This window comes from Melopsittacus undulatus, chromosome 6, assembly GCF_012275295.1.
Source record: "Melopsittacus undulatus isolate bMelUnd1 chromosome 6, bMelUnd1.mat.Z, whole genome shotgun sequence".
In the NCBI taxonomy this organism is placed as follows: domain Eukaryota; kingdom Metazoa; phylum Chordata; class Aves; order Psittaciformes; family Psittaculidae; genus Melopsittacus; species Melopsittacus undulatus.
The window spans coordinates 2,135,821-2,204,630 of NC_047532.1; the positions used below are offsets into that span (position 1 = coordinate 2,135,821).

At 42.3% G+C, this 68,810-nt stretch overlaps 2 protein-coding genes across 2 annotated transcripts; both read right to left on the bottom strand.

The window, feature by feature from the left end:
- Positions 1-523: 523 nt before the first annotated feature.
- LOC101875818 (fibronectin type-III domain-containing protein 3a-like) lies at positions 524-46,296 on the bottom strand. The gene is made up of 27 exons (XM_034063751.1): positions 46,231-46,296; positions 41,181-41,284; positions 28,896-29,026; positions 24,610-24,685; positions 23,332-23,408; positions 19,364-19,598; positions 17,901-18,170; positions 16,813-16,868; positions 15,510-15,664; positions 15,177-15,236; positions 13,536-13,674; positions 11,873-11,926; positions 11,095-11,216; positions 10,831-11,005; positions 10,535-10,621; positions 9,675-9,813; positions 9,045-9,113; positions 8,704-8,822; positions 8,496-8,601; positions 7,750-7,925; positions 6,849-6,962; positions 6,500-6,649; positions 5,877-6,157; positions 4,994-5,206; positions 4,374-4,540; positions 3,220-3,341; positions 524-2,480 (listed from the first exon to the last, which is right to left on the bottom strand). The coding sequence occupies exons 3-27, from the start codon at positions 28,989-28,991 to the stop codon at positions 2,163-2,165; spliced, it is 3,576 nt and encodes a 1,191-aa protein (XP_033919642.1). The 5' UTR covers positions 28,992-29,026; positions 41,181-41,284; positions 46,231-46,296; the 3' UTR covers positions 524-2,162.
- A 16,217-nt stretch (positions 46,297-62,513) lies between these two features.
- Positions 62,514-67,344, bottom strand: CYSLTR1 (cysteinyl leukotriene receptor 1). The gene is made up of 3 exons (XM_034064095.1): positions 67,298-67,344; positions 65,980-66,292; positions 62,514-63,704 (listed from the first exon to the last, which is right to left on the bottom strand). Exon 3 carries the CDS (start codon positions 63,656-63,658, stop codon positions 62,612-62,614), a length of 1,047 nt encoding a protein of 348 aa, XP_033919986.1. The 5' UTR covers positions 63,659-63,704; positions 65,980-66,292; positions 67,298-67,344; the 3' UTR covers positions 62,514-62,611.
- Between the last annotated feature and the right edge of the window lie 1,466 nt (positions 67,345-68,810).

Here is a 68,810-nt window from a genome sequence, read left to right on the forward strand (position 1 = left end):
ATGCATGGCAGCTTTAACATAAGTTTGAGATACCTCAAAATTACAATACAAGAAGACCGAAGATACCTAATACATGAACGCCACGAGGGTTTGTTGTTCTGGAATGGGAACAGCTGATGGGAAAGCTGTGTTGCAGTTGGCTTTCCCACAAGAAACACGAGTGTTTTGTGGCAATAACAAAAGGACTTTGTTTCACCTTTTCAGGGTCAGGACTTGTTAGTATTTACTCTGCAATCCTAATTTACCTTTTAAAGTGATCAGAACTATTATTGCCAAATAAACGTCTACAAACTTGGTTCTAAGAGTTGAAGAAATAACCCTTTGGCAACAGATTTGCTGAAGGCTCTTATCTGCTAAAAGGAGATTATGAAGAGAAATAAAGACAGATTGTAAACTCTTCTGCAAACTAAAGACTAATATCTGTATAAAACTCTTTCCAACACTGGAGGGAGAGATTTCTATGATATAATAAATGATTAACTTAAAGTTCTGCTACAAGTAGAACAATACATTCAAACATACATTTTCCAGGACTTTTAATCAAAATAAATAGAGTACAAAATGAAGAGTACATTTTGAAAAGATTAATTTCAGATTGCACCATAAATCTACTTGTAAGAGGATTAAGCGATACTATGTCATAATTTAGGTTTTCCACATCCGAAATACAACACAATGCCTCAAACTACAATGCAACATTACTCCTCAACTGCTATAGGAGAAAGACCCTTAAACTGATTAATGACTGGAATACTTCGCCTGTAGCACTATCGCATCCAACACTCCACGTGCAAGTGCATCGCTCTGATGGATATAAAGTGTAGCCACATCTCTGCAATATACACTAAATCTACCTTTCCATGGCACACTCCAAATGCTGCTGGGAAGACCCATTTTGAACCCCACTCGAAGTCTGTTGAGCTCCAGCTTTCCGAACACCCAACAATAAGATGCAGCTGCAGGTGTTCGTGAGCAGATTTAACAACAGTCATCTGTAGTGCACAGTGTCCACAAAATACATATCCCCCAGACAACCAGGATGAGTTTCCAAACAGCTCACAGCAGGCTGAACATTCCCATCTAGAAAACCATGGAATGTGAAGCTGCTACCCCTGGGATAGCAAGTCCTTTAAAACATCATAGAAACGTTATCTAAAAAGAGTTCTCTCAGGTACAATTTGATCATCCAGATGAAGTTAGAAGGGCATCCAAAAGCAGTTTGAACTTTTTATTTTTAGGTTAACAATAGTACAAAAACATTTGCTCAGTTTGAGCCAAATAGTGTTACATTTATCATAAATGCACTCTTTCTCCTTAAAGACAACACCTGTGCTTTTCTGACACCACTGCAGAGATTTAATCAGAAGCACAGGAAATTACTCTTCTCTCAGGCACTGAGAGTGAAATGTGGATTGGGCCAAGAGCTGCTTCACCAACAGCAGAAAGCATTTCGTTCCGAAATGTACGATACAAAAGGGGCCTCTTCTGCAATGCTGCACCTGAAACGTCCATCACGTCCATCACGTCCTGCTAACCCTTTGTCTAACGCTTGGATTAAAACTCTTAAAACCGGCACCCTCGATGTGAACACTTGAAATGATTATTAAAGTAACTGTAAAGTAGTAATATCACTAAGTCAATATTCTGCTTTCCTTCTACGGTATATTAAATGTGGTATGCTCTAGTAATGATCTGCAATACAGAACTGCTCTAAGCTTAAGCATTTGTGCTGCTGTATTTCATGTATACCAAACTACGACAATACCCGATTAAACGCTGCGGATCGACTGCCGCTGCTCTGGTTGTACTGGAAAAGGACTGGTTCTACCAACGCCACCTGCTCTTCCACTGGCCAGAGGGCCCCACTTTGAACTGGGAGAGAGGAAGAGAGTGTGCACACACTAGTGTGTGCGGTAAGGCAGTTTGTTTGGCTGTTTCATCAACAGCTCACCCTGATTACAGAGGACCCAGGATTACCCTTTCTACAAGAAATCTGCGTTCAGTATTTGGACAGGATCTGCCAACCCAGCCTCACTGGTAGCCAGCAGCAAAAGTGGAAACGCATGTAACGATACATTTCCAGCTAGGATTTTCATTAGAACTAACCATAAATACCCGAAATAGCTTCTGTACAAAAAGCTGAGTACTGCATAGGCTCTGGTCTACTTGATTACAAAGTACTGAATAACAACAGCGAATAGAATAGCAACCACCGCGAACCCGCAGAGGAGGACGATGGCGATGAAGCGCTCTTCACGTAAGGTCTTCTTAGTCTCTGCCAACTCCGTCATCAGGTCAGCACCCTGTGGAACCAGCTCCTGTTTCTGAGATGAGAACACCGTACTGGGGCTGTAAGGTCCATACAGTTCTTGAGAGCCGGTAGAGTCCTGGGACTGGCGGCCGGCGCAGACTCTGATCCGATATTCACAGTTTGTCTGCAAGTTTGTGAGACGGAAGGAGGTCTCTGGTCCCTTGTACACCTGGGCAGAAGAGGGAACACTGCATTACACGGGTCCATCTTACAAACAATACCTTCTATTCCACTTCACAGGCACATGAAGTGCTGGACACTGCCTGAAGTTATTCTCTTCAAGGCAACTTGGAGAGCTGTTTCCTTGTGAACAATCCAAAGCTTCCTGCTGTGCCCAACACTCACACCTGGATAGTGGAGCTCAGAAAAGCTGTTCTGCACAGTACTGTTCTCAGCTCTCCCGAGGTGTGGGGCAAGTGCTGTCTATGACTGGCAGAGGCAGCAATGCCACAGACCAAGAGACTGAAGCATCAAAAGCACTTGGAGAACTGCTGGGAGAAGAGGATAACCTGGTGTTAGCCTGCTTCTAGACCACCAGTGCTCCCAGGCCTTTCCCTGCCTGCCTCTGCAGCCACTTGCTTTTACACTGCAAAGGGTCAATGCAGAAATGGAACTCTGTGTTCTTTAATGTGGGGCAACCTTCAATGCCACAAAGAGGTGGAACAGCAGGACCTGATGCTGAAAGCTGTTCAGACCCATCCTGAACTTAAGTGTCTCACCCAGAAGAACTGAGCAACACATGAAACAAGCACCCTGACAGCAGGACTGTGAGCCAAGTCCCCTGCTGAAATGAGAAGTATCCCCACTGCCATCATCCACAAACAGAAATTCAACCTTGGAATACAGACATCTTCTTTCCCATTACTTTTTCAAAGTAAAGGGAGTTCATTCTGTGAAAGGAAAGGTACCTGATCAAACTCTCTCCCAGCAGCGAGCTGAAGGATGTAAACAATGGAATCTCCTTTCATAGGCTGTAAAGGTTCCCAGGTGATTTCGTAAGTGTTTTCTTCCAGCTGATTTGCTTTGGGTGCTAGAAAAAACAACAGTGATGTGTTGGTATTTCAGAGAGAACAAGGGTCTCTACAGATGTTCTAGTTGTTTCCAGCAGAAGAAAAGGTCTAAAGTCACCAATTATCACCGTGACTCATTTTCACAGCTGATGTAGCAAAGGGCATTGGTTTCAGTACTGACAAAGAAGTTTTCTTGCTCCAGCTTAAAGAACACTTTGCTTGTGTATATTTTCCATTGAAACTGTGTCAGTTCTAAGGCAAGTGCCTGGTAAAATGACCCATGCCTGGCAGTGTTCAAGGCCAGGTTGGACGGGGCTTTGAGCTACCTGGTCTAATGGAAGTGCCCTTGCCTGTAGCAGAGAGGTTGGAACTGGATGATCTTTAAGGTCCTTTCCAACCCAAACCATTCTGTGATTCTGTGGAATGTAAAAGCTTGAGGTTTTTCCAATATACTCATTAACAGAGGGAACTGTCATTCAAATCGCTTTAAGCACTTAAGATTTCATTCTTTTTCTTTGCTGTATTTCATGACAAGCTTAAAAATGATCATTTGCAGGGTAACCTGTCTGTCTTTTTGAGCTGCTGATGTCTAACCATTGAACAGATGAGCAAGCACTTTCAGGTCACCAGAGAAATCAGCATGTATATGGCCTGGGTATGTCCAGAGCTGAAGTTCCATGTTATAACCATGGCTGAGTCAACTAATTTTCCTGCAGGTAACTTTCATTCTGATCTTCAGAGTGATTAATGATAATCTTCATGTTCATATTAGACAGTGAAGACCAGAGGAGTTCTCATTTGCCTACATTCTGTTGTAACTTATATCAAATGATAGCTATCCCCAAAAAATGACTTTCCAATTGCAACAGGGTAGAAGAAATCCTCACTGCTGGGTGGAAGAGCCACAGCCAACACAGGAAGACAGCAAAGACAAAGCCCACCACAGCTGGTTTCTGTTCCCTGCCCCACAAAGGCACTGGAAAGACAGTGATCTGGGAAGAGAGTCTGGCTGCAGCTCAATGTAACACTCAAACAGCGCAGTCTAAGCTCACCTTTAAGAGATGCAGGTGGAGACTTGGTTGTAGTGAAAGCGTAAACTTCAGAAAACTCTCCCTCTCCAGCATCATTATATGCCTGGATTTTAAAGTAGTAGGTAGTGGATTCACTGAGTCGCTGTACCTTGTATGTGTGACAAGGGCCATTATAAACAGTGACAAACCTGCAAGGAAAACACAATTAAAAGATCAGCATTATTCTGTAATCACAGACTTGTCACAACATTCCATGTGCCTTGGCTTTCTACACGTGCTCACGATGAACGTCAGGCACTGACCTCTGCTGCTGTCATCAACAGCTCACACTGCATTACACCAGCACTGCTGTATACTAGATACATTAGAATCTCAAGTTAAACAAAAAACACTGTCAACACAGGAAGATGGTAAGATATTACTATTTAAACAGGAACTGTATTTGCTGTTCACAAGTAAATGACAGCACAACAGCTATTAACACCATTTCTGGTGGAAAGGTGGGATGCAGAAAGGCAAATTGAGAAGCAAACTGAGCCCAAATGACTTCCTAGCACAAACAGAAAGGAGAATACTTAAAACATCTTATAAACTTGATCTGAAGCTGTAAAGCACCAGGTGTAAAGCTGTGTTTATCTCACCTGCCAAACCTGTCCTCCATCTGCAAGTTGAACTGGGTAGGGTTGGTAATTAAAGCTCTGCTAGGACCTTCACCCCATTTCAGTTTAAGGCTCTGGTAGCTGAAGACCACACATTCCAGGTGAGGAGGGTCAGGAGGTAGTGGTTTTGTTTTGGCTTTAATGGAATGACTGAAAGGACCAACTCCAAAGCTGTTTATGGCCTGTATTCTGATTCTAGAAACGTAAGAAAAGCAGCTATATGGTTAATATACTGAGGTCCAGAAAAATGCCAGGTAATAAAGCAAGAGTTAAAATTTGTGAAGAATATAACTCCAACCAATAATACAATTAAAATGCAGTTAGAAAATAGCTATAAAATAATCTACTTCCAAACAAGTCAACATTGTTTTCAACATAATGAAGCTTCAGTGTTTCTCAGCATTGTTCAGATTTACTCTGTTCATCAAGCAAGCACCCAAGTCCTCCCTGTTAATCTGAGCTCTTTGCCTCCTACTGACCCTGAAGATCCACAGCCTGACCTGAGCATGTAACACAGAAACAGCCACTTGGCTCTTACCCACATGTTCATCTTCCTCTGGTGAGATCCCACTGTACATATTGCTTCAGAATTCAAAATGCTAAACCCAGAAGATTTAGAAGCAAGCCTTGGCTTTGAGACAGGATGTTCATTCTAATGCATCAGTCTTAACTCTTGCCACTAAACCACCATGCTCCGAGTCTGGATATGAGAACTTTATTTTATTGCCCTCCCCAAGCTGCAGAGTAAGTTAAGCAAATGGTCTAAAAAGCAAATGAAAACTTGCTCTAAACCATTAAAACACTGTCCTCAAAGCTGTTGACTGAAAATCCTGCAAGTGCAGTGTCTGAATAAAATGATCATTACCTGTACAGAGTGTCAGGCAGCAGATTCTCAAGAACATGGCTTGTGTTTCTTCCCACAGTTACAAGCTGCTTCTCCCCATATTCTATATTATATCCAGTGATCTCCGAGCCGTGACAACACGGTTCTTCCCATTGAATTGCAAGGCACGTTGATAAAGGAAGAGAAACTTCCATTTGATCTTCTTCAAGTAAGTGCAGCACTGACACTACTGCAGGCACCGATGCAGGGGTTGTCACCATACCAGTCTCACCAAACAACCCTACTCCAGCAGCATTCACAGCCTGAAAGGGAGAGCGTGTGTTGTTTAGTGAGCCTACAGTTTCATAAGCAGATACAGTGTTTCCTTTTGCAGATGTTAAAAGTCATTTGGAAAAGAATGGAAAATCTCCCAGATAAAGATGTAAACACAGCAAAATGACTGGTTGTTAATGCAACACTAGATCTAAACCTCTTTTCTAGATATGTGTAGTCAGGAGGGACCGAGGGAGAAGGGGAAGTGTTTTTACCAATTACCTTATATGCTGCATTAGTAGGTGACTTGATTTTATTCACCTTAAGTTTTCCTTCAAACTGACTGTACTTGTTCGTTTGCTTAGTAACATGTAACAGAAGGCTTTTCATACCTGTACTCTGCAGTAATACATGGTTGCAGGTGTGAGACCTTTTACTTCATAGCTCTGGGCAGGGCCAGTGTAGAGGATGTGCATGGACCCTTCCACTTGTCCCCACTCCAGTCGGTATTCACTGATTTCTGCACCATTGCATGCAGGGCTCTGTGGGTGTAAGCAATGAATTTCCTTTCACCTACTGCATGGACACATGTTCACCAGTTAAGTGTGATCTCTGGTATACTGGACAGAGACAATAGAAGAGAAGCTCTGGGGCTGAAACCTGAGCTTCAACTCGAATTGTCAGTACAATTCTAAAAGGCAAATCTTAATTTGTGTATTACTAAAAGTCTTTAACACTTACCTCCCATGAAACTACAGCACAGGTCGCACTTTTACAAGTTACCAGGGGTTTGCAACACTGATCAGGAGGTCCTGGAGCAGTACAGATCTCTGCTTTGTCAGAGTGAGGGCCAAACTGCAGGGAAATACAACTGCATGAATCCAGCAACAGCAGTAGAGCAAAAACTGATGTGTAAGTGCATGAGAAAACAAATTATTTTTAACTTGATAGGGAAACAAACAGAAGAACTCAGTGTTCGGTTTCACAGCACTGTTTAAAACTCCTTTCAATTAGTTTACTCTAAACCTGGCCCTGTGCCTACAGGATATCTGTAATCCTCTCATCGCTATGGTTTTGCAACCCCTCCTTCCCCTGCAGGCAGGATGTGATTTCCAGAAGCAGCTGGGTACTGTTTCAGAAAGACTTTTATGCACCCAACATTTATCCCAAGCTCTTTTCAACCCTGGTATTATTTGAACACACCCCTCTCCACACAATGCTCTTCCCACACCACCAACCTGCAGAGCCAACGCTAATTGTAAAACAGGGCAATTTCTTAAGGCACAAACATCAAGTGGTTATTTGCAGCCAGAAGTGGAGGGCATACACTGCAGTCAAAGAAACGACTAAAAGTAGTAAGAGAACATCTAGCTCTAACTTTGGACTAGTTACCTTTGGTTCCAACAGTAATCCAGTAAACAACAACAGAAACACAACACAGTGAATGTCCCCTTAGCCAGGGTCATTCAGTCCTTCCTTCAGCCCTCATTTATTGAATCTTCTTTAAATCTTACTTTTTATGCTGTAAGAAGTTTTGCACCTTCAACAGAAGCTATAAAATATCATCAGGCCTGTAAGACAATAGTATCATGACTATCTCTTGTGTAAAAAACCCATTTGATTTCATTAGCACAGTGGTTACCCCAACTTTATTTGCTGCTCGGATCCAGAAGCAGTATGTTCTCCCTGGAAGCAGATTGTTTACTACACATTCAGATGCTGGACCCTGATACACTTGTCTGTGTTCATCTTGTTCAGAGTTTGCCATCTCCACAATGTATTCTGTAATGTCAGAACCTCCATCTACAGATGGTGGGCCTACAAAATAGAAAGATGGTTTTTTTCCTCTATTAATTACACAAAGCACTTTTCAATTGTTTCTAATCAGCCCTCTCAAGCTAAAAGTTGAGCCAAGTGAATTCTAGACCTTAGAGGCTTGTATTGTGTATCTGAGCACAAACACTTCATGAAGCTTGCCTTCTTCCCCCCAGATACTGACAGATCAGTTTAAGACTAATCCTGTTTCCTTCAAAACCCAGTATATCTTCATTAATTTATTAACTCCTTTACTGAGAGAGAAGTAAGAGAATGAGGGCTGGTTTTTAAATTGCTGAGCAGGTCTCAGTAATGAGAAAGTCAAAGTGTTCTCACAGGAAGACCTTTATGTCTGCTTAAGTCTCACCATATTGTTGCACATGGAGCAGAGGTGGTTAGCGTGCTTTGGTGGTCTTAAAAAACCCCAAAACCCCTAAAACCTCCATACATGTAAGTACATGGATTACACTTATATGGTTTTATTTTAAACAACCCCCTCCCTTCTACACATCTTTCACTGTGTTACGACTTTCAAAATCAGAGAAGTATTTTGCTCAGAACACTGGAGCTTACCCCACTGTAAAGTGATTTCCTTGGGCTTAGCTTTGCCTGCCAGGCATGGAGCGTGACAAGGTCCAGGAGGAACAGCTGATGTTGTGACAGTCGTAACATCCGAAGCCTGGCAGTAATGCACAGTATTTTAGAGTGGAAACACAAAACATTTCACTACAATGTGAAGAGAAATGGTTTGCAGAAGCAAATGAATTCTCTTTTTTCTCACCTGGCTTTCACCACCTTTACTGACACAGTACACTCTCATTCTGTACGAGGTGCCAGGCTTGAGATGATCACACACATGTTCTCGCTGGGAACCACTGTATACTGTGTCCCATTTGGTCCCTGAGGAAAGAAAGAAAATGCTTTCCACTACAAAACCTGCACAAAAAAACCCCAAAACAACAAACGTGTGGAAATTCACTCAGCTACTAAGTCAAATTTGAATGATCAGTTATGCAGAGAACATGCACAGGCCAACACACATGCATGAAAACACAACAGTGACAGCCAGAGCACACTGAATTGGCACACAAGCTGAATGAGCCCTTAAAGATGATTGCTTACCAACTGATGGTTCTGAGATTTCCAAAAAGTATTTAGAAATGTCTGATCCTCCATTATCTTTGGGTGGTTCTGAAAGAAATCAGCACCTTATGGTAAATTATAGAAGATTTAAAACCAATGCATTATCTCAGCTTTTTCAGAGAACATTCATTCACTGCAGAATATATTCACATAGAAAGCTCAATTCCAACAGAAGCAGCAAACAGCATCCTTATATATTCACAATAGATTTACCAGAACAATAGGGTTTTTCTATTATTAATTGTGATTATGCCAGGAAGAAGAGTAACTAGGAAAATACTGCCAGTTTCAGGTATTGTCTTGTTTTTTTAAAGCACAGAAATATTATTTCTGCATCACAGTAAATCTAGATGCCATTACACCTGAGGATGCTATGACAGCATTGACTGCTTCTTTAAACTGAATAAAGAAAAGCACTATTTTTGCCCTATAGCCCCAAACCAAACCAAGTTGCAATGTTTTTGGCAATGCAAAGTGTTCTCCTGTAGTAATGCTATCTATCTGTGGAGACAAATGATTACCCTGAGTTTGCCTCTTGCTTTAAATCTGCTGAGTGGCTGTACATAGGTAAGCAGCACTCAAAGACAACATGAACAAAAGGTAACCTACCCCACGTAACCTTCACGCTGTGCGAATGGATCTTGCCCTTTACAGTGGGTTTACTCGGTGGCCCTGGTTTATCAGGGTTGGTGCTGTGTTCTACCACCTCACTGGGACTGCTTTTTCCTTCGCTGTTGTAGGCAAAGAGCTGTTTCAGGAATGATCAGAATATATGATAAATGCTTTAGTATGTGACAAGTAATAGCCTGCTGATTTACAGAAGTATAATATGAGAAATAACAAAGCCACAATCCAAGGAAAAGACAACCATTTAAAAGAAAACAAAATTAGCTAGTGCAATAAATTTGATTTGCATTAGAACTGGAGCAAAACCTATTATAGAACCATAGAATAGTTAGGATTGGGAAGGACCTCAAGATCATCTAGTTCCAACCCCCCTGCCATGGGCAGGGACACCTCACACTAAACCATATCACCCAAGGCTTCATCCAACCTGGCCTTGAACACTGCCAGGGATGGAGCATTCACAACCTCCCTGGGCAACCCATTCCAGTGCCTCACCATCCTCACAGTAAAGAATTTCTTCCTTATATCCAGTCTAACCCCTGCTGTTTAAGTTTCAACCTGTTACCCCTTGTCCTGTCACTACAGTCCCTAATGAATAGTCCCTCCCCAGCATCCCTGTAGGCCCCCTTCAGATACTGGAAGGCTGCTATGAGGTCTCCACACAGCCTTCTCCAGGCTGAACAGTCCCAACTTTCTCAGCCTATTTAATAATACCTATTATAAAGGTACTGTATGTAGTTTTCACCTGTCTCTACAAAAGTGCCTTATCTGTATACTCCAGCTGCTAAACTGCAGAAAAGCACACGGCCATAATTAAATTAGAAATAAAACTTAGTACAAACCCTAAACTTATAGGATGTACTCCTCCTAAGATTTCTTAAAGTGCACGAGAGCTCATCTCCATTGTACTGTGGCTGGAAACCATAACCCTGTAAAGAAGGGAAAATAAGAACACACAGAGTCACAAATTCTTGACAATAAAACAAGAACTAGATCAGGTCAATCACATTTTTATCTTTGTTTCATAACATGCAAATGGCTGCAGTTATTTTGCAGCATGTTATTAGAAAGTAGAATAGCTTATTTACGCACTACTGCGTATGAAGCTTTTACACATACAACAAACCCCAGCACTTACAGAACCTTCCTCTTCCATGTCTAAACTGTAAGTGAGGGAGTCATCTGAAGACACTCCACTAGGTGGGCTCCACCTCACTGACAGCCAGGTCACTCCTGCCTCAACAAGCACGGGGGGTGCTGGGGCTGGTGGGACAATCCCTGCTGTATAGTATGTTACTGTCTCGCTGAACCCACTGGAAAAATGCAAAATAACATTAAAATGCTGGTAACAGCACAGCAAATTGACAAGAAAGTAGTTTATTTGTTACATTGTGTTCATTACCTCATTCCAATATCATTTTTAGCAGCTAATCTGAGCGAGTATTTTGTGGAAGGAGAGAGTTTGGTAAGTTTATACTGCTTCAGGTGGCCGTAGTAGCACTCTTTGAAGGGTCCATTCTTCCCCTTTAAAGAAGTGAGAACAACCCAAGTCAGTTTTTGCAGGAGGACTGCATGCTGCCTGCTGAGGTCAACTTCTTCACTCTAAACTGTCCTAAACTTCATTTCACTAATAGTTAACAAAAATGAGTAAGCCTAAAGAACATTTAAAGATCATGTCATGGTCATACAGATTATGCTGATCACAATCCTGAGCATTCTACATAATAAACCCCCATAATAAACCCCCATTTTGATTGAGATTTCTGTTGATTTTTTGGCATTGTAATTTGACAAGATGGTAATAAATGACTGAAAATAAAACATCTCTGATTTTAGCACGTAATACATTTCAATAAGAACTTTGAAAGCTGAGTAATATTTGTGACAGCAACAAGCCAGATGCTCATCCATTTCAACAGAGCACAGGAATTAATGATGCTCTGAATGCCAGGAATCACATGAGGGATCTTTACACTGTCCTAGAGGATCTGAATGGAATGTCTACTGGAGATGCTGCCACACTGATAATTTGATTCAAGCTTTTTAATTGGTTTGTCCCTTTAAAACTGTCTGGACAGTTGCACTGAAAATAGCTGATGTACCTAAGCAAAAAGTATTTTTAAGTATAATTGGTCGACAGATGTCATTATGACTTTTTTGGGTACTAGAAAAGATCTTACCTCATCCCATTCTAAAAGAAAATTAGTTATTTTGGAACCATTGTCATTTGAAGACTATAAAAAAAAGAAACAATGACAAAAGTTAACATCAAATGGTTGTACTTTTAAAAGTATTATATCACATTAAAAAAAACAAACCCAAAACATTTCAACACTGTAACATAACATACTCCACTTGCTTTGTAAAACAAAACATTTAGCATAGAGCTGAAAGGAATCTGCAGCAGACACAGAGAACAGTCCTCTTCACACACACTTGTGATAATCTGGAACTCAGCTGGGGGCACAGGCACATCTATTCCATAAAGTAAGTTAGAAAGGACAAAAACTAGCTGCTATTTTCATTAGTTTAATTCCTTGCTCCTGATGGTTTCCAGGCTGCTATACTACTTGTATTAATTCTGATAGTTTATGAATTAATTTGATATTTAATATTAAACCCATGAATAGTTTTATTTTATGAATAACAAGAATGAGATCCTTACAGATTTTTCCTTGTGTCCATGCACTGCATGCTCACCAGCTGCCTGAGCAATGCAAGCATTCAGGCAAGCAACATTTGTGCTTGATATGACATATGAATTGGGAACTTCCTTCACTTTGTAAGTACAGGTTATACAAAAGATTTAACTGATTAAAGTAATTCAGTTATAAGCCAGTTTCCAATACAGTTATAAGAAAAACACAAAAAGACAAGGAAACAGTTGTTAACAAGTCTACAGGTACTGTATAGATCCAAAAGTCAGATTATTAAACTTCAATCCGCAAGCGAGCTGAAGAATGTTACTCTCAATGGGTCAGAATAACTGTAGAACTCTGAATTAAAACATTAAGTTGTACCTATTTATTATCCACAAGCCTCAAGGAAAGAAAGAAATGCTTTGTTCTTTCCTCTGCTGCTGGTTCAGAAGAGAACTTTCCTACTGAATAGTTCATACCTGCTACTGACTCTATCACGCTAGAGGCATGCAAGAAACTAAACACTGAAAGAAGAAATATGATTTGTTATCAGTCTTCACTGCACAACTTAAAAGCCAACACCTAAAGTACACACTAATGTGGACTGGCTGCAAAGCAGTGGACATATTATGCCCAACCCCAATGTTTTAGCATTAGAAAATGGAATTTATGAAGAGTGCAGGCCACAGTCCCAAGTCAGCAAGTGCCTACGTGGAGCTTGACACGAGCCGAGGATGAAGAAAGCCATGGGTAAAGAAGCAAAAGTAGCAGTGCAAGCAAGATAAGAAGAAACTGGGATGTGTTAAGACACAACAGTGAACTGTTAGCAGGTTTCAGAGAGTAGGCTCTCATATGCCTAATGTAACCAATTGTATACTTGTTGCTGTGTGCTACACTGTATATGTATCCACTAATACTAATGTATCCACTGTATATGTATCCACTAATATACTAATAGCTATTGATTATGTATCCAATCTTAATACAGCCGTTTATTGTGTATGTATCCAAGTATAATACACCGGGCTACTGTAAGCAGATGCAGACAACAGTATAAAAAGGATAGATGCTTTGTAATACATGGCATTCATTGGATCACATTGATCGTCTCAGTGTTGTCCGTAACCCCCCCCCGTCGCGACACACTAAATCATTGACCAAGCTAATTTAAACATAGCATGGGTGACTACATCAGATTTCTTACCTTCCACTGCAAGCTCAGGCTGTTTTTGGTTCTGTTGATCAGCTTCGGTGCAGCTGGACAGTCTGGCTCACAACTTTCCGTAGTGAAACTCACTAATTCTGAAATGGATTCTTTTATGGAACTGCTGGTTGCTGAAACTCTGAACAAAGGACAATTAATTATGTTGCTGTTGCATCAGCACCTGACAGCTTAAGGAAAGAACTGTCAGCTTTAGAATCACATTGAATTCCAGCAGTGGTTACAGCCGCAAAGACCAGCCTGCTCATAGGAAACAAGTGCCCAATCACTCTTCTTTCAGATCACTGATTCTGAAGGACAATTTAATGCCTTTTCATTCAGGGAGAAACAACAAAAATTCAGTTAATGATGTCACTGCAGGGTCTAGTATTGAATGCCCACGTCGTAAGGAACACTACTATCCATTCTACCTTCAGGGAGACTGGGGCATGCTGACAGAGTAGAGTGATGGAGCTCACATAAGTACACTTACTGATTTGAAGACTCCATTTGGCATCCTTCATTTACTTTACAATTACCATCTCTTTCATTGGAGATATGCGAGTGAAGAAATACATGTGGAGGCATGATGAAAACTATAAGTACGTGTAACCAAATGGTAATAGAACACCTGACTTGAAATGAATCTTTCACTAAAAAGATCTTGAGATTCAAATTAACACTTGTGCAAGACTACAGATACTAAAGCAGACTCAATCAGCTGTTCAGGCAATAAACTCATGTTTATCAGTGTTTGACTGTTTAAATGGTACAGACTTTCTAGAACAGTTGTGCTCATTTATGGTTGTTTTTGAAAAGCAATGACTTGACTAATTGTTCAGAAATAGTGTCTGTCCGATTAAATGAATTGTAGGTAGAAGAAAATTGGCCACTACAGAAAGCAACACCATGAACTAAACCCACACTGTGCTACACTGTGCAAGTGAAGCTGTGCTGAGTATTAAACACACGCAGAAATTTCTGCAGTTTAATAGGAGTTGGCTTCAGTAAGTCTTAAAACTGTTTTCCTCCTGTGCTCAAGCACTGAGGCTCATTTCTGCTGCAGGATCACAGTGTTCTGCTTGTTTAACAAGCTTGTCTTTTTCCCAACCGGTTAAACACCTCTCCAGTAACACTTATTTGCTCTGTGTGGCATTTCTTGAATGTCACGTCTTGTTCCCTTGTAACACAGCCTGTTTCAACCAGCTTCCACTTCCTTTCTTGCACTGCTACAGAAGCTTGCAGTTCAGAGCAGTTTTATAAATCAAGCTGGTAAGTCAGACTTATGAATCCATGTTCAAGGCTAGCTTATTTTATTTACTGCTGCCTTCAGCCTACAACAAATCTCTTTCACCAATCTTGTTCAACCTTGTTCTAAAATATACCAACAGAGGATAACTTAAAGTTTGTATTTGAGAAACATAAAGAGACAGAAATGACAGCAGGGAAGAAAATGAGGGGACATTTCCATGAAAGGAGAAGGTAAGTGGGAATTTTGATAGCAACAGTGGTGTCCATAGCTATGGCATTCTTACAGAATATTCCTCAATTTCTTTGTGATCACCCTTTTTCCATGAAGCCACAGTAAGTTGGTATTTAACACACTAAACCGAAGCATGAAGTATTTAACTCCAAGTAACATACCTGGCATGATAATCAGTTGCTGGTCTGAGATCGGGAAGTGTAATTGTTAATTCTTCCCCACTGTGAAAAGGGGAAAAAGAACAAAGAACAGAGTTACAGCTCTTTCTTACACTTCAAAGGATAAAAGCTCATTGAAAAGCAAAACCATGTAGCGCACATTTAATTTTCACGTTTCCCATTGTCCACGTAACTCTTAGTGACATTACTTAACATTTACTTCACGTGAAGTAGGCAGGTCTGCAAGTCAACAAAACAGCTCCTGATAGAGAGATTGCTGATGGGTTCATGTTTTTAAACATCGGTATTGTGCTTAAATGAAGAAACTAAACTTACACATAGACAGATTTAAATTTTCCATTTTTACCACTGTTGGATATTGCTACTTCAAATGTAAATGCTGCTGGACTATGACTATGGCTCTCTCCATTCTGTGAACTAACTGGGAGATTCCAGGACAGAACGGCTGATCTTGCTTGTATATCAGAAACCTATTAAAAGCATAAATAATGCAAGTAAGTTTGCTTTCTGCAATAAAAGGTATATTAGTCAATAACATGGTGTCGCTAGTTTGCCTATGAAGTTCCTCACTGGAGGAATTCTCTACCTTTGTAGCGGAAATACTGAGTCATTATTCAAATGTAAATTATTTCTTCTTTTAATCTCTATAATAATCATATTAAAGGATTTCCCTTCAAACACTAAACAAATGTACAAACACATGACATTATCTCAGTGCAAGAAGAGAAACTTTCTATTTCACCTGCTGTTTTCATCACTCATTTGGAGCAAAACTGTCAAATTTAGGAGTCTTGAACACTGACACCAGATCTATATACCTAGGCAGTCAGATGGCCTAACTTCCCTACTCTGTGACAACTCCATCACATATTTCACCACTAAGCTAAAGGATTGCAAGAGACTCTGATTTTAATGTTCACAACTAAAGGTTTTGGTCTAAATTTCTTACTGCTCACTTCAAACTCTCTCTGACAAGGTCAACACAGCCTTCTGTTAGCATTAAGTACAGATGTCAGAAACAGCAATAGCACTACTCTAAACAAAGAGCTGGAAAGCTGAAGGAAAAGAACAACCTGTGCTTACTGTATAGATAACACAAAGATGAATTTAATTAAGCAAGCTCAAGATCAAAAATATCAGTGCAGTTTTAGCCTTCAGGCATTTAAATTCACATCAGCAGACTCCAGCTTCCTGAGTACGTATGTAAATACTTAAATATTTGCTCCAATTTCTAAACATCGCATAAAAAGAGGATCTATTTTTGTAAACTCTATTCCCAATATTCTTAAACCCTCTATCCTGAATGAAGAATGGTTCCAAGAGCGAATAGACTTCCATTAGGTTAGTAGGCCCTAGGTATGCTTGGTACTAAAGCCCTCACACACACTTGACAACTTGCCTTACAGACTGGGAAACTGAGGCAGACAGTTTCAGAAGGTTGAGACATAGTGAGTTCCCATAGCATGGATACCCCTTCCCAGCTATAAATTATGATAACTAAAATATGTTTTCTCTATTAAAAAAATAAACCATTAAGAAAAAGAAAGAAATCAAAAAGATGTTATTTTATAGGAAGTATATGCACAGAAAATAATGGTATTTTAAGGATAATACTTACAACTGGCTTGCCAATGCTCAAGTGAGTATCACATTTCTTGGACTCTGTGTCAGATTCTGCAATATCAAATACAAAACAGATTACCCAAAACCCCAAGAGTAAACCAGTCTGTTAGAAAAAAGCCACCACAAGATGGAGTTTGCCTTAATAAGAGTTTAACAATAGCATTATTGTGCAAAGTTCATTTCCCCTGTTTGTTTTGGCTGTGTGAAGGGTAGAAACATGAACTATCCAAAACTAACAGTGTTACAAAAACCCTTTTAGTACATCCTGCACAAAGGGTGTATTTTCCTAATCCCAGCATAAATAGGTTCTCTTTGACAACTCAAAAACATTCCTCCAAAACCAAAAGGTGTTAAAAAATGACAATAAGATCTTACCTATTGAACATGCTTTCCTTGAATTTCTATTGCAAAACACTTGGTCTAAACATAATTTGAAAGAAGCCTGATCAAAACTGCACATTAAAAATACTTCCAGGTACCAAAAGGGCTACATCTGTAAACTGAATCCTATCTTTACAATTGTCCATGTTGAACAATTCAGGATATTGTTCTGCAAATAAAAAACTCTTCCCCTGCAAATATGTATTAAGACAAGTCTTTAATTAAGTAAATTCTTCATCCTTGAAGCAAACTGGATGAAAACATCCACCTCTACTTACTTCCCAAGTTACAAAGTCAGATTTATCTTTTATTTCTCTCACTGAAGAGATAAACACAACAGCAACACAAATGAGGACTGGACCTTGCAGCCTAACAAGACCACTTGGTTTAAGACATATACAAAGCTCTAAAAGATGCTCAGATCATTTATGGCATCATGATAAGAACCTGCACTTCAGTGACACTGTTTCAACCCAATAGGAAAGATACTGTACTGATCTTCCTGAAGACCTTATCTGAGAAATCTCAGATGAGGAAACCTGACATTACTGTGATTTCTAGAGGAAATAAAAGAAATCTAAACATAATGGAAAGCATTTCAGGCTTTCCCTAATCCTGAAGAGTCACAGAAATTGACAAATCCCTTTTTCAGAAACTATTTTACAATGAATTTATGTTTTTGTATTTATCAATGTAACCTACCTCCCATATCTGTATCTGGACTGCCCTTTGTTTTTCCTATCTGCTTCTGCTTTGGTGGCCCTCCTGCCCCTTGCTGTCCCTTTCCATTTCCATTCTGAAGTGTTGCATTGGAAGAATTAACTTTATGAGGTGAAGATGGAGGACTGTTAAGTTTATTGTTAGTATGACCACTCGCTTGTCTGTCTTTTAGTCTCTTCTTCAAGTGTTCTTGCATTTTGAGACTCCTTTCATCACGCTGAATGAAGTTGGTCCTTCCATGAGAACGAGGTTCTACAAAGAAAGGAGAACTTACTTAATCATTCAGTACAATTTATTAGACATCCGAGAAACTCTGGAGGTTATAAGAGGAGTAACTGTAATAGAACCAGAACTTGAACACCTGTGGGACTTCACTGCGCTTGCTGTCAGTCTGTAGATGTGTGGAACTCCATGGCTCATGCAACCTGGGCTTGGTGCATATAGGATGTCCTGAGGAGTTTCATGGCTGATGCTCAGGAGTCTCTGGGCAGCAGAGCAACAGAGAGGAAACCTGCACATACTGCCCTGCTCCCTGTCCACGCTCCACCAGACTTCAGGGATCTCACCAGATAAAGAGGTTTTGGACTGGGCTCAAATCAGTGTAATAGCATAAAGATCAGGTAGTAGGAGAACATCATACCTGGAGGTTTCATTCTATAGCAAAATATACAAAATATCTGCAGGCAAATTTCCATTTTTCCTATTTAACCCATATTCAAATTCAGTCACCTTTTCAAAAAGCGTAAGCAAATTTAGGACCCAAACTAACTTTTTAAAACATAGCTTGGGAGCTACTGAATATTTTTCCCCTCGATGTGAACCAAAATAGCTTAATTATCAACTTAAGCTGGAGAGGGAGATAATGAATGGTCTTACGTAGTCCGATTTCTTTGTGTTAATTGATGTTTATATATAATAAGGCTTACAGGTTGGTTTAATTCAGCAGTGCCCCCAGTCCTCCACTTAAGTATTGCTTCATTCATTATTTGAATATAGAGCGGACTTACACTTCATCCTCCAACATGGCTTACTATGTTTTTGTGTTTTATGTATGTTTTTTCTTTTCAGTCGTATCTGGTCTCTGTCCAGTCAAAAGAACACATTCAAGTACCAAATTAAATGCATTCTCCAAAGAACTTCATGTCAAGGCTGTGACAAAATACAGCACCTTTGAACAGCACAATTTTAGAGAAAGAAATCATTGGGGCATTTACAGTAACAAAAGTAAAGACCCATGAAGAACATACACAGTATTAGAACACTTCTAAGTTAAGAGTCTTAGAACAGAGGATTTTAACAGCACAGGTAAGTGTCAGAGAGTCTAACAACTAACACCAACATCACAGAAATATGTAAGAGAGCTGCTGACAGAACTTGACTGTTTCAATCGAGATGCACCAAGTGAAAGGCCTTCTTGTGTATTGAAACATCACCTGCGCTCTCACCTTGTTCTTGAAACACGTGTGGTGGTGGATGCTGGTGAATGAACTGTGGTGGCAGCTCTCCTGTCCCCGGAACCGCAGGGTACACTGGGTGAGGGGGGTGAGGGAGCAGAGCGTGGTGGTGATGCATGTAATGTGGCACATGGGGAGGAGGAGGAGGAGGAGGATGCATGGAAGGATGGAATTCAGCCGAGTGCGGCAACACCACCACTTTACGAACTCCATTTTCTTCCACCACCTGTCATGCAACACACAAAATTAAGTTAGTATGGAAACAATCTTTTAAATATTGCACATTTGATAAAGAATCTCCACAGTTAAGTTTATACCCACAACCTGTCAGATATACACAATGAAATACATTCCAGTGGGAACCTAGCATGTTACTGCAAGAAACTGGAGTTTGAGGTAATGGTGTTGAGCCTCACACACCAAAGTGCCAAGCAATCTGTAACTTCTGAATAATGTATTGTTTTTAAACAAGTAATGTGAATTGATCAGTGTGTAATTCCCAGTCCACTTGTAAGTTTAGTTGAAGTGCTTCGGACTGACAGCGCTATCATGTGCACAAGTTGCTGCATGTTGTCATATTTGAGGTACACGTCAGCGTACACATTCTTAGCCTGTGGCAAGTACAAAGTGCTACAAGTCAGCTCCGCTGTCTTGTACTATGATCCAACCCAACTCAAATGTCAAAGTATTTCATGTTTGCCCCAGGCTAAGAGAATTCAGATGAGGAACCTGTCTGTGCGTCTGAACTCTAGGATTAACAGACGCTAAGACAGCACATGCGTATGTATGCACAGGCATGCTTCTAAGGATGTGTCCTAAACTGGCAATTTATAGGCTCCTTCTGTAACCTAACTCTGCCAGCATGAAATACATTATTATCTCAATGTATTGCTTTCCCTACAGTACATTAAAAATAGGTTAAGGTTGTACACAATAATGCTTCTCTAAATCTTAAAACTGAGAAGAGACTTTGGACAGAGCACAGGTTTTAGAAGACAAGATCAGAGGGTAACACCAGAGCAGGATTCACAAGCCAACACATTAAACAATGATGACACTGAAGTACAAAAGTTTTAGTCTTATCTTTAGTACTTATGGCACAGACAAGCAGAGACTGAGGTTTACAGGGTCCTTTCTCCAGGTAGGTTCATAGTACAGCCAGAGGACATCTGCAATGCCTTGTTGTCATTCTGCAGCTACAGCTCTTTTGTGTAACTGAGGGATTAAGTTTTCAGCTCCTACAGTTCTAACAGGGTCAAAGGCTTCTGAGCTGACCATCAGAAAAATTACCAGGTCTTATTTCAGTTTGTTTCTTCTGCCACAACACAGAAGTCCATTGGCAGAAGATTCAGACTGTACCTAATGAGAAGCCTGACTCGGAAGCAAACTAGACTCTATTAAATCCTATTTAAAGACAGATAACATTGTTTTCTCCCTTACATAAAAGATTAGAGGTATGAGCAATGCAATTTGAAAAATAAAATCAATAATAGAAAAATATTCATCATTAAAGGCAAACTGACACTTAAAAATGAATCAAGTCCCAGTAGGAAAATCAGGCATTTTTCTTAGGTTGGCTAAAGTCAGTCTGCAGCTTTATGCCTCCTCCCTTCTACACCAGCCATCTCCTCCCAGTTGCACTTCAAAATGCAAATCACAAATGCTATTAGTCAGGGCCTTACAGTGCTTTAGGATTAACAGAGATAGTATTTTCTGCTGGCTGCATGATCTATCTGTGGATGCAAGCAGGGGGATGCTTCCCAGCTGCAGGGGGGTGTACACAACTGAGATGCAAAAAAGTGGGTTTATTAAAATGTAATCCATGAAGTAAATCCGTTTAAAGGAAGCAGGCGAAATGTTTGTCCTGTTAGCTCCTTTGAGATCCCCTCTTGCAGCATATTTAGTTTGGCTATAAGAGATCACTGTAGTGTTTCCGAGTTGGCCAAGAAGGCACTACGGATGTTGAAACACTGCTTATGCCAACAGTGCATGTTGAAAAGCTCCTCAGCAAAAGATAGAGCAAACTAACGAGAAACCATTCTTGTGAAGGGAAATGGAATGTGTCCACTCACAAACTGCTATAACAAAGTTCAGCTGTGAGATGACCTCAGAGGCGGCTGATTTGTTAGCAATTCTCAACAGACTTTAAATGGAAGGAAAAATTACAAGAAGTCATTTAAGACGAAGCTTACACTGAATACACTGTTTTAGAAACAACATGGGGGGTCTTTTTGGTTCATCAACAGAACTAAATACACCACTTGAACTGCATCACGTTCTGTAATATAACACATGCTGTAATACATACAAGCCAAAGTCATAGCAAATTCTGACGGCTATATTAACTCAATTTTATGGATAGATATTAGACAGGACACATGGCACAAATTGAGGTAGAAAGGATACATTAATACAGTGACATTTTGCAATCCAAAGCTGCTACACCCTCATCATCCACTACCGAACTGCTTCATTCTGCTTTCACAGAAGCCAAGGTATTTATCCTCAGGCTCCTCTAGACAGATTTGGGAGCATTAAGTTGAAGTCTCATCTACTGACAAGAACAGTGTAAGTACCTCAAGCTCTGATTTAAAGTTTGTTTCAAACTTGTCTGTCCCTGTCATAATGGCCAAGGGACAATAAAACAATCCCCTAGTTTCATGTGACAGCAAACACAGAACAAATGTATTTTTCAGTTTGTACACCTCAGCATTTGCCAGGGCTTTGCATACTATTTGCATGGAAACCTCAATTTTATACTGATGAATAAATTATCTGGCGGGCCTTTCTTCAGGATCTGCATGGAAATACCTTCTTATAAAGTAGAAGCACAAAATGCAGATGCAGTTGAATGCAAAAAGACAACTGCCTGGGAGCTCAAGAATATACAGTTACAAGGTTTTCAAGCCTACCCAGAAAACTCCACATTTTTAGCATCACTACAAAATGAGACCCCAACTTGTTCCATTTAAACCTTTGTTTTTAATGACTTCCCTTTAAAAATGCATCAGTTAAAAAGTAAATGGAACTGGTAACTTCAAGTGTTTCTAATAACAGTTCAAATACCACACACAGGTCTGACCTGCTATGACTTCACAGAGGAGTGGAAAACCAGTGAGGATGGAAAAGTAAAGCTGGGAGAGAAGCCCAGAGCCCTGCTCATTTCACAGGCCCATGTCAGTGGCATTAACACTCCTCTTCACACTTCTGCTCTAATAGCAGGGTGTTTTGCTCAATGTTAAGCAGATCAGAGCTAGTAAAGAAAGGCACATTGAAAACTTTGAATAGAAAAAAACTGAATTATGGGTAGATGTTAAAGAAAAATATCTTTTGCAGTCCAGGAAAAAAAGAATGACCTAAGGATGAAAGAGAGAATGATACTTGTGTCATGATACGTATAAGTATCATAAGTATGACCCTTATAAACTCAACGTAAGAAGCATGAATCTCCTACCCACAGTATGCACAAGACATGTTCAACTGCGATGCTGCTGCCAGCTATGCTCCCACCACACTGTTTCTAGCAGAGCTAAGCACAGAATATGCTTAGCTACAGTCATCACTTCTCTGACACTGGCAGGTTGCTGTCAGCTGGGACTATTCATATGACCCAGGCACCTACTTTCACCTTGAAAACAGGACTGAAGATAAAAAACCAAATCAAGATGTGAATCCTGTTAATGGAGTGAACAGACAGCCAACTCAGAGCCATCTGCTAGCTTACTGAAAGTCACCTTTTATTGCCTAGTGGTACTATTATAAACAAATCCTGAAAAGTAGACCAAATTTCACTATGTGAACAGAAGGTGAGAGAGCCTACACTGAAGTTACAAAGTTAGTAAGTTCAGTGGAAAAAACCATGAGAAATGCTTTTAACAGCTGTTCCAAATAATCAACAGCCTTGTTGTTAAGAAGCTACACCCACAAACATTAAAACAGGAGAATAAGTTAAAGTTTACCTGAGATACGTAACCAGGAGGCACAAATATAGGCGGCATAGAACCATTTGGTGACATCATAGGAACGTGTGCTGGACCTGAGAAGTAACAAGGTGCCACTTTTTAACAAATGAGGCTTTTACCAACTCAAGGCACCTTCTTTCCTCAAGGTGGTGTCTCATTTTGGTGCCTGAAAAGCCAGCAACTGCATCCAACTGTATTTACAGAGCTACTTTTAGATAGGCAGGTTTAGAAGCCAGGTTTAAGCTACCCTATTAAAAGGTCAGTTTGGAGAGAAACTTAAATAATTGGGATTGAGAGTTTAAAAAAAATAAAGAAAGTGACTGTACCAAGTTTCCATCAAGAAAAATAATGCAATTTATGTCACTGAGGATACTTCATTTTCACATTCAAGATATATATGAAGTATGACTTAATAGCTTTCAGAATTTGAGATAACATTGTTGACTGCTGACTGTACATTTATTCTACAAAAAGCACAGGTTAGACTTATCCCAACCATGGCACTTATACAGTCAACAGCATCCATTTAAATGATAAATGGAAAAGATAAATTCTAGTTCTTATTTTGTGACAGAGTTAAAAGTCTGTATAAACAACACTGGCACCACAGGGATGCTGGCAGCTGATCTACCAACTTTTTTAAGTAAGAATATCTTATTTTTCACATCATACTGAAAAAAAACATTCCTGTCTGGGATTTGATGTAAGCAGAACAGACACATTTTATGTAATATTATTTGAAATGGTAAAAAATAGTCAAAAAACTGAAGTATTGATAAATTCAACTTGACTTACAAGAGGTATTTTGACCCAACCAAGATTTGTAGTTCTGTCACTTACCCAGAAGTAGGTTGCAGCCACACACAGAGGAGTAGCACTGCCTCCCACAACAGCAGCAGACTGCTAATGCTGCTACCTTACAGTAAAGGGAGGTCACACAGCATCTGTTCAAGTTGTTTAGATTAGTGTGGACTAAATCCCATGTAAATTCAGGTGTTAAGATTACAGGTAGACACTTATTCAAGGATCATCACAAAACCAGTTGAAATGCCAGCCCTTCATAAATCAGTAGCAAAGTGTGCAGAGATGCAGGAATCTCAGCAATTTCCCAGCACTGTCTCATTTGTGCTTTAAGTACAAACTGAAAAATCTGATTTATTACACTGCAGAACATGTAAAACCACATTTGACATTACAGTAACAAACACCTGCAGTAATTCATGAGATCTGCAGAATCAAAATCAAATGGAGTCAGCACTTCAGTTTTTCCTTTACCTTGAATACATTGAATGTGTCCATCTTCAGTTGTAATTGTAAATGTTTCACCTGGGTTCACCTGCACAAGAATAACCTGTAGGAAACAAAAGAGGTGTTTTGGTTTTTCTTTTTATTCTAGAAATTACCTACATGGGAAAGAAAACCAACTCTTCATTATGCCCACATGTTAGATTAAAACAATACAGCTTTGGCTACCTTAGAGGTTGAAAAAGCAAGACGAGAAACACTGATGGGTAGGATTGAAATTTCATAATACTGGTATTTAGGAAGTTATTAAAACTCGTATTAAACTCATATTTCATAAATACTCATAACAAAATCATTGGCTTTGCTTAATCAGGATCATTCTCTGATTACAACCAGAAATGCTTCTCTTGATACACTTGAGATAATTGACTTAGGTTCTGTTTTCCATATTTTCACACTGCTTTTTCCTCTCCTACTGAAGCAATAAATTACCTAAGATTCACCTCACTTCCCAAGCTTTGCCTATGAGATAATTTCAGTTTCAGGGCTAAATTGGCAAACTAATGACTCTAGGCACATTAAAAAAAAAAAACCAAAAAAACCCAAAACCCAAACAAATTAAGAAAGAATAAACCAAACAAACAGAAACAAAACAAGCCACAGAGAAAAAAGAGGCTTTGCTCAAAACTCAGCCATGTTTTTTAATGAAATCATGCAGGTATGTATTTTGACAACATATTCTCTGATGCTCTGAAGTAACTTGAGGGTGGAAAGGGGGCAGAAGAGGTGATGACACAGGTCATGCCTACCACCTCTGCTTGACGGCTCCTGAAAGAGTAGGAGAATTTCCTCACGTTTGCATAACCCTGTCGCTGAAGAAACACAACTAACAGTGAGATTCTGCAGGTCACTTTGGACACACCTGCATTCACTTTCACCCTAATCCATGTGCACATCTGCCAGAAGTGCTTCTGCATCTCCAGTGATGGAGCTATGTAAATTCCCCAGGCATCTGCACCACAGTTTCACTGTCACCATCATCACAGATTTTATCATCTAACTTCAACCTGAAACCTTACTCCATGTCTTAACCATCAATGGAATAAAGAAAAAGCCACCAATAAAAGATTGTTTTCTGTGATTCAGATGCCATACCCTGTATATGAATCCTTTGGGGATTTATATCAGCCTTCTTTTGGAAACCATGCAACACTGATGACTTCCACTTGCAGTCTTTATCCATCCCCCTGCAGACCTTTTTCTAAAGGACCACTGCAAAACCCATTGTTCCTCCTATTAAGCTGGCTACCTAAACACAGTGTTTTGCACTTGCTGCCAATTTTCTACATTATCTTTCAGTAACCAAAATAATTTTAGGCTTACAAGATATTTGCAATTCCCCCTATTTCCTGTCAGCTGCAGATTTATTAAGTACACCTCAATTCTATTATACTGGTCATTAATAAAAAGGCCACTGAAAAGAATGAGACTTAAAAAGATCTTGTGGTCCCTCACTCAAACTCTGCATTTTGACAAACTCCACTGACTACTCTTTTCCAAAGGGTTTGCCAAGTCACTTAATGCTGGCATTAACCAAAGCACTTTTCTCCAGCTAACGTTTCAGGGGGTAAGTGCAAACACACCAGTTTCCTAAAGGTACAGTAGACACCTCCCACTTTTCTCTCCCTCTACTCTTGAGGGTGTAACTTCCACACAGAAAGAGACTGAGGTTTGCACAGATCTGTTACATTTAAACTCCTGTATATAAAGCAGGACTGAAAGAGGCAGACTGATAAACACCATTTAACACTGATTTTGAAGCTCCTGCATGTTGCTATATTAATCTTAGGTTTTATTTTTTAATAGGGGATGCAGAAGCACATATGAACACAGACCATGTTCCAGGGATAGATGACAGGTAATGCTTCTTTTAAATGGCACAATTAAGAGACTGAAACTTAAGCAGATCTGTCATTTCAGTATGTAAGTAAATGTATTACTTCAATGCTACTGAACTTCTATAAGTAAAGAGAGAAGCAATGTTAATTGTTCACAGAAAACTGACAATAACAGGGTGGGGCTTTGCCAGAGCACAAAGAACCAGGACAGATGAGGTCTGCTGTGAACAGCAGCTGCTGGGGATGGAAAGGGATGGGGCTCCACAGGCAGGTATTAAACCCCACAGCAAGTCTCATCTTCCAGGGCAAGCAAATTCAGAGGTAGGAAAGGGATCCTTTTAAAAATTCAGAGCCTCTGCATGTGTCAGATCTTCAGAATGGATTTCAATTAACTGAAGTTCTCACAAACAGCTCAGGAAACTATGAATTGAAAAGGATCAGTGAAAAGGACTGGAAGTAACTGGTGTAATCAGAGGGCTGTAGAACAGTTCAAAGACTGGAATTTCAGGAATGCATGGGGCAATGTCTTCGGAGGAATGACTCACTCCAATTAATGAAGCAAATGGAGTTCCATCTACCTTCCTCCAAGGAAAACTTCCAGGAAGCTTGAGTGTTTCTACCAAGTCAGTGTAAGCCAAGTCAGACAACAGAGTAGTGCTGGGAGTCAGCTGCCAACACCTTCAAGTGTCCTGTGCACCCAGTTCAGAACCATTAGGATCAACACAGCTGAAGTAGTTTTACTTCTGAAAACAAACTCCATGAACAATACTCTGTAATCAGCCTATCCTCTGCAGCAAAATAAGTAAAAACCATCTGCATTAATAAAGCTTCTAAATCAATTCTCTATTTAAAAGCAAGCTTGGAAATGTGAGACTGTGGCTCATAAGCCTCTCTAAAGTGCCACAAATGACAGCAGCGTGTTAGGCAACTGAAGGATGGCAGTGACACAGATGGCAACATCACATCATTGTTTATATACAGACACATTAGAATGAGAAATGTTGGCACATTAACATAAAATCATGTTCTTGGTCCCATAAAGACTTTTCACTACAGAGTTGAATTTATAACTTCCAATATAATTAAAAGTCTTGGAGTCTATCAGTCTTCAGATCTACTCTTCAAATGCCATTTTCCCATTTACCTCACCTGATTGCAAACAGTCTCCACTAGGTTCTGAAAATTCCAATGCTGTCACCTTCTCCTGGATCACTCAATATACACTCATACTCTTACACACTGATCTATAACATGACATACAAATACAGCCACAGAGATGGTATCAAGTAGATTTAATTGGACACTTTTTCCTTATGTAACATGAAACACTCCCTAATGAATAACCTCACAGCTGGTCAGTGTCTAGAATTTCATGTTGCTAATGCTAGAACTTCAGAAATAGCTTCAAGACTCTAAAGCTTTACTTATTTCAAAACACAGTTATTGTGCTTTTATCTCCAGAATCTGAGGAACAAATGCAGAGTACACTTTAAAGCTCATTTTTCCAAGTATACTACAACAATGCACACCTCTCCTCCTTCTCCATCTGTAATAATTACAAAGTAAAGGGTATCTCATTTAAAACTTCCCAGTATTCAAGGTCTATCTGATCCTTTAACAATTCATGATTACTTTGTTGTACCCTGTTTATCCACTGTATACTAAACATGCCAAGGTCTTCACTGTTAGAATCACAGAATGATTTGGGTTGGAAGGGAACTTAAAGCTCAACCAGCTCCAACCCCTACCACAGACAGGGATCCCTTCCACTGGAGCAGCTGCTCCAAGCCCCTGTGTCCAACCTGGCCTTGAGCACTGCCAGGGATGGGGCAGCCACAGCTTCTCTGGGCACCCTGTGCCACCGCCTCAGCACCCTCACAGGGAAGAGCTTCTGCCTAATAACTAATCTTAATCTACCTTATTTCAGTTTAATTATTAATTAATTAAATTATTAATGAAGATACTTAATATCATGAAGCCAAGGTCTTTCATTTCCCTGCAACAGACTAATTAGTTTAAAGGACTGCAACCACTTGCTAATCTTTATTATTTTACAGGAGCTTTAAAAGCTTTCAGAACTGTAGCACTGTATTAAATCCATGTATTATATTTTCCTTCTATTCTTTGATTTTGTAGTTTAATTTTAAAATACTTTCATGTATGTAACAAGCAGACCTTTTAATCTGCAACACATCCACTATATTCACGAGGAATTATTTTCTTCTCTATATCTGCACTTCTATCTTACTGATTATATCAATGCTGAGATCCTTTATTTCAAGCCTCTTTTAGCCATCATACATGCTGTGCAACAGTTTTTCATCTGTTTTCTACTGTATACCTGAATGTCAACCCCTCTACTACCACCACTGTCACAGTATTACATGACTTACATGAAAATGCACTGGATTTACTTGCCTGTTGAATGCTGTCTCCATTAACCATATGAGGTAGAAGTGGCACTTCATTCAGTATAGGTGTAGCTTCTAATGGAGGCGGCTGGTCGGCCATCATGTCTGAAAAGCATTCATTGACAACTGCTTAACCACCTGCCAAAACAGAGAGTGTCAGTGTTGGTTATGTCTTTGCCCTCCACCAAGTAATTAATTCTCTATTTTGCCTAACTTGGCAACACACTTGCCCAGTGACATTAATCAAATCCTTTAATGACAGAAGAACATTTGAAAACTCAATAGGAAAATACAATCAGAATACAACATTCTACAACTCTCCCCCAACAATGTTCAAACAAACTGATTAACTGGAGGCAAGACTTAATGTAAAATGCCCACTTTGAAAAACTTGTGCAGACTGATAGTCTTAAAAGCATGGAGGGGATCACATCATCTATGCAAGCTCTTCACAATGAAGTCTACCCATGTGGTCTGATACATTATCCTACTTTTCAAGCAGTGAATCAAAGCAACACATATCCTCCTTCAAAAATAATGCTCTTTAAATGTGCATTGTGCATATGAAACTTTACATGCCACAAGTGATGAAACACGTATATAAGTGAAGTAACTACACAGTAGCATATCTCACACTTATGCAGCACTTCATTCCTAATTTTGTAGCTACAATTTCAAAATTGCCTGTACTCCAGAACCCAACTTTTAGGCCAACCTATACACACACTGCACACACATTTCAGTGTCTGTGATGATCAAAAAAGCCCCCAAACCATGCAATTTCCTTAATGCTGCAACATGTCATCAATACAAAAGTCTGACACAGTGGAAACGAGGCTTAAGGCAACACAAGAGAGTACTTTGTACAAGTATCTTTGACTAAATGCAGAACTGCATATGGAAAAGTGCTGCACAGCTTTGGGGCTTCTAGTGAATAATGTGCAACTATATAAGTCAAAATACAGTCCAAATGTCAAAATACAACCCAAATGTTAGTGAATTTTCAGGGTATAGTTAATTCAGCATCCATAAAAAGCACAAGATAACAGGATACAGGAAATGCTGACACTTCCTTCTCCCTTGCCATTACCTCCTAAAAACCCATACAGAAGACAAAATGCAGTTAGTATAGTCCATTTCATAAAAACAAAAATCATTCCCTCCACTCAAATCTGTGTAAGAATCAAGTCTCAGTCGCCACATAACTGCCAAATCCCATTTCAGTTCTCTACAGCCAGGATGGAAATGTCAATGTTTGGGGGAGCAGGTGAGACAGGAAAACTGATTAATTTTGTGCTTTTAGGACTGAATCTTCAGCAGATTAGCAAAAGTGGTAGAAATATCACAGCCCAACTGTTATCGTTTCTTCTGGTTTAACCCACATTGTTTCTGAAGGGTCTGTAATGAAAACTGCCTTCACCATGATTTCTCCTGTGCTTCCATTACAAGGAAGAGGCTGGCAGCATCCACTGGTAAAAACCACATTCCTTCTTGTTTGCAAAAGCATCTCAAAATAACTGATACAAATCACACAGCCACAAAATGCAGCACAACAAAATACCCAAGACTGCCAAAGAAACCAGCTCATTTTGCATACCAATTGTTCTCTGGGTCTGCTCCAGTTGCAATTTTAAGAGGCCAAATATGACTGCAACACATCAAGGGCTAGAAACGACCTCCAAAGTTTAAATTTATACCAGGTTTATCCTAAATATACTTAACTACCTTAGCATGTTATTTGTTTCCTGAGTAATCTTCCATCCTATTTATCAGATTTTGAATTACCTGAGCCAAAGAAACACATTCATCTGATTGCATGTAACGATTCCATTTAAAAATAGCTGCATGGTAAAACTGCCAGTCAGGATGTTAACATTAGGGCAGAAGTTTCTTCCACTACACCTCTCCTATTTCTAGAGGTTTAGAGATTAGATTTAAGTCTTAAGAGCTGTAACAGTAACTCAGTATACACAGGCAGACTGAAAATACTTTACATATGTGCACAGTCTCAATTTTTTCATCTAAGAACCTCAAAGACAACAGAAATTAGCACTTAATATACAGGGGAAAACCCTTTACCAAAAAGCAAATATATCTGTATTCAAATGCTCAACTCACCAAAATAACCAGCTGGAGAAAAATGTGTTCTGAAACAAGCCAAATACCACCTGCAATTTAAAACAGTCAGTTTCTGTCCTCGTGTCCCACATTGGCTGAACATAATTCTCTGAGGCTTCACCTATGCTGCTGAGCAGCAGCGCAGCCAGGACCAATTGTAGAGCACAGCACCAACATCCACATGGTTTTTAGACTCCTCCACCTCCTGCCTAATGACACAGGTAGTATTCACATTTACACCTACACACACATGTTCTACTTGTTTGGTGTTGTAACTTCCTGTTTTTCAGAGGAAGAACTTAATACTTGAAGCATCAGGAAACAAGTGTTCTTATTCAGTTGATGACAACCTCCAAAAATAGCAAATAAAGTTTCATGTCTTAGCAGGAACATTCATCTGGTCAGAGAAAATAGAAGTGCTTGCATAAATGAAACCATTTTAATAACTCTTGAGCAGTTTCACCTCACTCAGACCGGTCACATTTTACTGCACAGCTGGGCTCAGATGGCTGCAAGTGGCAGAACACCAACAGTGAAGAGGAACATCCCACTGCACATCAATAGATTTGCAAAAACCAAGTTCTTCTGGCTTTAGAGCACAGCTCCATTCCTTGAAAACACAGATAAAAGAGCAGCAAAAGACACTTCTGCTCTCAAATGTAGCACCTCTGCTGGTAAAGAAGCATTGGACTAAACTCCTCCCAAGTTTAATGAATAAAACTTTTCAAGAGAAATAAAGCACTGCTGCTGAGCATGTTATGAACAGGTTCACGCTGCAAAGTCTCCATTTCATTCAAGGACAGAGATGGTGTTTGGGTAAATAAAAAGAGAATTCCTGAAAAGTTATTACATATTCAACACAATTTCCTGAAAAACAAAACAAAGAGAGATCTTGAAAAGCCATTACCCACACCTTACTGCTAGTCTAGAAGTCAGCCAGCTGAAGAGGGCAACAGCTGCATGGTCAGAGAGGGGACTCAAGGGTCCTGAACCCACCTCCACCCACAGCTCCTACCATACAAGTCCTATCAGTTCTCACAGCTCCCCTCAAATGCTGTCACTGACCTGAACCCTTCGGTTCACCACAAACGACATTAGCTTGGACAGGCAAAGCCAGCTGGTGAGTAGTACATGGACCATAAAGGAACAGCCTACCTACAGGCAGAACTGCCTCAAAAAGCTTCTCAAGTCCCCTAAAGCTACTTTGCTCTATCATACACTTCGTAACAGAAGCTGAGACTACTATATTCCAGTCTGTTCTCAGCAGGTAGGTGTTGTAAGCTTATCATCACTACCAACTATCCAAGTAGTCAGGGCAAAAAAAAGTGTTTGCACTACAAATCCACAGGCTTCATTGGCAAAGATGAAATAATACACAAGATTATAACTTCTAGACTAAAAAGAAACAAGAAATCTCATATCTGCATGCATTAAAGACCAGGCAAATTCTGCAGTTTAGAGTTGCAAAGGAATACACTGAGAATGAGTGAATCCCTGTACATGAATTAATAGCAGAAGTAGCTTCTAGAGCTTTGTTACCATGCACTGGAGGTTTCTGAGTATGGAATTAAATAGATTAGTTTTTAGAAAGGTTACATTTTGCAAGGAAACTTCTGGCCTGAGTCATTTCTTTGCAATGGTTTCTATTAGACACCAGCTAAAGGTCATTCCCAAACCTTGTTTGAGCTGTAAGACGAACTTAGCCCATGTGGACATTCATTAAATAAATAAATAAACTGGGACTACCCATCTTGGAAACAAACATTCTGAAGCACTCTTTTAGCATGGCAGGTATCACATTTCCAATTTAACAGAAATCAACACGGGAAATAGCTTGAGCTTTGGCCTTCTAAGATTATTTGCTCAAGACACACACATCTAAACAGCTGAAACAGTTTGTCACGTATTTCACAACGTTAAAACAAGAATTAAACTAAATAAAACCAGTCTGTATTTGAGAAATATAGCCCGAGAAGTGTTTCTGAGTAATTCAACACTGTGCTAGTGTAATATGGTTAATCATGTTAACCATATTAAAAGAAAGGCAATATTTTCCACTGACAGTCTCACACTACAAAGGCTTCTAAGAAAAACAGAAAATCTTAATGACTAGCCTTCCAGAAAACAATTACAGTACACAGCGGCTGTGCCTGACCTCACTTCCTGACATAGTAAAAATGCCGAGGCTCTGGAAGACTGAAACATTGGCCTTCCCTTTTCTTCAGCCCAAATTCTTCTCCACCAGTGCTGCAGTCATCCTGGCCCCCGTCCAGCTCCAGAGGATCCGCACTGAGCTCAGTGTTCATTGATTCATGCTTACTCCCTGCTGAAGAGAAAGCTGGGCTCTCATTTGCATACAAAACAGCTATTATGCTCCTAGACAGAACTAGGGAAGCAAAGGCAGGTAACTGAAGTCTCTCTGACACCAAGATCTTCATACCTTAAGTTTGGAAAATATGGATTTTCATGAGAAATTTTAAAATTAAAACTAAAATAATGAAATAGCTTCAATCCAAAGTGAAATAAACAATTCCAGTACACAGGGAGAGGTACTAACAAACATTGCTAGTGGTTTCAGTAAACAATGCTTACCCCATTAGAAAGCCTCCTTTAACCATTTCATAGATTCACAGACTGGTTTGGGTTAGAAGGGACCTTAAAGCTCATCCAGTTCCAACCCCCTGCCAGGGGCAGGGACACCTTCGACTAGAGCAGCTTGCTCCAAGCCCCATCCAACCTGGCACTGAACACTGCCAGGGTTCCACAGCTTCTCTGGGCAACTGGTTCCATTGTCTCACCACCGTCACAGTAAAGGATTTCTTCCTAATACCTGATCTCCATCTCTGCTCTGTCAGAGTAAAGCCATTCCCCCCCTTGTCCTGTCCCTACATTCCCTTGCCAAAATCCCCTTTATAGATCTCGTCAGACTGTTTAGACACTGGAAGCTGCTCTAAGGTCTTCTTGGAGTCTTCTCTTCTCCAGGCTGTCATTGGAATTATAACCTTTAATCATATTAATAGAATATGAAATTATCTATTGTGCAAATGTGTAATAATATCATCTATTTAGCAAGGTCTGAAAATTCTGTTATCTCATATTAAAATGTTTTTCAACCATGTTAAAAATCTCTCTCCAGAAATATATCACACAGAATCTAATGGGGAGGAACAGAAATGGATTAGCTTCATTTCACTGGCCAGACTAGAAGCTGAACTGGTTTCACAAATGGCAGGAAAAAAAAGTTCATAAACCCACACAGAAGCTATCACAAAGACTATTTTCATTATAGTAAGTGCTGGATTTAATATGGGAAAGTTCCTATTCCAAGAAGCTTAAGTGGAGACTTCTTTTTAAATACAGCATGCCTGAATTGGAAAGAACAATGTGTCCAGGACCAGAGAGGAAGTCTGATGGAGAGCTAGAAATACAGCTCAGACTTCCTGATTTCTAGGTTCAGTGCCTTATGCAACCTTCCAGCCTGATCAGAAGTTTACATTTACTGCAGGAAGTAAACTAGTACTATACTGCTCTTTATTATAAGCAGTGTTGTAGAAAACCCTAAAGCTTTTATAATGAATTTTTATATTACAGAATGACTTTACACACACTCTAACCTAACAAGTTACACTCGCATCAGTATTCTCCAAAGGCTGTTAAACATCAGCAAACCCAAACAAAAGTCATCCCCAACCTCAGACTAAGGCATAGCCTCATCATAAAGATCAAACCTTATTAATGAATTCTGAAAGCCCCTCACCTCTCTGATCTGACATTTATGCCCCACACAGTTTTGAGGTAGGAAAGACTTTGGAAAAATCATATGAGTTACCCTCTACCACCCAAGTTTTTCAAATAAACAGTATTAACAAGGTGTTAAAGATATCATCCCCATCCTAAAATAGTTCCACAGGACCACACATGAGACATGCTAGGTGGACTGGTTTACCTTTAGCAAGATTAAGGGAACAAGAGACTTAATCAGATATAACAGAGCCTCAGTTACGAGTTCATCTCTGGAGAGAGACCACCACTGCTCCATAACAGTCAGCTGTTCAAAACTGAATACACGTTTTGATTTAAATGCTGGGATTAATTTATGACACCCGAGTGAATCTGTCTGCACCATCTTGCTGGAAGTTCGGCTTCCAGCCAGGAGGGCACCAAAACTCTGATACTGAAAACATTCTTCATGACTTACCCAACAAATGAGCTCAAACATTTTTAATGCTTACAGCTGTAAAGCCTGATGTCATTTTGATCTAGATCTTGCGAGGACCTTGCAATTCTCACCTAGGTGAGGTCTGCAGCCCCAGCACAAAGAACCTCACCAAACCACCCACCCAACTCCCCAGACACACAGCTCAAGGTTTCCACACTCTGCACCAAGTGGTTTCTTCTAGAAATTCCTTTAAAATATTCTTCTCCTTTGACATCTAAAAAGTGACAATTCCAAAAACATTTCTCTGTGGGTTTTGTTACTTAAATACTTATTCTGAAGCAGTGCTAATAGTTTCCAAGGTAAAATGTACGTGACCACAAGCCTTTTATCACTGTCCAGACAGACCTTCTGCCCTCACAAAGACCACCTGGGGATCAAATACATCAGGCCAGGCACCAGAAGGACCTCAAGTACCCTTCCTAAAGGAATGACCTGTGGGGAGGGGATGGGGTGTGAAGTGTAGATGCTCTATAGGAGAGCAGGGACAGGATGTAGAAGCAACTACAAAATTATAGAAGGACATTTTCTCTAAAGACCATTTCATTAAGTATTAAAGCTCATCTCTCAGCACTGTCAGACCTGACTGCCCATAGAAATTCTCTCTGAAGCAGAAAAAAGAGTGAGATGGAAAGCCCTCCTATCACCAAAACACCGCTAAAAATGGAGAGAAACAGCAGATACAACATTCTAAGACACTTGGGAACTCTGACCTAAGTGATAATATCAACTTTTATCCTCCCTTAGCAACATGGATGAGGTTCCTGATGTGATTGTGCCAGGAAAGCAATAAAAAGAGAATAGCTCCTCTCCACCCTCGAATAGAAACTACAGCAGCAACCGCCCATAGCACTGAAGAATTCTCTTCTAGCCTGAAACATCCCTCCAGATTTGAGTGTTCTATTCCATGGGGACAAAAAAGGCAAAGGCACAGTCTTGAAGGGTAGTTAGTGCTCACCATAGGGGGCTATACACATCTTTCCAGTGAGTGCAGAACTTCTTGCTGTTCTTCACAAGAGAAACTCAACTGTTAAAAACCGTGACCTGGGAAGGAAGTGTCTGTCAAAGCCCAGAGTACATTAGGTTTGACTCAATTATAGCTGTTACTTAACAATATGCTCATCAGTCACATTAGGGTCGTGTCTGTTCTCTTAATTATCCCTTTATGAGGCCTGTAAAGTTTGCATTAACAGTTTCTATAACACAAACACCACATTACTTTTGGATAAATATTTTCCTTCATTGTTTTAGTTATTTTATGCCTTTACTTTTATTGCCAGAAAAGCAAATCGTATCCTAAGCACTTCTGTGCTGCCTCCAAAGAGACCAGCCCCATGAACCAAAACCCAGTAGCTCCTTTTGAAAGGTTCCATCCCTGCTTCTAGAAGTGTGCAAGAGAATTGCACACCTCAAAGGACTGAGCCCTTAAAGTGTTTCATTCTTATTTCAACTTCAAAAACATAATAGGATTAATGAATTTTCCAGCTGTCTCAGTGTTGGTTTTAAAAGAAAATAAAATTAAATGCAAACCTGTTTCTTTCCACCAGCCCAGATGACATATCCTGGCACAAGCACTCATTTAATGTCCTAAAGCTACATAAAACATAACATTTTCAAGCTTTTATTTAATAGCTTTTAATGAATGCAATGAAACAACGTATTTATTTCAAACGTTATCTTCTAGGTGTTAAACTCTGTCCCCTGAATTTCCAAACACTGTTCTGGTTTTTCAGTCAGGAAACCAGTTTATTTACCCATTAACAATGGAATTCTATGCCCAAACATCTATCTAAACCACTTAGAAGCTGTGGAAGTACATACACCAAGGTTCATTGAAAAGTTAATTCCAAAGCCATTCTGATCAGAGCCACAAGGAGTAGAGCACTGTGGAAATGAAAGGAACAAAGGAAAACCTTGCAAGAACAAAAGCAGTGACAGTGTTCTCACAGGACTCAGCCTGAAGTCATCATTTTAATTGTGGCAAAGAACAGTTGGAAAGCTCCAAGGGTACTTCTCTGCAAATACACACTCTAGAAAGACAAGGCTACATGCTCAAGAGCACTTCTGTGTACCTGAAAACATGTACTGGTGATATTGCAGTAACAGCCACAGAGGAATCTGAATGGGTCAGCAGAAAGGTAGCTGGAGTTTACACCTTCCATTAACTACAGACCAGAACAGATGAAGCAAAACCATGGCAAGATTTACAGGATGAGAACTGCTATACATGCTCTAAGATCCTGAAATTCAGGTTAAGTATCCAGATAAGTAAGTACAATTCTTTCCTATGGGACAAACTTGGACTTGAAGTGTAACCATGGTTAAGTTTTCCCCTCAAAAGAAGCAAGTTCTGCTCAATTTTTTTACCAACCTCATTCAATTCCAGGGGAAAAAGTTCTGTTTCAAAGACCAGAATCAATCCAAAAACATAGGTACTATATCTGCAGACAACTCCACTGCAACACAAGCACTCCATAGCACCTTGCTCATCTGAGTTTCCTCCTTACAGGGAGAAGAAAACCTAGTTCGTAGAAAGGAATAAATATCTAAGTATTTTTAAAAGCTTTTCTTAGAACCTTCAGGTACAAGCTGGCTGAGGACCTGCTAGCAAAGTGCACATTTAAGTGCACCCTGTGCCCGGCTGAGCTGCTTTGTCCTACACCATGTATTTCCACCCAATGTGGCACACAACGCGGATGTCAGTTTGTTGAGCCAACCACACCTCCTGGGATTAAGCCAGGGAAGCCCTAAAACTCCGACCTTTTTAGAGCCAGAGCTGGGTAACATCTGACCTAAATTAAACTGGAGAGTGTTATGGGATGTCAGACACAAGCACAAAGTTGGTAGAGCTGGTATGATACAATCAAGATGCGATCCAAAAGTTATTTTCCAAATGCCTGCAGTCCAAATCTTGAACAATAGTTTATTTACTTTAAACTTGACCCTGAGAGCGAGCAATCATCCATATTATTAAAACCAACAGCAATAATGTTATTTCCAGGAAAGGGTGCCCACCACAAGACCAGTCAGAGCAGTCAGTTGTCAAATGCAACACAACAGAAGTAAAATCAGGACTTCACCAGACAAATACAAGGAGTTTGCTTTCAGGCTTCCTTAGGCACTAAGGAAAGCACAGGCTGATTTTCCACTAGCTCAGACTCAACCTGCTTCTGCAGATCAACAGTGTGCTTGATGTACCCCATCAATGTACAAACAAGCCTTGAATTTAAAAACTCTTATAAAATATGATGTCAAAAAAAAGCATAAAAACACAGGGAAAGCAAAGGATTTCTTCAAGCTGTAAGAGATTATGCAAACTTCAAGCAAGGAAGAATTATTATGATATACACACTTAAGACTGTTTTCTTTGTGCAACATGAGAAGAGGTTCAAGCTGTAATGCTTTAGCTGCCCAGCGAATCAAATTAGTCTAGTTAAAACAGGTTATACTTAAACCAAGAGCTAAAACACACCAATAAATTACTTAAATTACCACATCTGAGCAGTCTCATGGTAACAGACCACGTGCATTTTTTTAGTTCATGGAAAATACAAGGGAAAAAGCAAGTATGAGATCATACACATGCAGTTTAAGCAAGCACACTTCACCCAGCATTTGTGACAGGCCAGGAACACACATGTAACCATTTATCACAGTTCAGCTGATGCACAGCACACACTAGAATAATTTCTTCTGTATCTGAACTTTAAGTATTTATTGGTAAATCAGTTAACCTGCTACAAGCCTGGGTATGTAATCATGTCTTAACATAAGAGCATAAATGGAAATTGTGAGTTTTGAAGAACGTAAGGATGATAATTATATGTGTTCTTATAAAGACCCTGTTTTAAGAAATCAAGGCATTAAAAACCAAAATGACAGTTCACACCATATCAAAAACCTGTTTACACATTATATTCCAAAACTGAACAGCTCTTTTAAATAATCATCCTCCCCAACATTTTGAAATGGACAAAAATCTGTGCACTGGTAAACAGGTTAATCCTTTTGATGAAAAGAGTTATTCTGCTCAATACTAGTATGTACCATCTTAAAAGTACTTAGAGAGTACTACAGACCCTTACAGCCTGGCAGACATTAAAGGCTGCCTTTACTCCTTCAACTATTGTATGGCAAACCCAACTGAGGTTATACATTAATGGTACTGATCTTCACTAATTTAGAACACTAATACTTCATACACCAGGACTGAAAGCTACTGATACTATCAATGTTGAAGCTATTTAATAAAGAGCATTAAACAGCAGATAAAAACACTTCATCTAATTTTATAAACCTGCATTTAACATGGTTAAACAATTTCCCTCCCAAAATACCTATTCAACTCCAGGAGAATATAACATGCTTACCAATTTGTTTTTATTTCTGTAAGTGCTGATCAATCTTTTGCCCATAGGACACTTTCAACTTTTCTCCCAAAGACTTGTTTTGTATTTACTTACATATTTTCATACCATATTCTATTCTACAACCATGAGCTACCATTCAGCTCCTTACTTGATTTCTTCTGTTCCATTATACAACCGTGAACCAAACATGAAAGGGTGTGGGTTAACCTGCTCTTCACAGCTGCCCTTCACAAAGTTGAAACTAGTGTGTTACGCTTGAATTTTGGTGCATATTCACAACATGAAAACTCTTTCTTCATTAGAGGGGACCTAACTTCAGCAAAAATATAGTCCCATCATAGAAAAAATAAAATCTGCTTGGATGCCTTTCAATTCAATGAGCAGCACATTCGCTGAGATGCAATGCAAAACTGCAATTCCATCACCTAACACAGCTGATGAGTGATTGCTTTCTGCAAGGCAGCAGCCACATCAGGCTAAAGAACACACTGTTGTAAGCTATATATAGCCAACATCACATACCCAGTGATCAAAACCTTGTCAAAGGACAGGGTTAATTAACAACTATGTAATAGCTGTGTAGTATCAATGCATGCTCATTTTGAGCAGTATTAGCAACTGCTCTTTCCTAACCCACAGCCAGATAGTAAAACACAAATTCAAATCTACGAATGAACTAGACAGACAGACCTCCACCAGCACAGCAGGTGGCTCTACACCTGAATGTTCTGATTGAGGAAAAGCTTGACAATGGTCTTCAGGGCATGCTCACATCAACCCTTCAAAAAATAAAAACAACTACTTTGTGTCTTTATGTCAAAAAGATGATTTCTGGTTCACAAATACTTTATACTGTATCTGCTTATTCTTCTCCCATGTAAAACACACTATTGTAGCCAACAGCTTCTAAAACTCATCTTTGGGCTACTTGTATTTTAAGAATGCAACTGCTGTGGTTTCATGACAGTCTCGTATCAAAAGAATTCACAGGAATCTTGATTTAAAAAGATAAAGTTGGAGAATTCCTGCTCTCCTAAGTGCCATACTGTGACCGTATTTTATGACAGATTTCTTTCTGCTTTTCAAGCTGGTCAGTGCTATGACCTGGTAAGTTCAATGACTGAGGAACTCAATTCCATGAACTCCAACTAAAACCAATCTGAGTAAGGCCACCTAGTTGGTCACTTATCAATACTCTACCACCAACTTGAACTGTTTTCTATGCAAGAAATGCATTTTGCTAAAAACAGAATTTACTTTCTTTATTCAAAGGCCAATTATGCAAGTCTCCATGAGAAAACTTCAGGTAAGGGATGGAGGGAAGAGAACTAGAACAAGTAACATGAAAATTGAGATACGGCTGCTACCTTACAAAGCCAGTAACGCTTATGTGGAAACACAGAACCTCTTCTTAGCTCAAGAACTCAATCTGTTCTTCCTCCCCTCGAATTACCAAAAATTGTTTCCAGGAAAAAAATAGGAATCCTAAGTTTAGAAATCTGTCATACTTTTACATTATTTCACCTTACAGTGTTACGTAGAGACTTAACAAGAAAATCTGGGAGAACAGTAAGTTATGTGTAATTACCGTTGACACTCTCTTGACTTGAATGTGCTCCTGTTGATAAATCTTACACAGTCAGTGCCTGCTGTAGTATGAGCAATGAGCTTTACCGTCCCTCAGTCTTCTTCCTGCAGACAAGACAAAAGTAATAGTGATTTTCTTTTCAGTGACTTGGCAAGCATAAAGTCTTGAAAAGAAGGTGCACAAATCAACCTGAATTCAGAAAAACAGCAAGAGAGACATCAGAGAAGAGCCAATGATTAACTCCACTAGAATCAGCAAATAAACCTCAAGGAAGACTCCACTGGGAAATGACCAGAAGACCTCACACAGCCTTCTAGTGTTCATTCAGTATGTACAGAAGGCAAACCCTGACAACTGGGGAAACATTGCACATGCATTTAACACACCTAACACCAGCCAAAGACACTGTTGCTTAAGCTATGATCTAATTAGTGAAAGGTAACTTGAACACTGTGCAGATGGTTCCCGTATGAAGCGCATTCTGTGGGTATTGTTTTTACCTACTTATCTACTCACTCAGTGCTCGATTCCTCCATAGACAACAAATTTAAATCATCACATACGTATTTTTCCTTTGATAGGGTTCATAAAAAAAGGCATAAATTGTACAATATGGAAAATAAAATTGGTTTACTGTTACGGGCAGCACACCTTCATTCTAGAAACTGCTTCACCACCAGCAAAAGGCAATGAAGAGCCTCAGCAGCCACTGAAGCCATTTAAGATATTCTATTTAATAATGTAAAAATCATCACCTTTCTCAAGCTACTGTATCCAGAACAAAACTCCACGTCCTGAGTGATTTGCATATTGAGGAATATAAATTGCACAATTTTGGCTCTCCAAATTCAGCAAGACTTTATAAGTATTAGTATTTATATTAGTATATTTATATTAGTATTTAGTATTTATAAGTATTATCCCCAATATAGTTTTTCTAAAGGTAAGGCACAGGCAGGTACGTGCTGCAGTTTTGCTGGAACACTCCAAGCAATCCCTACCCTGTAGCTCTCTGAGACAATGTAGTGACTGAGCTGGCTGACTTTGCACTGAAGCAGCTAGCAGAAGCTCACAGCTTCCTCCTGCAAACACAGCACATCCATTGTTATTTTCCTCAGAAAGGTGATACTATCTTGAAGTTGCAGATGTTTCTGAAGTCACAGCCTAATAAACATTCCTTAACTACTTTTAGTAAAACATGGGTGAACACAGTATAAAGCAGCAAGCCCCAACACTGGAAAAGTGAATCTTGAGCAAATGGAGACATTTTTACATCAATCAAGATACTGGGAACAGCAGCAGATTTACATTAAGACTGAAACAGACTAAGGGCTCTGAGCCAGTGGTCTGTCTTTGCTGGTCAATACACAAAAAGGATTGTGTTAGCACCACTGAAAGAATAAATTATCGCTGCTTTTACAATAAGCTCTTCAAGAATGCAATAAAGAGTTCAGTGTGTGCTCCTCACTCAGGAATCCAAAACTTTTCAGTTAAGGTCTGGCTTGCAGCAAAGATAACAGCTGAAAACTAACCATCTTGACCTTGGTAAGCTTCAGGACAACTTGGTAAAAACAGGTGAAAAAAGAGAAAGGGTTACTTCTGATTCACCAGGCTTGAAACCAGAGCAATGAGCAACCACAGTTTTAAATACTGATAGCTCAGACCTGATCATTTTGAGATACAGAAAAATTAGAAATGAGAAATGTAATTATTTTCTTAAACTCTCTTGACTGTTGCAGTATTACTGATATTGAGGCTTTCTCATCTGCTTTCAGAGATAAATTTCAAATTCTTCTCTGCTAAAATGAAATGTTGACAGGAAATTAAGAAAACATATAACTAGGGGAGGCATTCTTACAATATTTCATACCAGCTTTCGACTTTGATGCAGAATATTGTAAGAATGTGCTTCCCAGTTGTCTACTTTCTTAAAAGTTACAGCCTTACTCCTACAGTTTGACAAGAAGCCTTCCAAGTTGGGGAAGTAGCAGGTCACCAAATCAAAGTGTCAGTTTCAGTCTTCCAAGCTTACAACATGTATTTTAATCTGCTTGAAATTCACCCAAAGGGATTCCAAACCCTTTTTCAACAATGGGTATACAAACAGGTGTACAAATACACACAGAGAACCACCCAATCACATTGCACTCCTGGGGGTGTTTTGCCAAGGCCAGGCTCACAAGGCCATTGTGAGTGGAATGCTGGAATTTTTGCTGTTTGCATGGTACATCCAAGATCTTGAGTTTTAAGGACTCACCAAACCTTTCCTAAAAATAAACATAAAAGATGAAAGACTGTTGGTGTCAGTGTAACAACCCAGGCAGTCAATACCAGGCAGATGACAGCCTCCAAAAAAACAGAAAACCATTAGGAGTGTTATATAGAACACTTATAGGAAACTTTGTGTAAATTTGGCTTCAGTACATCAAAGTAAGATGCAGTTTGTGATCAAGGCTTATAGCAAGAAATGCGTTTGCGTAGACAAAACTATCTTTATTCTCTCTAAAGGTAAATACACTAGGAGTTATTGTTTTGAGCTATTCTGACATCCAGTTTATCAAAACCATTGGCAAGTAAAGACACTGTAGTAAAATTAACTACCCAATTTTAGAAACAAAAATTCAGCCAGCCTAATATAATAGGAATGAACAAAGCCTGCAATATGCATCTGTGCAGATACAAAGCCCAAGTAGTTGAAGTTACTCCATTTTGTTGTCAAAGTGCTGCTTAATTCCAGGCCAAGTTTTTCAAAAACCTGCTTCAACAATACCAAGCCTAGTGAACAACTTGTAATAGCTTGCTCCAGGAGACTTTTAAGATGGTCAGTACAAGTCCTGTTTATTCACAGGCTGCTGTGAATCACAAACTAAGATCCAGGATACCAAAGAACACAAAGTAGATTGCTTTCAACTCAGCTGGACAGAATATTGGATTTATTCTATCCTAGCAAAGAACAAATTATTCCCAGTCAACAACAACATTCCAAAACTTTCAGATATTTGGAACACAGGAAGGTAAAAAGACCTAGACGAGAGGACAGTGTAATAGCTGGCTGGTTTTTAACATGCATCATCACACACACACAGAGCCTTGAGAAAGTCAACATAGTTCCTATTTTAGCACCTTATCCTTTTTCACATACAAATTGCATAAAACAAGGAAAGGAATGCAAGTGTGGGAAGTAACGCGGGTTTTGCTTCTTACTCACAAAGATACTGAACAAAAAACAAAGTATTTTCTTCTCCACTGGATATTAACTCCAAGGTCAATTTATTGGCTTAAAATACAGAGGATACTTCCCTGGTTAAAATGCTAATCTCAGTCTCAGGAAATCTAGATTCAATTCCCTGCCTCACCACATACTTCCTGTGTGACCTTGGGCCATAAATATTTCGGTGCCTCAGTCTTTCCATCTGTGACTGAGATAGTATTTCCCTATTGAACTCAGTGTTGTAAAGATAAATACACGAGAAGAACATTAGGAACTGCAGACCATAGGCATATACATACCAAGCTACTGAAGAAACTTATCTGCAGCAATACGGTGTCAATATTCACAATGAGGCATCAGGTAAAGCATGGAAAGTCTGCCGATGTTAAAATCCTAGCTATCACAGGACAGGAAAGACTGAATGTTCAGAGAGGTCTGAAGACTGGATACAAACTGAAACCTCACTTAGAAAAGTAAATTATCTTTACAAAAAAAAACTACCACTGCTCCAACAAGAAGCTTGCACAGCAAGTTTGGTACAGAAACAAAACTGAGGAACCAGCTGAGTGCAAGCTGCTAAGGGAAGCAAATACACCTGCCAGCAATGCATTATTACCCTGCTTCCTGAGATTACCGCGATGTGCTGCGCTTGAAGGGCCTCAAATAAGAGGGAGCAGAGGGGCTGCTGAGGCTGGGGGCTGTCAATCCCTGCAGACTCCCACCCAGCCCTTCCTAGGAAAGCCAGAGCACGTTGCCGAAGTCAACAGCCTTTTGTCAGAGGCAGTAAATAGGATCGCGCTGAAAAGCGGTCACAGTAGGGTCCCCACCTTTGCTGCTGCCCCAAGGCAGAGGGGGACAAAGCAGAATGGGGGAGGGTAAGAAATGATCGCCACCCAAACAGTAGATGACAGGACTGACCTCCCCCTGCCCCGACCCCAGGAGGAGCTGGGGGAGGTGTCTCGTACTCGAGCTGCTGATCAGCCAAGGGGAACAACTACAAGGCTACGTGGCATTTGCAGGCAGCAGCTCCGACTGCCGAGCAGGGAGAGGGAGGGGGGGCGAGGGAGAAGCTGGAGGAGAGAATGACTTAAGATCTCCCCCCCCCCCAAGAAATAGAAGGGAAAGGAGAGAAGGGGGAAAGACAGAGACTGATCATTAGTACGTTGGGAGAAGAGCGGCAACGGGCATATGGCAAAGCGAGCCCGGGAGCTCGCTGGCATTAACTCCATAGGAGGAGCACGGCGGGGCCCGGATCACCGCTGGGACACCCCCGACCTGCGAGCGGGACTGCCGCGATGCCGGCCCCAGGACCCTCCGCCTCCCCGACCCTGAGCCGCCGAGCCGGCTCTGTCCCGTTAGAAGCCGTCCGTGCGTCCCCTCCCTCCGGGGCACCCACCTCAGCACCCCAAGGTCCCTCTGAGCAGATGCCCACCCGTGCAGCCGTCCTCCTCCTGCCCGGCTCCCCTTTCGCCCTGCCTCCCCCATACGCTGGGCTACCCCCACCTGCCCCGTGCGTAGCGTCCCGTCCCCCCCCCAAACCTAACCCATCCCCGGGGTCCCACTTCTCTCTATCGCCCCACATTGCGGACCCCCATCCCCGTCCCCCCCCTCCCCGGGCCGCCGTCCAGCACCCCACCGCTTTCTTCCACCCCGCCTCGCTCCGCTCCGGCCGTCAGCTCCTGGCACTGCCCACCGCGCCTTGGGTGGGGAGCGCCGCTCTCCCCCGGCCCGGCCCGGCCCCACCACTCGCTCCCCCCTGCCCCACGGGGAGAAGCGGGGGGCACAGAGGGACCCCCCCGGAGCTGGCCCCGTCCCGGGCGGCCCCACAGCAGCACTGACCGTGCACGGCGCCGCAAGCCCTGCCTCAGAACCGGCGCTGCCGACCGCCAACCGACCGTTCCGCCATGATGGAATGCGGGCACTGCGCCTGCGCCGTCGCCGCCGGCCGGGGGCGGGCGGGCGCGCCAACCACAGGCCGGGATGATCTTCGTCTTCACCCCCCCTCTCCCGCCTAAAGAGAGGCGGGCGGGCGGAGGGGAGCTCGCAGGTGGCTGGGGCCGCCCGGCCGGGACGGGAAGCGGGTGCCTGAGGGGGGAGATCGGATGGGGAACGACGGAGGGGATGGGGCTCGTCGTGGTGTCACCGAATGTAGATGAAAGTGCGATGGTGGCCGGAGCAGGGACCCGCCGGCACCCACCGTCCTGCCATGGAGGTCTGCGGGCCCTGTGCAGGGTGCCGGCTGCTGATGGCGGCTGTGGCCGGGAGGTCTGCAGCCTTTGTCCCAAACCAGGGCAAACATGGTGTTCTGTGCTTTTAACACGGTCAGTCTGCCCCCTCCAACTGAGGGTAACAAAGACAAAACCCCCAAACCTGAGTCCTGTGCGGTTATACAGACAGCATTGATGCTGATGACCGTAATAAGTGAGGGGTATTACAGCAGTGGTTTATGTGGAAAGCCAAGAGGAAGGCAAGATGTCACTAGCTTGTCAAAACACGGAGCTGGGCATCCTGACGTGCACCTCTGTTGTCCTCTTGACCACTTTTGGACTGTCCTGAGCCCTCAGCAGCTTTAAAAGCACCAAGGGCAGATGCTGATAAACACAACACAGGCCCTTGGCACATCCATTTGCTCTGGCAATTAATACAGCACTAAATTTTGTGCTTTTCAGCTTATTTCCACTGCATGGTTTGCACCAACACATTTCTGTTAATGTGTTCTAAGCGAGTTTTGAAGCACGTGTTTTTAAGGTGATTTAAGGGGTATTTGGCTCGCAGCATGGAAGTCAGCTTCAGTGTGGATGCAAAGTGAATGTGACAGCTATGCTCTTACACAAGCTCCTCTGGAACAGCAGTTTGAAAGGAAAAGGTCAAACAACGTGTACATACAAGTTTGATAATACACATATAAAGAAACTAACCTTTTAAAATGGACAGCCACGGGTTTACCCTGAATTGATCTTAGGTATTATATATAAATATATATATTTAATGAATGTAGGAAATGTTATAATGAATAGAAGAAATTGTTCCTTTCTGTGAGAGAATTTCTCCCTATGGGACTAGTGGAAGGGGTTGATTTGCCATAGTGAGCAACCTATGCTAAACAGGACTAACATAAAATCCCATCCATCTCTTTAAATAAGGAAGCAGTGTTAAGGAAGGCTGGAGGTGATGGTGTCTGCTGAATTTCTAGGCAACTAATAGCTTACCCTATTAAATAAATGCCACAAAACCACTCCGTGTAACTTTACAATTAGTTTTACTCATTGGCCTACCAAAAGATGAATATGTTCTCTGCAAATTGATAGCAAAGAGAGGAAAACCAGATGCAATCATCCTCAGATTGGGTGTTCAGTGCTAGCTGAAGTGTTGTCCCTTTCTTCTCACCTATAAAATAGATTGAAATCTTTAGAAAAGGATTTAGGGGGAAAAAGCTTCTTTTCTGTTTTGAGTCATGTTGTGCTTTAGCAACTAATACTTAGCTCTTCACTAATGATTCCAAAATGAAATCCTTTGCTTCCAGCTCAGATTTAAGGCTTGTGACCAATTCAGAAAAGACAGAAGACAAGAGCAGGACGAGACTCATGGAATGCAGACCTGCTCCCTGCATTATTGTGCTCTAGGAACAAAAGGTTGGTTAGTAAGTTCACCTTTGGGAGAATTCCTGGAATCTTCAGCACTCTATCTCAGGAATCTTATAACTCCACAGGCTGCAACTAATCTGCAGCAAAGCATATCTAGTGCCCTGGGGATTTCATTTCTGAAGTGGAATATTTGTACCTAATTTTGGGGAGATTATCTGGAAGAGACCCATCAGCTTGTGATTTGGAAACCTGAAGTACATTGTGTTAAATGAGCATTGCTGCTGACTGCAGTGATTCAAGGACTATTTTGACTTCGCAGGCTCGGTGTTTATTCATTGCCAACTAAACCTTTACATTTATGACTAGTGGTGTTGTGGTGATATACGAAGGTCTGATTCCCCGTCACAAGCGTACTGTGATATCCCGAATAAGGAAGGTCACTGGGGGGGAATGTTGAGCATTCTTTACACTGAAGGCTATTGGACCTCCCAGCTTTGATAATTACAAGAATTCCTTTGTAAGTAATAATGGAATATGTTAACACTCTGAAAAATCCTTTTCCTTTCCCTTTTATGAAATAATTTCCCTTTCATGAAGTAATTTTTCCCCCTTTAATTTTCCACTTTAAATATACTTTATATCCTAGCAAGGTGTTCAATGGTAATTCTAGCAAACATGTCTGATGGAAAAGCTTAGAGTTCTAACTAGCTGCTAGTGAGACTTAGGATGAAAGACCTAAAACCTGCCCACATTCCACAAGCTCCAGGGCTCCTTTATAACCAAAATTGCTTCAAGTACGAGAACTATTCCCACACACTGGAAAATAAACAACCAAACGCTTGCAGCTTACATTCTACATTTGGACTTCTGTGGAATGGCAGTAAGGGAAAGAGGTTTTTCAGCTGAAACTGGAAACTATATAGGCAGTCAGTGAGGCTGAAGGCACACAGGCGGCTGCTTCAGATAGCAGAGCTTTTGGTGTGAGCAGCAAAGTGACCCAACTGCCTGGAACAAAAGCCCTGATAGATGGGTCAGAAGTTACAGAACAACATGGAACAAGTCCAAGGGGAGCTTCAACTGTATTTTGACATTCCTGGAGAGCCACAGGGACTGTTCAAGGACAGTGGTGATGCTGGTTCCACACACGAAAGCAGTCAATGCTCATCTTATATCACTGGGTTAGAGAAACTTGATTTTGAGGAAATGATTGCCCAGGCTATCCTTTCAGTCTAGAGAGGAAGAGGGTAGAGAGGCACACACACCAGTGATACAGGGTCACGGGTGGACCCAGGCCTGGGAAGGAGGAATTAAAATAGCAGAATGTAAGTTCAGAGAACATTCCGAGAAAGGAAAAGGAAAGAAAAAAGAAACAGCCAAAATGGGAAATGGAAATGAGTCAGGAGGGAGAGAAAAGAGTACAAATGGGAAGAAATCTGGGCTTATAAAGGAAGGGCAGTCTCTGGAATGGAAAAGGAGAGTTAAGGAGGGTCTGTCTTAACAAAACAATGGCAAGAAGCAGTGCCAAGAACATGGTAATTCTTCCATTAAAAATTTCTGAATTATAATTTCTATTTTTTTCATTGCTAATTTGACTGCTCTGTGTTAATAAAAATAAAGTGTGTGTGGGGATATATTAAAGGAATTGAGAAGAAAAGCCTTTTACAAGACAAGAAAAGAGAGATAAGAGGACTATCACTATTACCACATATTTCAATTGGAACATGGTTGAGGGAGGTTGCTGAATGGCTTGAATAACAAAAACCTGCTGCTTACAGTTGGACACAGTAAATACCTGGATGCACAAAACCCCTTCCAAACCAACAGCCCACTTACAATGATTAGCAGCTGCTCTGGTTTCTAGTTCCAGCTCATGATGAAAACATCTTATTTTCCATACTTGCACGGCAATAATAATGATGATTGTGGTTATTTTAACTAATGTTTAGCGAAGCTCCCATCTGTCGAATTGTTAGGACCTGCAGACAAGGTCTTGGAACATATTCACTTCATTTTCTCTTTTTATATACAAAATAAGATTGTGTACACTTCAGGAGGGATTGAGGCAAGGCAACCCAGCAAACAAACTTGTATCAAACAGCACTTTGTTGGAAGTGTATGTTCTTAGATCCTCAAAAGTAAACAGTGTACACTGGAGCAGGTTGTCTGCCAGTATGTGTTGGCATTCCTCCATCCACCCCAGTAGAATCAGGAGTGTTTTCTTCAGCTGAGGATCTGGCCCATCGAGAGCAAAACAGCACTCTGTGCTGTATGTATTGAAGAAGCACAAGGGGAAAAGCCTGTAGGGTATTAGGAGTGGGACTTTCCCTTGCAGGCAGGTGAAGTATGCCTGCTCTTCTTCATGCATGGGGCACTCAATCCTATTCCAGAGAATCTGCTGTTTGTTTGCCATTCAACCCCAGAAGCAAGTCATCACCAACAGAAATGATTTAACATTAAGCAACACTGTCTAAGCAAACAGGTGGTACCATCAGAGGGTCTGGATGATACCAGCACTCCTCTTTATCCTCTATGTAGGATAAATAGCCAAATATGAGGGTGGACACTGCATTGTGCTGTCTATGCTCCTTTCTCCAAGCAGGACCCAGACTCCTCCTATGAACCCACCACTGCAGAGTGGAAACTCCTTTCATAGAATTTCCTACGTGAACTTATTGGATGTCATCAGTGGACTCACAATGCTGTTGGTATAAAGTAATAATAAAGGTGCAGAACAAAAGCCCTCTGCAACCCCCAATAAGCGTATCTTGCATTTATGGTTAGCTTAAGTGGCAAGGGATGAAGTTCAGTGCTGGGTAAACTGCACTTTCCCCAGAACATCTGGTTTATGATTCCTTCTCTTACTTATTATATGGCACAGTGCAAACACTGAGTTGATTTGCACCCTGGGCATTTACCCCAGCCTTCAGGTTTGACCAAGTTCATAGGAAACACAACAGGATCTGTTAGGAGAAGTGAATAAACCCCTGGCTCATTGCTGCAGCCCCATAGCTGACATCCTTGTGTGCAAGGCAAAGAATAAGCTTGCCCTCATCACCCTCACAAGCTGCTGTAATGTCAGGAGCAGGGATGGCTGGAGCTCCCACCCTGCTCACTGCAAGCAGATGCCTCTACATAACTATGTGAGGATGCTGGGGAGCACTGAAATGCAGCACTATTCCTTTGGGGCTCAACACAGGCTGCCAATCAGCCATGGCAAAATAATTGCACTCCAACTGCTTTTGAAATGAGGGGGGAAAGTGTCTGGAAGGGCCTTTTCAGAGCTGAGAGGATCCCTGGAGGCTGAAGGAGCTGGTTAGTTTGCTAGTCAGGAGTACTCAGCTTCTTGGCTGTCTTCATCTGAATGACTGCTTAAACTTAGTAGCAGCTCTGACTCTGTGCTGGACTCGGCTCTTGTAGTTAATACATTAATATCTGCTCTTTGTGGAGCCACTAGAGAGAGTCCTGGTGGCTCTGCAGAGCCTTGGAGAAGGGCATGCAAGCATGGGAGCTGCGTGGCCTTCTGACCAAGTGGAACATAAACATGGCACTCTTCAGCTCCTGAGCTGGCTGCCATGGCCTCGAGCACTGCCTGAGCATCAACCCTTTCTACACCTGAAAGCCTGTAGTAGGGAAGTTGTTCCTTGCTTCTCACAGCCCCAGCTGCCCTTGCATGGCACCACCATGGAAGGAGATGGCTGTGGGACACCTGCCTGGTCTCTCCCACATCTTAACCACCTTCTGCAAGGTCTTTCTGCTCAGTTCCTCCTCAAATTATTCAGCAATGGCTCAGATAGGCATCAAATATCCCAATTCAGTGCAATTCCAAACACTAGCTATGTTTACCCATAAATTTATAAGTCTTCCCCCAAGCCAAGAAGCAAACAAGAAAAAACCCCTGAAAACCCAAACAGGCTCAAGAACTCTGCCGCAACAAAGCACTGAGAAGAGGCAGGTTCAAGCAAATACTGGGGGAAGCACATACAATATGGTACCATACCTTTTGCTCCAAAGCAAAACATAGAGCTGAAGGAAAATGCCATCTCCTTGCTAACAGCTTCTCCTTGCAGGAGGCAGCCTGTCCTGGGCTTGCTACCTGGCGCTGCAGCATCTCCAGAGCACATAGGGGTGCATCAGGTGTTTCAGTGGGGGGAAGACATTGCTCCCAGGGTAAATACACAGGCAGTTCTTAGCTGACCTGGTAGCAGTGCCAGCAGAGCCAAGTCTGGTCTGCTTGCCTGGCCTGACGTGAATGCAGTCATAGCTCCAAGTAATCTGAGTAGCTGGATCCTCAGAAATACTCAAAACAACTATAATTTAAACATGTTAGAGCTGGAGGATGCTTGTCCTCGCTCTAGTGAGAAGGCCAGAAAGAGTTCACTGCTAGCTCCTATAAACTAGACTGGAAGTGTTTAGAAAAACAACATTGACATGCTTTGCATTAAGATAATATCTGCAAGATGCTGAGACACCTGGATCCTGTGTTTTTATCCCAAAGAGAGGGGAGCTGGGAGGAGTGGGTTTGCTCCCTGGGCTGGGCAGGGGCTCATTTCCTGCTGCTGCAAAGGGTCTTTGGGGAGTGAGAACAAAGCATCAGAGCTCATTTCTGAAGAAGAGGGGAAGGACAGAAAAGAAACAAGCAGAATAAATCCGAATTGTAACAAATTAAAGTGTGTATTGAAATTCCCACATTTGGAAGTGATTTTTTTCCCATCAGACAAAAGGCTGAGGCTTTAGGTGCTGAAATACTGATCTCTTTTTTAATTGGCTCTAAATGGCATATCTGGATGAGCTGCAGGTGAACCAGCAGCAATAAAGGACTGATGCAATCTGCAAATATTTTCACATCAAGTGTAATGTGATGCTCTTCCCTTTGTTTGGGTTGTTTTCTTTCCTGCTGTGCATGAGGTGCAGGTTTCTCAGCTTTCATTAGGTGATGCAGGCTCACTTATTTTGCTGGCTGCTGCCCATTTTCTAACTCACCCCCACTTTACATTTAGGGAATGAAAACCCACCTCCCATTTGGTGTCACATCAGGACTGAAACTTCAGCTTAACTCTGTACACAAAGAGTTTTATTTGCATCCCTTCAGCTGCATGTGCTGGAAGTGAATGAAGCTGTAGCACCATTGTGACAAGCTGCTCACCTGTGATCCGTGATCCACTTGCTTTGTTTTAACGTGGATTTTCAATTGTTTCACTCTATGTCTCCACTGTCTTTCTTCAGAGTGCAGTTTCTTTCCTATCTGGCATTTTCCTCACTGTCCCCAAACAACCTCTCCTACTTGCTCTTTCCTACAATAACCCCATTCCTCACTATTGTTTCCTTTCTTTTTTGTTGTTATTTTCAGTTGATGGAGGCCCGGGGGCCCCTGCTCTGTGTTGGGGGCTCCTCTTCCAGTTGCAGCACTCAGCAGACCCATTGGAGCTGGAGCACTGCCTCCTGTGTGTTGCATTGGTGTCTGCAGAAGAGGCTGGCTGATGAGCATCTTATATCTGCTTTGCAGGAGCAAACATAGCCTGTCAAAGTGCAGAGCAGCAATGAATCAGGTCTTTGATGCAAATAAGAAGCAGCCACATGGCATGAAGCGTTTGGGAGCACTTCAGGCTAAAAAGGGAAAAAAAATGGAAACAGAAAAAGATGCAGCTGTGAAGAATACAAATATTGGCTCCTCAAGGAAACCTCCATATTGTATCCATTACTGCAATCTACTTATTTGTTCAGGGCTAATGCTTTCCATTTTGAGGTTGTCATGGGTCTGCTTTCCCATCCTCAGAGAGCAGACAAAAAAGACTAAGCAGCAATGTTCTTCATGAGGTAGCTGCATAAGGAGTGTTTCTCCCCTGTCTGGCTGACAGAGCAGATGCTGTTAGAGAGAACCTGCTGTTAAAATAAATAAGGACCCCTTTGTGCATGAGAAAGCAGGAAAAAAATGGGCCTCTTCCCACCTTCTCCATCTTCTCTTGCTATGAGAACAAGTATCTGCACTGCCTTCCTCCCTGCAGCTATTGTGAATGCCTTGTGATGGAGACTGCAGGAAGAGGGGAGGCTTTACACAGCCTTTCCGAAAGCTCCTCTGCAGCTCCAGAGGCTGTAAGCAAGGCTCTGAGCAGCTGCTGGCTGAGGTCATCCATGGACATCCACATGGGGCTTGTCTGACTCTCCACTACATTTTGCATGATGTGCAGGAAAAGCAGAAGGGAAGTGAGGCATAAGCAGTGTACAGAGCAGTTCTATTACGTGCCCTGGAGCTGCCTTGCCCCTGGAGCCTGGCTGGGCAATGCTTCTGGTCACCACCATGGTCTCACTGGTGGTGAGCTCAGGACAAACATTTCAGCTGGCAAGAAGTGGCTGAGGGTGACCTCGTGCTCCAGCATCAGTCACTGCCTCACTTCTTCTTTTACACACTGGGAATAACAGTCACTCCCTGCTCAACAGGGAAGTTAGGAGCCTGAGTTCGTTAGAGGCTACTCTGTTACTGTGATAATGGGGGTGAGATAGTACAGGAGCAATGGAGAACAGTTTTCTGTTAGTGCTGTAAGAGAAGGGTGATAAGCTGTTATGTTCTGGGAACTGATTTGAGACTCCTGAGCCAAACACTCCTTTGCTGTAGTGAGGGGTAAGTCAGCCAAGCCCTGCTGATAAGCATCACCCTGGCCACCATGCAGCTGCAAAGGTCCCATGTCACAGCTGGCACAAGTAGTAGTCACCATTAGACCCAGCAGATTGAAATGCTTTGCTTTGCATCCCACTTACAGCTCATTTCATATGACACCAGGTAAAGCAGCATTGCACACTGCATGAGGGAGGAGAACCCAGAGCGATTCCCTGTAACACAGCATCATGGCACAGCTACCATACTACCATATACAGCTACCGAACTACCATAGCGTGAGCAATAATGACCCTGTTTGCTCTTGTTGATCCCAAGCATTTCAAATGAAGCTGAGGTAAAGCCTCTAAGAATGAAATATTTGTACCTGTGAATGATCTGCTATGGCCAATCACTCCAGGAGGGCTACCTCTAAGCAGGAACCCAAATCTTTCCACCACCTGCATGTGTCCTCAGTATCTATTCCAGTCATTTCTCTAAACCCAGAAAACACAGAGCACATATTTGAGAGAACTACAGAACTCTTGTTTCATAACAAATGAAGCAATACATCTTTTCACTTCCCCTCTTTGCAGCCACTTCACCCCAGACTGTCCAGGCTGGGTGCTGTGGCCATGCCAGTAGTGTTGAACTGGAGGACACCATGCTATGTGTGGTGTTCTCCAGCAGTGTGGTGTTCTCCAGCAGCACTGGGCACACAGGCAGGGGTAAAACTCACACAAGGCTGGCCCTTTGTCACAACTCCATTCAATGAGGTTTGTTGATTCCTTGTTTTATTGAAGGTTACATGGCTGAGGCTTTAAAATCCTCCTGATGGACAAAATGCTGTCGGTGCCACCCCAGGGGAACCTGCTGATGGACCCTGACCCCTTATGCCTTTTGGAGTGGGGGAGAGAAATGTCTTTCCAACACTGGATTCTGCTGTTCGTGTGCAGTGTAGCTGCCTTTTCACCTCTGCCCTTGGATAAGTGGGTTTGTATTTATGTACTGAATGTATCAAAACCAATCATAAAAGACATGAGCATTTAAATATAGATCTCTTCATCCAAAAGGAACCAAAACTGTGCAGTACTGAACGTTTGCAGGGAGCTGGGGTTATTTCATCACAACCTGCCACCATGGGAGAGAGTTACTGTACTTAGAGGTTTAATATGGGCAGATGCCATGGCTGAACTGTTGGTGCTGCTTTCTATGGCTGTCAATTCTGACCTGCCACAGTGTCCCCTGCTATGATCAGCCCATGAAGATGCCCTGGGAACAGTTGCTGACCTTTGGAACAGCCACAGATTGTAATGATCAGTTTTAGTTTTAATGGCAGTGAAAGCAAACTTTACAGTCAGCTTGGTATTAGCAGCACAATTCAGATTTGAACAGGCAGAGATTATCTTGTGATCTACAAGTTCTCCTGCTACATCACAAGGTAAAAGTATTCAGGACCTCAGGATGTACAGAACTGTTCTCCAGGGCTTTGGCAACTGTTTCTTGGTGCCTCTGTTTTATTAGTTCACATCCCCAAAGCCTGTTGTTCCTACCACAGGATATGATTAACCATGACTGGAGTCATCACCCTGCATCCCAAAGCAGAAAATCCACCTGAATACAGCACAAAGCCTCTGCTCACCCCAAGTCCAGTGCAACGTGGGACCAGACAGCCCTCATGCATAACCTATGGGTCTGCTTTGGGGCAGGTCTTCTGGGCCACCTTGTCATGGGGGCTGGACTGTGCCCATGGAGCCTTGCTGGTCTCCTCTGCCCAGGTAGGGAATGGGGTGCTGCACTGGTGTGGGTACCACAAACTCTTCTGCTGCTGCTCTAAGTTTGTATGGGAGCTGCAGTGATGCTCTTACTGCCTGGGCACCTGGAAAAGGAGGAACATAAACCAGCTGTGAAGCCCTGTGAACTTGTGGCATAGTAAGTCAGGGGAAGGAGAACGTGGAGGCATGTGGGAGGAGATGCTGCTGACAGGAGGCAGAGGCTCAAGGCCAATTATGGGGAATTTCTCATTCCCCTTTCCTAGAAAAACAGTGGTGAAAGGGCACTGTAGCATTTAGGAGCCCTCGCTCACGTAAGCAGTGTGTGATCATCAGTGCAGCAAGCTTCCTGCCATGAGTAACGTGGACGGAAAAAGGGGCAGGGGATAGGGACTGTCTCGTTTCAAATGGTTACTCAGAAGGGAAAATAGCCTTGGCTGACTCCTGCAACATCAGGCCACACGTTTGCCTTTTGCAATAGCTGCTCACAAGAATCATCCCTTTGCAGCACCCCTGGTATGGGCTTGCTGGACACAGAAACCTCTTTCCTGGTGCTGAGAGTGATTCCCAAAGCACAGGGCAATGCTGTGCCTTTTGTCCCTGATTCCACAAGGTGTTTCTGCGGGGGTCATGGGGCCAGCGTGGAGCCTTGAAGATAAGCTCAAGCAGAGCATCACAGAGACATGCTCCTCAGAAATTAAAGGATTTCAATGGGCTAAACCAAAAACAAACCCTGTTTAGTCTTCAACATCTCCAGCAGAGACATGCAGCAGATGCCTGGAAGTGGAGGTTTTATTACCAGCCGAAATAGGGTAGCTCTTCTAACCCCTACACTTTTTCTCCCCCTAAACATGGTGAATGTCCATCTCAGATACATGTATTGACCTAACAAAGGGTCCTCGCTTTGCTCCAGAGCAGTCTGGCTTCCTTCAAAGCTTAAAAAGCCACATTAGCAGGAAAGAAACAGGCACATTTCACCCTCAAGTGAAGTTTGCAAATGCTCCAAGTATTTGTGCGTGTGGCCACTCGCAGAGCTGAAGTTAACAGCTTGGGAGAAGCAGGCTTGAATTCCCAATCTTGCCAACCCATGCACAGGAGGTGGATTTATAACCCCAAATGGCAGACTGGGCTCTTCATCCCTCAGGTTTCCTTCCAGTAGCACTTCTAAGACATTTTATTCCTTATATTGATGGTGTAAGTGAGGTTTTATTCCTTACACTGGTGGTGTGAGGTTTTATTCCTTACACTGATGGTGTAAGTGAGGTTTTATTCCTTACACTGATGGTGTGAGGTTTTATTCCTTACACTGATGGTGTAAGTGAGGTTTTATTCCTTACACTGATGGTATTTTAAAATGTGATGTACTTTCCTTCATTTTTGCTACTTTTTGGGTTTTTCCCCTAGTAACCAGGTCATACCCTCCGCTGCTGTATGTGAAGGATAAAGATCCCAGTGTTCTCCCTCCTGCCATATGGAAGAATTCCCTCTTCTAACATCAGACCATAGTGGAAAAGGGTAAAAAAAAAGGCTAAATTAGGATTCAGCTTGGGAATTAGCTCCTGCTAAGGGATCTGCAGCCCTCAGCGTACAGACCCCTATTGCAGTGGTAGAGGCAGTGGGAGCAAAGCAGTGTGTTGTACCCATCCCTTGTACTGAGCCACTCCAGCCCCAGAATACATGCCCAGGCTCCCACAGACAGTAGGGGAGAAAGCACCTTGGTCAGAGCAGGAAATCTCTCTTTATTGCCAGTGCTTGGAGTTTATTGCTTGTTAAACTGAAGGCTCTCATGTCTTGAAAGCATTTTATGTGAAGACATTTCATATATAATAAGGATGGTTACATCCAGTGCATAATTTCTGAGCTTCCCAGCCTGTGGCTTTGGAATTCACCCCCATAGCAGACAAAAATGGTGTGGTGCTAAAAAACATCATCAAGTATTGGAATTATGATGTCATCTTCTGTGATTTATAGTGAGATCAAATATATACATACATATGGGGAGAAGACTCACCCAGAACTTAACACATCCAGAAGTACCAAGTAATTCTGTTTGATGACACATGGGGGCACATAGCTTAGGAGAAACCAGAGTGCCCTTCTCCCCACAGTCAGGGTCAGATGATTTTACCCTATCTCAAGAAGAACAGTACAGGGCAAGGGGAATCCTGCTGACTATCCCGCACCAGCAGCATGTCAAGGGAAGGCTGCAGTGGGAAGGCCCATTACAAGCAGCTGTTGAAGAGGAACATAGAGCAGTCAAGGCCAGGATGCATTTCAAACCAAGGTTTGCACTGTTCTCTTGGAAACAGAAACTGTCTTATTTTTGCAAACAGAAATGGAGTTTGTGGTTAGCTTCTGGCAGCAGGTGGCTGCTTTGGACCCTCTCTGAAAGTAAGCACAAATAAAACCACATTTTAGCCTCTTATGAAGACAAAACGGTGCCTGTTTGGGTCTCTTTGCTTGCACAGTTTATCCTGAAACCAGTCAAGAGGTGAAGGGGGAAGGGTTTCTTTCTGTATGGGAGGCACCATGGCCTGAGCAGCTGCTAGACCAGGAGTTCTTGTTTGTTAAGTGATACTCTCTGCCCCATCATACCATTGAGGAATGTAAACGTTATCTGCTGTGCTGTAATACCCTGACCCCCAAAAGAAGTTACTGCTTCCATCACAATACAATGCAGACTTGTTTCTCTCTTGTATTCAAACATTCTATTCCACTTCATACTCTTAAAAGCTGGTGGTGCCTTTTCAACACACTGGGAAAAGACATGGACCATATTAAGCGATGATTTGGAAGGTCTGATTCCAAGTGTTTGAGTGCTTCAGACTACATACACACAGCAAGTGATGATCAGGAATGACAAGGCAGCTGTTTGGGAATGCTTGTGATACTCCAGTTAGTTTTCCATCTTTGAGCAAACAGGAATGATTCTGCAGTACAAGTACAAATGCTGCCGTCTAATTTACCTATTTAATATGACAGCAGTGTGGCAAATCCTTCTCCTCTTCACTAGGACTTCTGTCATGGTGATGTGATACCAAAGGGCTGTATTTACCTCCAACTTCCAACAAAAGCTTTGTGGGTCCAACCTCCATTCCAGGACTGCCATTCAATGGAGAAACAGCATTTAGATAAGGTGGATGGTGCTGTTGGAGCCCAGAGCAGGAGAAGGGACCTGGGTTCCCTGTGGCTATGGGGGAATGAGTGCTCCTGGACCCCTTTTCCTGGCTGGGTCCTTCCCCCCAGGAAAAGGGGAAAGAAACAAAAGGAAGGCAAGAGGGAAACCCCAAAGATTATGCAATTAAATGCAGACGGGGCAGGAAAGGGGGAATTGAATGTGACCAGCACCAGAGCAAACAGGACATTACAGGCAATGGACACGATATGAAGAAAGAAACCTCATCAGGCAAGAGGCAGTTGCTCCAGGGATAACAGAGCACTAGGGGACACTATTGTACCATAAACTGCAGCACATAGAGCGGAAAAAACCCAGTTTCAAGAAAGAAACCAAACACTTCACTTTTTAAGGCACTTCTGGCACCAGCGCTGTACCAGGATAGCTCTGTCCCCTCTTCCACCCTTGTCATTTTTAGACACCATACAGATGCCACAATTCCAAACTCACCTCATGACAGGAATGGCTCCTGTTTCTGGGCACCTGTTTCTTTCCAGGTCCTTAATCCTGAGCAGCATGTGCTGCAAGGACAGCACTTCTATGTGTTCCATGAAGCAAAGTCACAAGCAGGGACAACTGCCCTTGGCTCTCACGTGGAGCTGGTTTCTGCTGAGCTGACAGCAAAGCTTCCTCCTCAGCAGTATGGGCTGGAGTGCTGTAAGTAAATAACACGCTGCAGATCCTGCATCTATTCTGGGACAAACTAAGCAGAAAACATCATTCTCAGCGACTTTTCCATGCAGGAACCTGTGTGTGATACATGACCATGCAGGGCACCCAAATACATCATGCTCACCAATTACTTCCTTCCAGGTGCCTTGTAAGCATCTTCTATCTGTAAATAGAAACCTGTTGAGATCCCAACTGCTATTTGTTGGGGTGCTCCACCTCTGCAGAACCTGCCAAGACCCCAGTTGCCCTCAGATGGTACACTGATGGTACACTGATGGTACACCCCCCCATGTACACTGAAGCTGGGTTATAGCAAAGGCCAGTTTGACTGGACCAAATTCCAGGCCCAAGCCAGCACATCCCCCCCATATATCCTTATAAATTATAGTTATGCGAGTATTACACTAGTGCTGTATGCAGACAAAAATGTATTGTAGGGAATAAGAACCTGTATGCAAAGATAGAGAACAGTAATTGATAACATTTTACTTACAACATTCTCATTTAATTTTCAGCAAGCTTCTTTTAAATAGTCTTCCCTATTGCACAAAACCACTGCCATTTCTCTTGCCATAACCATTGTCTCATTAAAAAAATAAAATAGCAAAGATACACCTCTGGTACAATAGAAATGCTTTGCAATATATATATATAAATGGTGCTTCACTGTACAATGTGTTAAGATTTGGGAATATGCATATTATTCCTACGTATTCTTTCACTCTGATTTCCATGATTTCTATTTACAGTTGCACAATGCCTTTAATGCCCAGAAACACAACTAGAATACTCAATGCTAAGCCTTGAAAAGGAGTTTTAGCCAACTCTCACTCATTTTCTCATAGCAGCCTGCAGCTCTAGCTGTGAGCTAGAAGGTTTGTGCTCCTCTGTATTTAGGGGGAGCTGTAACACTCCTGTGCACCAGCAGCTTCAAGCCCTCTTTTAAGCCTTTTTAAGCACTTTTAGATGACCCAGGGATACACAGAGTGTGGTATAAACAGTGAACTTACTCATCTGTTCATCTGTAAAGAGTTTCTCAAGCAGAGCCCTGCTCCAAGCCAAACTCCCTTTGCTCACTCCTATTCTACAGTATTAAAAGGTATTTCTTTAAGATTACATCAAGTAACATCATAAATACCATAACAAAACATACTATTGGTTTATCAACCACTTTTCCCCACTAGGAGTCTTAATCCTACAAGAATTTGCTTCTTTCCCGAAGCATCACACATCTCCAGCTGGACTTGGCTCCAGCAAAAGGGAGGCAGCACCTACTTTTCCATGGGGTTCACTGGAAAAGCACAGGAATGTTTCCTTCTCTCCAAGACTCTACAATTTTCTTTACATAAAACACATAGCCCAATCTGGTTTTCCACTATATTGTACACAACATTCACTCATGTCCCATCCAGACTAAGACTCTTGATCTCCAGGTCTTTGTAGAGCTCTTTCCAAAGGCCTTAGGTGCCCCTTTTCTGCACCATGGGAGGAAGGTGAACACTCTTGAGCAGGGTCAAGTATTATAAATAGCTATTTTTAAAGACAACTTCTGCCTTTTTTTATATAGTTTTATAAAATCATGGTCAATATCCCAGAAAGGCTTGATCCTGCACTGACTCTGGGTACCCACACCCATGCTTTAAGGTAAAACCTCCCAGAGAACCGGAGGGATAATCCATCACTTCCAGGACCCGTCCATTCAAATCAGTTTCAAATGGACACAAGGATACTGCAATTTTAGCACTGCTCCCACAGATAAGGTTCTTCTAGAAACCCAAAAGACACTGGCAGATCTGCTGCCCATGGAAACATGGCCAAAGAGCTGCCCCTTCTGTATGGGAGACAGGCTTCAGACCCGAGTTCTTGTGTTTGCAGAGCCTGGCACCAGCCCTGCACATATAATTATAGGGAAAACTGGGATCCGAAGCAGAAGCAGCTGGAACAGGGCAGGGATTATCCAGGCCTCTGCTGTGTGAGCTTAGTGGCTGTTTGAAGATCCTGTGCAAACTCTGCCCTCCTCATCTGTCAGTTGCTCCATGAACACCACTGAGCTGTGCACAGCAGATGTGTTTACACTTCCCACCAACACAAACACTGCTTGTCAAGCTGGGACATGAAGCTAACGCTCAGATACAGGCTCTGAAGAGTTTGCTTATGGAAGTTTATCATCAGAACAATCGTTTTCTGGTGCTGGCTGGTGGTGGCTCCTCCATCCTACATGGCCATGCGTGTCCAAGCAGTGCTCCTGGGGAAGCAGCTGGCCATCCCCAGCAGCTGGCCATCCCCAGCAGCTGCTGTAGTACCAAGTAACATAAATCATGGACCATACACAGTATTATATCTCACTGCTATGAAGGCTTGTGAGCCTCCATCATGTCTTCAAGAGTTCTGAGACTTCCATTGTCCATCTGATGTCTTGGGGGAAGACTTAGCTGTCTGATGAAGGGGCCACAGCTGCCTTTTCATTCTCCTTATGGCTATCTCCAAAGGGTTCCTCATCTTTCTCCTTCATGGAGAACTTCTTCCTGAAGGCTTGTGTCAAGCTGGAAGAAGAAGCCTTCCTGAATGTGGTAAGTCTCTTTCTGAAGTTGCCCCCTGAGAAGAAATAGAGAAGTGGGTCAAAGCAGCAGTTGGCAGCTGCCAAGGGGAGTGTTACCACCACTGATTTCTGTAGGTATATGGCATCCTCGCAGCTGGTGTTCTTCAGCCTCAGCACATGGAGGTGGACTGTACGTAGAATATGGTATGGGGTGAAGCTCACCAGGAAGGTGAGTGTCACTATGATGATCATCCAGACTGCCTTTCTGTGGTTAGCCCGGTTCTTCTTCAAGGAGTTTTTCATTAAGGTCCTTATGATCATGGTGTAGCAGATAGTTATGACAATAAAGGGAAGGATGAAACCCACAGTAAGGGCAATAAAATCCAGGATCACAACTAAATTTGTCTTCTGAGAGTTTTCTGGGGGTTCAAAGCATTTGGTCTTGTTGCCATGTTGGTATGTCCCATTCCGCAGAAAGGGAGTGCTTGTCAGGGTGACAAAAATCCAGATGCCAATGCAGACGAATTTTGCCCTCCTCTCCGATACCAGATTGATGTTCTGGACTGGAAAAACAATGGCTATGCAGCGGAAGAAGCTCATTGCAGTCATGAAGAAGATGCTGCAGTACAGGTTGACATACAGCGCATACGAACTGACCCTGCATAGGAAGTCACTGAAGAACCAGTTTCCTTTGTGAACATAGTAGATGACACGCAGGGGCAGGGTGGCCACGCAGAGGAAGTCAGACACAGCAAGGTTCAGCATGTACACCTGAAAGGCTGTCTTTTGCCGGTATGTCCTTATGAGGACGTAGAGCACAAACCCATTGCCAACAAAGCCTATAATGCTGATCATGGAGTAGAGTGTGGAATAGACCTTGTTTCGGAAGTCATCAATGGAGTGATGGCATGACAAGTTATCAAACAGCACTGTCATGTTGGCTGGCTGGGGCACTGGTTCTGCCTGGTGATGAATGTCAGGCCTAAGGATGAAAAACCTCAGGTGAGATCAAACAGCACATGAAAATTAAATGCCATTATTAGATAGGGGAAAAAACTGTCACCTCTGCCTACAATAGAGAACAGGGAAGAAGGGGTGTAGATTGGTACATATTTGTGTCATTATAACTATCCACTACAACCACGTTCCTTAACAGGGGACCAACAACTGATGAAGATGAAAATCACCTTTTTTTATTGGCAGCATCCTTCTTCCACTGAATAACCAAACTCTCCAACTCCATACAAACCTAGGTAGCTACTCATTGAAACGGCAGAGAGGAATAATGAAGCTGGCAACAGCTCTGTGCAAGTTAAAATAGACCAGATCTGGACCCTAATGATTGTTGAGCCTCTCAGCATCACCTGGCAAATGCTGCCTCACTGTGCTCCACCTCCAAGCCTGCCTGTGGAAACACAGGTCACTGCAGGGAAAGGTCTGCAAGAAGGTTTCCAACACAGTAAAGGTGCTCACCTCTGCGCACAGGCAGCACCAGTTCTTAAACTTGCTTTGTTAATAAATATGTGTAATTACTAGCTTTGGAAAAGATACTGCTTATTCTGTGTGATGAGCAAGAAGGATCCCTTTAGCAGAGAAGACACCACAGGGCTCCAGTTTCCCTGGCACTGGCTAAGCAAAGGTACTGCTGCAACACCTGGAAGATGGAAGGGAAGGCTGGAGGGAGGCTCAAGTAGATCAAACCTCCGGGTCTGGAGACATCTCTCCTATCAAGGTAACTCCCTAACAAAGGTTTTCTTCTTGGGGTTGCTTTACTTTGGTTGACATTCACAGGTCTGGGGCTCTGCAGAGTGGTCAGACCCACAGCCAGGAGGGTTTTCAGATCCGCTCAGCTAGTCTCTCATGGCATGTGATTGTTTCCTTTTGGTATTCATTTGAGTGCAGCGAGGCATGAGGCTCTTAGAATTCATATTGTCTTAAAGTAAAGCAAGTGAAAAATACACTCATATTTTTCTCATTTGTTTTAAATGTCTAATAGGTCAAATATAGGAACTCAGTTGCAGTCTGAGACCATGAACAACCCCAATGGTCAGAACTGCAGGATTTCAGCTTACAGGCTGAAATAACAGGACTTAACAACGAAAGCAATGTCTGCAACAGGATTGGTTACAACACCACTACACTTGCTCAAGCCCAATGTTAAATGGTATGTATTTTCATCCTTAAAAATAGTCTGACAGCATTGAAGTAGAGTCTGTCACCCTCCAGGATTTGTGAGGCATTCAGAACCACAATGGAATGCTCAAGGCTTCCAGGTTTCAGATAAGCTTCAGCTATTTGAGAGTTTGTACTTTTAAAACAATTTTCCGACTATTTGCAATGCACAAATTACATTAAAGCTCAATAGATACCAGTGAGGGGGCACAGATAGGAGGGGAGGCAAAAGCTGACACTAGGTCAACAGGATGTTTTTTCCTCCCATGCACTTGAGGGTGTGAATGGCCGAGCAAGTAACTGCACAGAGGTCTTTGGCCAGAAGAGGCAGCCAAGACTCTGCCCAACTCTGTCAAAGCCTCTCAATCAGTATATTGTCACTTACAGTTCACCTCAGCTTGCATAAGAAAGCTTATCTAGTGATGCTCATTGCAAATAACCTGTTAATCAGAGCGGGGCAGTGAGTCTGCCACTGTGTCCTCTCCCTGCCTCTTGTCAGCCTGATTCTGGTGGTGACAGACGCCAGACCTCAGTCCCAGCTTGGATGAGTCTGGGCTCCTCACACACATGGCACCAAAAGCCCAGAGTGGGTACAAACACCACCAGACATCATTCCAGCAATGTTCTCCCTCCTGTGCAAGGAGGAGCCAGCACCAAAGACTGAGCCCTGTGTCCTCTGGGAAATGCTGAGATCCAGTCTTCTTCCTACACCACTGGCATCCTCGCTTGCCTGAGGACTTCAGATCTGAGGGTCAAGTTAAAGAGCAACACTCCAGTAATGCTATAACATCTCCAAGATAAGATTAAACTTAAGTTTATGGTAACATTGGCCTGATATTAACTGCAGATAGAGCAATATTCTCTGCAAAAAATCCTGCAGGATCCCTGTTCCCTGCTTTTATCTGTCAAGCTAAAACGGAGCAGGCAACAAAGCCCTTCCTATTGTTCCTCTTATTGCTGGCTTAATGCCCAGCAAGCAGACCCAACAAGCAAAACCCCACCACACTATGCACTGCAAACACATATGGAAATTAGTGGCTCAATTATCTCATGAAAATGCATATAGATAAAATCTCTGTACTTACCAGGGTATTATTGTACATCAGGTTTTTCTCAGATGTTAGAAAAGACAGAAAAACCACACCAAGAGATTTGAGATTAAGAGGCTGGAATGATTTCTTCTGCACACTGAAGCTTTCTTCCTCTGCCTGGACCTCCAGGCAGCTATGGTCAGTATGAAGAAGGAACATATAACTGACAAGTGAGGCTGTGTGGCCAAGCAAAGAAGCTCTGCCTAAAAGCAATGATGCTGCAAGCCCTTCCAAGGTAGCACCAGTGAGGGGTCCCACTGCTTTCCTGTCACCGCAGACTGCTCTTCCCTCTGCCAGTTCAAACATCCTGCACAAGAGATAACCAAAAGATATCAGCAAACATCACAGCCCATTGCTTGCACATCAGTTAACTTATTCAACTTCTCTGCCTGTTTGTGCACACTTCTGCAGTAGCATTGAGCCAGATGCTAAACATCTTACCTCCTTTGGGGACTAAATTCCAGTCTTTCAGCTGCTGTTCTTAAAGATACTAGCAGATAGTGCACAACATGAAAAGTACTGGTCTAAAAGACAGAGACCAGTTATCAATCATATTTCTAAACATAAATTACAATATCTTTTGTAACCAAAATAAAACCTGATGATTACAACACTGAAGTGGACTGCTGAAGCATAAGAGCTCTACACCTAAAAATATGCCTGTAAAACCCAAGAAACCCCACAGACCATCATTTCCTAGCTGAAGCTTTAGACCAGGTTCACATCATGGACTGAAGACAAGCATCAGTTCCACCAGCTGTGGTTCACTGAACCATTATTTATACAGCTGGGGTTCACCGAGCCACATTTATTTATATGCTCCTTAGGAACATTCAGAAGCAAGAGGGAGGAAAGCATCCCAAACCAAGCAAACCCCTGAACAGCATCTTCACGTCCCATGCAGCACAGCTGGCTTCATACACCACATTTAATTACACAACCAAAAAGCAAAGGTACCGTGGTCTGTAAAGGTGTAAAGCACCACCGGCCCTCGGGAGCTGCGAGCCCCAGGGGCTGTCTGGGGCAAGCAGCGAGGAGCATCAATCAAGAACACCCTTGGCAAACACCACATGTCCCGCAAAGCTCCGGCCTCAGAGCGAGCATCGCAGCCATCAACCGAAGCCGGCAGCAGACACTGATTAATGAACAGCTCATTAGCACGCAGCGGTTACAACCGGGTGCTCAGCCCTGCCGCAAGCCGCCCCCCGACGGCCGGGACACGGCTCCCGCAGGCACCGGCCTCCACGGCCGTCGGGGAGCCCCGTCCCGTCCCGTCCCGTCCCGTCCCGTCCCCCACCGAGTGAGCGCTTACCGGAGCCGAACGGGATGCGAGGATCTAACGGGGGTTACGGGGCTCTCCCCGCTCCGCTGCCCTTAAACGGGGACCGACAAAGCCCCGCCCCCCGGAGGGGATGACCACGCCTCCTTATCGCTCTTCCCTTCCTTCCCAGTACCCCCCCCCGCTGCCAACAGGGAGAGGATCGGGAATGAGCTGTGTGTAATGGCAAAGCCCTGGTTTGGGGATTACAGCCCCTCGCAGACCCTCCTGGGTGCTGTGCAACACGAGCGTCGCGACAGCGATAAGACAACGTCGTCTTGGTTGTGATTGCACCTCTTCCACCCTGCTGTGTCCCGGGTTTCCTGCTGTCAAACACAGCACTTGGCACTTTCTTTGCAGGTCTTTGGCACGTCCTCACACGCAGACTGTGCAAGACTTGTGTTTCAGGCAAAGCCCTGGTGCTGTGGAGGTGTCAGTTCCTCTTTTACACCACTCTGTCAACAGTGAAGCAAGTGTACCTCATCTAACCACCCCTCCTGAGAGCCTTCCCTGCCTTCATGCACAGAAAAACCTTCTGTATCCCACAGGGTACTTGGCAGTGTGTTAGGAACAGTTGAATCATAGAATCATAGAATAGTTAGGGTTGGAAAGGACCTTAAGATCATCCAGGGACACCTCACACTAAACCATATCACCCAAGGCTTCATCCAACCTGCCCTTGAACACTGCCAGGGATGGAGCATTCACAACCTCCCTGGGCAACCCATTCCAGTGCCTCACCACCCTAACAGTAAAGAATTTCTTCCTTATATCCAATCTAAAATCATAGGAACATGGGATAAATCAGGTTGGAGGGGACCTCAGGGACCTCTAGTCCACCCTGCTGCTCACAGCAGGCCAGGCCAGGTTGCACAGGGCTTTATCTCATCCGGTCTTGAAGACTTTCAAGGGTGGAGGTCCGAGGGCCTCTAAGACTGGGCAACCTGTTGCATTGCCTGCTATTGTCCATGCTGGGAAGCAGTTCTGTAGTTTGCTTTAGTTGTGTTGCACATCTTGGTATTGCTCCATTCTACCATTCCTTCTGCTTTTTATTTATTTATTTATTTATTATTTTTTCCCCTTTTTTTGCCATTCCTTCTGCTTTTGGGTTCTCAGTGTTTTTAATCCTTCTCCTTTTTTTTTTACTCTTCCTTCTTCTTTCTTTTTCTGCCTTTTACTCTCAAGAACAGGCAGATTCCCACTTGCAAGGTCAGATGGAGCACGATGTGGGACCCAGAAGGCTGCTGCTGTTCCAGATGTGCTGGCAGCAGGGCCAGAGTTCAGCTGTGGGAAAGATTTACTCACCAGACTCCTAAGAGGAGGTCAAATGGTAACAGACCAAGGAGACATGTGGGATTTGACAGAGGCCAGGCATGATAACTGGGGTCAGGGGTGGGATGCTCATGAAACATATCCACACTGTGAGCAGCAGAATGAAACCTCTAGTGCTGTGGGATGAGCGGTTAGAGGGTGGCCAATCCTGACACCTCCAGGCACCATGGGGACC

What these genes read in the sequence shown, in the direction of transcription:
- LOC101875818 (XM_034063751.1), bottom strand. Translation starts at nt 28,991, where the DNA reads ATGATGGCCGACCAGCCGCCTCCATTAGAAGCTACACCTATACTGAAT. An exon ending in CTCCTGGTTACGTATCTCAG is followed by an intron (nt 19,599 to 23,331) that starts GTAAACTTTAAC and finishes GTTGCATGACAG; the next exon opens with GTGGTGGAAGAAAATGGAGT. An exon ending in CAGCGTGAAGGTTACGTGGG is followed by an intron (nt 9,114 to 9,674) that starts GTAGGTTACCTT and finishes GATTTCTTTCAG; the next exon opens with AACCACCCAAAGATAATGGA.
- CYSLTR1 (XM_034064095.1), bottom strand. Translation starts at nt 63,658, where the DNA reads ATGACAGTGCTGTTTGATAACTTGTCATGCCATCACTCCATTGATGAC.